Source organism: Rhagoletis pomonella, unplaced genomic scaffold (assembly GCF_013731165.1).
Source record: "Rhagoletis pomonella isolate Grant_MI unplaced genomic scaffold, Rhpom_1.0 Rhpom_scaffold_00756, whole genome shotgun sequence".
Taxonomy (NCBI): Eukaryota; Metazoa; Arthropoda; class Insecta; order Diptera; family Tephritidae; genus Rhagoletis; species Rhagoletis pomonella.
Genome location: NW_023459310.1, coordinates 1 through 64,444, shown reverse-complemented (window position 1 = coordinate 64,444; position 64,444 = coordinate 1). Strand labels below are relative to the sequence as shown.

Here is a 64,444-nt window from a genome sequence, read left to right as displayed (position 1 = left end):
ACAATAGCAAATTCGGATTTTTTCGGTAACATCTTTAATATCATACCAATACCATAATGCTATGTACACCAAATTTAACTGGTTTCGAAAAGTACTTTCACAATATAAGGATTCAGGTGAAGCGAGTGTTTGACAAACCTGTTAGCAACAATCAGAAGTATTAATACAGTTTTTTATTTAACACCAAATAAACTAATAACAATTAAGGACAGCGCCGTCTGCGGTTATGCCGAAGGCCTCATACCTTTCATGAACATCAGAAAATCTTACTTCAACCGATTACTGAACTTTAAAGCTGTTTGGGAGCCACAATTTATACCTTCGAAAACTTTTCCTTTTCTCCTAAGGATATTTCCTGGCTATGTGAAAACACAGTTAAGACCATAATAATTTATGGAGTCCTCATCTGGTGATGAAATGCACTAGAGATAGGTACGCTAGTAAGAAATCTGGATCGCGTAGAACGAGCTGCTCTCATTCGGGCACTTAGAGTCAGTCCCAGCCTAGCCCAAAATTATGCTTAACATAGCGCGTGTCGACAACGAATGCTTAACTGACTCAGGACGTGGACACTCTAAGATTCATGAAGGCTTCGATTATATTCCTAATACCACGGATCGCTGCGTAACTAGACTGACAACCAGTGGTTGGAAGGAGGCGCCGGTGAAACATCCTGAAGGTGCTCTCCGTGTCCGACATCTGTAAAAACTTCGTTCTTGATACGCAGCGCTTTTCGCTATAACTTAGCACTGGAGTGTGGACGCATTAATTGTACCTACCATGCAAATTTCGTCAAGTATCGAATTTTTGAAAAATGTACATATGGCATTGCAAAGTATTTATCATCCCTATATGATAACGTATGCCAAATTTTAAAAATTTATTTCTTCGAAATTTTAATAGATGGCGGTATGAAATTTGGCATCCATACAGACAAATATTTATACTTCATCATACAAAATCAACAATGTCAAATTATCATAAACAATAATTTTCGAAAATAATTCAACACCATGCAAAAAATCATCAGATTTCAGAAATAGTGACTCGATATTATCTGTATTTGATTAGCTTTCTTTTGCACCGCACTGTATGTGCACTAGGGTGGTCTAAGAACATTAAAGTCGGAATTGTAATGCTCTAACTCCCTAGGATTTTTCTATATCGAAAAAAGTATACCCCTATTTTTATATTTTGAAGTCAAAAAATAATTAGAGGTCGCTCAAAGCGTTCAAAGTTTTCCATGTAGTATTTTTATATGGGAAAAATAAAATTTTTCGTAGAAATGGTATAGAATTCTTGAAAATCAATATTTTTCGATCGGAAAACTCTGGTTCTCTTCAGGAGACTTTCAATAATAATACCCAATTGTTTATTTAACCATTCTTTGATTTTTTATTGGTCGCTCCATTGCGTTTTTCGGGGTTTTTGGCGGACCTATAAATTATAGTTGCGATGAAAAAATGGTTAAATAAACATTTGGGTATTATTGTTGGGAATCTCCTGCAAATAAACAGAGAAACAGATTGAAAAAGTTGTGGAACAAATGCTGTTAACGAAGCAGGGATATTCTGCCGAAATCTGTAATAAAATCTGCGTCTTGCTAACTTTAGTCCCGCAATTGCTACGCCCATTTCTAGAGGGGTTGGCGCCTTAAAGAAAAATCTTGCCGCACAAATATTTTACCTGGATAGATATTCTATCGGAATCCGCAATAAAATTTTACTTTTTGCAAAAAACCATATCGTCATAAAGAAAAAATATTTTAAAAATAGTTCTTGAAAAACCTCCATTTTTTTAACCACGTTTTTTATAGAGAATTTAACAATGATTACGATGGTATAATTTTAACTCCCTAATTTACTGGTCTTCACTATTCAAATCAACTTCAAAAAGTTCAGCTGTTAATAGCTAAGTTAGCTGTAGAATCACGAAAAAAATTCAAACTTTGACAGATCACATTTTGGAAGAAAAATATTAAAAAATAATTTAATCGAACACGTGTTAGCTTATTTCATGTCTGTACATAAAAAAAAATTTGAAACGAATCGGAGACATCTATCAAAACCTTATCTCACATCAAAAACTTTAAACTCTAATATTTCAGAAAGAGTTTTAACTGAAGTACCCTTATTGCATCTAACTCCTCAATTATAAAATTTATTATATTTTAAGACTTTCGCCGAAATACATGTTTCGAAAAATATTGATATTTACGTGAGCTGAACTAATTTGAAAATACCTCCAAAAATTTCACGATTTTGATTTCCTTTATTAAATTTATATACATTTTTATGCAGGCCATTTAAGCTTAATCATCTGGGTGACTTTTGGGTAAAAAAAAATATTGTTAAAAACTAATTTTTTTTATCAAATAAATGTTTGAAATTGGTTTGAAATCGGTTCAGTTCTCGCAAATACATATTAATATTTTCCGGGGATCTTACAATACAAGAAACTTTATAATTCCGGTTGAAAACAACTCAACTTTTTTTGACAAGGCACCCTAATGTACATGTATACTAGTGATGTGCTGAATTGCCGGTACCCAATACCTCAGAAAGATTTTGGTACCCAATACTTCCATTTCGGTACCCAATACCGATTCTATACATAATTGCAGCTTTTGACATTATTTTCTACAGAATATCTGTCAAAAAAGTGGCATCGACTTTAATTCGACTATGAATATGATTCAAAATTAGTACGAGTAAGAAGATGCTTCCCTAAAAGTTGAACAATTTGTACTAAGCAATGTGGAAACCACATATCAAAACAATCTCATCGCTTTCTTGATATTGTCGCAACAGTAAAATACCATTTTATCAGTTTCCACCTTTGTAGATCTAAAAAATGCTATGACGGATGAAGGAAGTCTTTCAGGCCTACAAAGATAACATCGTCCGATTCATCTAGAAAAAAATGTTTCAAATAAGGAAGAGTTTCTCTGCATTGTGGCAATGGAAAAGGGAAATTAAAACCACTATTAGCCCCTAAACTTGCTTTTGATAGGCTAGGCCCCCCCTAAACCGCTTTTATTTTTGGTCTACATGCGTTCTTATTGGAAGCCCAAACGTTTCGGTACCGAATATCGAAAGTATTGGATACTTTTTAAATCGGTACCGAGTGTCGATCAATACTTCAAAGTATCGACTCAGCACATCACTAATATATAACCACATAACAATTATGCACAACTCATGTGATTTATGTCGGCTGTGCAGCTTTATATATACATATGTACATACATACATACATACTGCATTATCTGCCTTTTCAACTGTGTATTTTTATGCTGTTATTTTTCAAGCGCATATTTTTCCCTCCCCGCCTCCTTTAATTGGCATAGCTCCGTTGTGTTCCACTTGCAAATTTGAGTAAGTAGTAATAAAAAATCATAAAAGACAACCAAGACAGCGAATGACGGTGTAAGGCTGTATAAAACGCAAAGTTGAATACACCCATGAAGCAACATATGGACTGGACACGAGTACCAGGGTGGTGTGGAGTATATAAGCCGGATTGGGGGGGTGGTCGAAGTAATCGCCAATGCACTCTGCCTGCAAAGAAGCTGTCTGTACTTACGTATGTATGTATGATGTATATACATATGTAGTAGCGGTGGGCGAGCGCGAGCTGCACATTTTACCGTACTCGCTTTGAATAAATTCAACCTTGTCGAACACAAGTCGCCAACTCAGCGCTTCAAGCGACCGCTATTGTTTATTATTATAATTATTTGTTCACTTTTATTGTTTGTATATATGTACATACGTATGTAGGTATACACGAGACAGACGACGATTGAATGGATTCGTCGATTGAGAAGTAGTGCCCAAGTTGGGCAAACTGCGAGCACGAGGGAGATTTGTACGCAGGTGGGATTCACTGACTGGATCTCGTGCACTCGAACACATTTTCAACATATTTCACTTTATTTTATTTTTATTTTATTTTTTTAATATTCTCCGCTACGTTTTATATCTTCGCTTGTTTTGTTTTCAATTTTATGTTCGCATTCTTTCGGCGTGAGCGTGACTGAGCGCGCTACTGCAAATGACGATTTTGCATTCGGCGTATGGTCTAAAAATAGCCACACAACTCGCTCTGGTGTAATTAATGTAAATATTTACGATACTACCTCTATATGTACATATGTATGTATATATTTAGGTTTAAGTTTGTAATGTACCTAAGTATTTACATATACATACATACATATGTGTTATTGTGCCCGCTATGAATGGAGACCTTAGGTTAAAAAAATCATTAATTTTTACTATTCATTAAATACTTATCCAAATTGAATGAAATTTTGTATTTCGTTCGTGCGGCCTACCGTTCAAGATACAAAATAAGGCTGTTAACATTAGTTGCGTTCCAGATGCTTCACGATTTGCAGGTTTTTACAGGAAGTCGTTCCAGGTGACCACCTTCCATAAGGTTTATTAATGGAGAAAACAGCTGTTCCTGTAAATCGTGAATATCGTGAAGCATCTGGAACGCAACTATTGTGTGAAAGCATTGATTCATGGGTCGAAAACATATGTATCTGGCAACACTATGGACGTTATATTTATCTATGCGAGACTTCTCATGGTCAGCCAGTATAAGCACACCTAACCTAAGCCTGCGAAAGATTCTTGCTAAGTCTCCGACGATACCATCACTAATATGGAAAAAGAATGGTAGAACCCTACTTTCAAAGCCACTAATAGCGTTGATCTCTGCTTGAAACACACTGCAATCGTTCGTTAGAAGAAAGGATCGGTTGATCTGAAGGTTGTTGATCTTCGAGTAGAGACCGGCTCCGGTTCTTTGTTCCATCTTTGAACTACCGGTCTCTGCTACTGGCAGTCCTGCATTCGATTCTTCTCTGCTCGGGAACCTATTATTACCTTAGTATTGAGGTCCCAAACAGGCCAAGATCATGCCTCACTTTTAGAGTACGAAAACCACTACCTACACTGTCTCGCATATGATGTCGGCTCTGCTTTCTTCTACTCACTTAGGGTAATTGCAAACCAAAGGCTGAGCAAATTTTTGGAACACGCAGAAAAGTGCATTATGACGACGATTTAAGCCAAGGCATTTTTCTGGGGAATATTAAAGACAAACTAAATTGTCTAAGTAAGATCAGCTAACCTAACCTAGTTTACAATAAACGCAAAAGTTTATTTGCCTTCAAATGCAAGTTGAATATTTCTTGTACACTTTTAACTCTAATTAACTAAACGTGAAATGGGTGTGCGATGCCAGCCCACGAGACTTACTCAACAAGGTTATTTCAAGCTTACCCAGTTATCGGTTACTTTGTTTCAGTTTGCACTAGCTTATCTATGATACCAAGGCAAATGAAAATTGTAATAATTAATCGCAAAGAAATTGTTGTAGATAAGAACCGAACAGAGGAGAGTGGTAACTCAGTACAATGCAATAGTAATAACATTTTGGAATGTACTATACTCATATGTATGTATGTTATATTTTCAATTAATCACACAAATATCTACAATATGAATTTGTCCTTGGTGCCAATCAAAATTTCGCTAATCTTTTCAATGGAAAGTTTTATTTGTCCATCATTTAGCGATCATCTACTATAACTTAGTTGGAATAAAGGTCAGGATTTGAATTCCGATTCGAAAAAATTTGTGGATGGTCTACGTGCTACCTTGAACGTATGTAGTATGTATGTACATATATCTATAGTACTAGCATGATGATTAGTGGTTGATAAAATAGATGAGAACTTTTCAATTTAGATATTTATTGCCACAATCATCAAATGTAGGACACTTGATTTGATATCTGCTCATTAAAGTCAAATTGTTGTGATTTTTTGTGGACGCAACGATGTTTAATTACGACGAGAGCTTTTACAGATTTCTAACTTCTAGAGTATTCCAAGTTTCTGTACCCAGCGCAAGTTCCAATAAAAAAGTACATATGTATTTACCATTTGATGTTTTGCTGTCAGAGGGTTTCCGGCTATATACTAGCGGTGCCTACCTGTGTGCCTCTATGGAAAACAATGCACTTGTTTCAGCATAGAGCTCTAACGCACAAGCCAGTCCAAACTCCTCGATGAAAAATCCATACTGCTACAACAACAACAACAGAATAGCAAAATATGTAACCTAAGTCCCCCTCTCCACTAAAGAAAGAAAAACTTGAATATGGAAAGAACTTTTTAAAGAGGGCACAAATCTAAAATTGAAGTCTGAGACTTACACCAGGAAAGATTAGATTTGTTTTTCATTAACTCGGCCTCTCTATAGCTGCTGGAGGACGATTCATAAGGAATGGGACCTATCTATTGAGGTTATTTCCCGGACTTTCTAGTGCTCTTGGAAGTTTGGCCTTTATCCCTGATAACACGGATCTCTGTGTGTCTAAATTGGTAAAGATGACCTCGTGCTCCATACTAATGAATACATATACGCGAGGCAGTAGTTGGAAGTAGACGCCGGTGAACTTCTACATGGATGGATCGAAGCTTGACGGCAGGGTCGGTGGAGGAGTATTTTGCTGATGGTCTTAGTGTTTTCCAAACAGGCGCGCGACGTCTGCAAGGGAATTAAACATCTACTCTTATAACACAGCGACAACCAGGGCTTTGGGCTCGCTCAGAGTGTGCTCAAAGCGAATAGAGGAATGGTTGATCTCTCTTCAAATTGCGTCCGATTATATGGGTATCGATCTTAGTAATATTGCAGGAAAGTCCACAGGAAAGGCGAGTCGGTCTCACCGAGAAAAGATAAGTTTCGAGGTCCCATTAAAAATTTCTGCCTTACCTTACCTATTTATGTATATACATAGTTGAAGAACAAATTTGGTGCCAACTATTTGATGTGTTATACTAAAATTGTATAATTTACATACAGACAGAAGGCGTATTCCATTAAATTCAACAGGTGTTCTATCTTCTTCTTCTTATTTGGCTACTACATATTTATAACAGAGAGCTTTCTGATCTTTGCTCGACAACGTCCAGGTGTCTGCGACGTATAATAGAACAATCATAATGAGAGACTTGTAGAACGTAGTTTTTGTTTATCGAGAGAGGGGGATAAGCTTTTCAATTTTCTAGAGAGCCCAAAGTAGCAAGAGTTGGCAAGAGTTGTTCTTCGTTTGATGTCCAGGCTGACATTACTGGCAGGTTATTACTGCCAACATTGACGCGTGTCGCAATACGCGAAGACTTTTTATGTGCTGCTAGGAGGTACTTTGTCATGTCCTTCTTCTCTGCTAGACCAACCTCTTTAGTTTTCTGTTTTGAGGTCGAAAATGCCGGGCTGTTTTTCTATCACCTCACAAAAATATGTCATGCATTAGTGTATCAAAGATCAAAAGTATCCAAGCTGGTGCAAAGCCACTGGGCGCAAATAAGCGTCGGTATACTATGTATGCCGGCACTAAAACATTAATTTATAATTACTGTTACATGTGTCAATATTTCACATATCAATAATAAATGAATTATGATTATAAATATTTATCTATTGTATTAGGCAGCACATCAAAGCCCAGACAATGATTTTGAGTAACCTAAATATGAATTTATAAGCGCTAACGATCTGAAATTTAATAAAAAAAAACTACTTTTATAAGTGCTGTGGGGTAAACCCGTATTCTTCTGCTTCGAAAAAATATATAAGCAGATTCAAAGGCTAATGGACTTAGTATTTCCTCTAAACGTCAGATATTTTTTCACAGACGATTTTCGTCATAGAAGGGCAGTAGGAGGATCTCTAAAATATGTTTGCATTGGACCATGAATAGAAGAAAAATACATAATAGCAGAAAAATATGTATAATGAAGCAAAAAGTATTAACTGCCTAGAGCTATAAGGACTAGTAAACGAAAATTCAGTGATATAGACAACAAATTGGAGCAGAAGGTTTTACGAATAGTTAAAGAAAGACTCGCAGAACGGGGAAAAAAATTATTAGTAAAAGAGGAGGAAAGCTAATATCGAGACCAACGACTCGCCTAACACTGGTGAATTTTTTGTAATCAATTAAATTTGTCTCATCGACAATAGTATTCTATTTTATGATAACGCTTTCCACTTGAAAATAACTTAGTTACAACTTGTAAATATTTGTTCTATAAAAATAAATACTTAAAAATGTTTCCATATGAGAAACGATAAAACTACATAGTTTTATTTTTCAACAATACATTATACAAATGTATAAAATAAATTAATATGGTGTTTTACTTAGTCGGCAATATAAGACCATGAACCCCTGCATGGGTATCTACAATTTTTTATTAATAGCTGGATTTTCTTAACCGAGCCAAACGATAAACGCGATCGGATTCTATTTCGCAACACCGAGTAGAATATAATTAATTATCCTAAGATACATTTCCAAACACATGTCTACATATATATGTATACAGTATTTATGTACATACACACATATATAAGCTTACGAACATGTGATTATCATTTACATATACAGTGACTCAAACAAGTGACCAAGTGTTGATTTTTTTTTTAAATATTCGTAGTGTTTTTCGAGCTAAATTTTGTTTGTTATTTTTCTACAAAAATACCGTCTAAGCTTTAACCAAAACCATATAAATCACAGTCCCCATACCCAAAAGTGTGCTAAAGATTCAGAATAAAAAGTTTAAATTTTCATGAAAATTTGTTGAATATTCCTAAATTTTGTATAAAGTTTGAAACTGTGATTTATATGGTTTTGGCTAAAGCTTGGACGGTATTTTTATAGAAAAATAATAAAAACATTTAGCTCAAAAAACATTACGAATATTAAAAAAAATCAACACGTGGTCATATCTTTGAGTCACTGTATGTGTGAATGAATGTACAAATAAGTTTATCCGAAAACACTACATAAATACATTCATATCAGCGAGTCATTACGCATAACTATTAAAAGCAGTTGTAAAGCTTCCGTCGACGCTTTTTTTTTGCATAAATTACAAAAGGCAGCTAACTTACAGTGGTGTTTATAACACAAGCAACTACTCTCTATACATACACACATATATATTATTGAAAGCTAGCGATCCTTCTAATCGAATTCTTAAAAAAAAAATCCCACGTCTCAAAGCAAATCTAAAGCAACCCATTTTTAGCCCAATCAATTTTCTTGCAATAAATGCAGCTACGTATTGCCGTTGATTTTTTGCAATTTTTTCCCGCAGTCTCTTCCATACAAAAAAAAATTTCGAAAATACTTTATATGGAAAAAATGCAAAAGACCTTCAACAAAAAAAATTTCCAAAAATCAAAGCGATTTTCGAATAGCTCCGAGCTTGCATTTCGTATACTAGAATTCAATGGGCTACAAATCTGCATTCTCGAAAAAATTCTAAAAAACCTGATTAAAAAGTTGAAAATTTGCTGAATTTTCGCGACTTTTGTACAAAGTTTAAAAATTATATTTTTATGTTGTTTATTGTGGAATGGACCATATTTTTATAAAAAAAATTCGGAAAAATATTACAGTTAAAATTGTAAAAAAGCAACTGTGCCAATACTTTTTGCCGCCAGTGTATATATTTTGTTAAAAATAAAAATTCCTGTTAAGCTAATAGGCAATTCCCAAAGTAACTTAGTTATTCTTTATATGAACTAAAATTAGCCACAATGTTTAATGACGCAAAAAAAAACCGAAACCGAACGTTATTTTGATTCGGTTTCATTTCTTGATATAAAAGGGTGTATAAAAAATTTTGCAAACTCCGCTGGTATTGTATCTACAAAAACTCGTCTTGGACTGAATCAAAAATTACTGAATAATTGGCCCGCTGGGGATTACTAGCGGCCGATGTAACCAAGGTTTTAGCGGTTAGTACTACCACTCGGTAGGAACGAGGTTCGATCCTGGAAATGGCAAACATTCGAATATAATTCTGCGATGAAAAAGCTCTTCGGAGGCTACGTAAAATGTAAGGTGCCTACATTTATGCGACACCATCCAACAAATGTGAGCGTCATGTATCTTTTTAAAACTCACTATAAATAGCACCTATCTTTCTATGATTCATGTTACGGTACACAATGATGGAAACTTATTAAGAGTTTTTATATTTCACACCATTAATTCACATGAAAAGTTTAATAGTCAAATACTGCATTAGTATAAGGAAAGATTAAGCCTCTTTACAAATGCCTGCTAATTACACTGCCACCACCGTATTTGCACAGACTTTGATTTTTTGAGAGAAGGTATTTACAACGTTACTTAAATTTTGACAAGTTATTACTGGTGTTTTCCAGATAAACTGAAGTCAACATAAACAAATACTCAAGTTAAGTATATATGTAAGTATGCATATGTAAATATATTAGGGTGGTTCTTGTTCTAAGTACGTAGAAAACAAAGGCGTCCACGAAAATTTCAAAATTTTTAAATAAGTTTTAGAGGTGGCGCTACCAGGGTTTGAAAAATTTAAATCTGATAACTTCACATATTATTGAAAACTATGAAATAATATAAATTCATAGTGATCGCAAAATGGAGTTATTATAAATAAATAAATAAATAAATAAAATCTTTAGAGCTTAACCAAAGACTGTTATTGGTTTAAGTTTTTTTTTGAGTAAGTTCAGGAGGGAGTTGGTATGGATTCTCTGAACTCAAAACGCATATTTTTTTTTCTTTGGGCAGTTTTTTGCATTAATGATATTTTTGTGTGTGTGTTTGGGATATAACTTCATTCATAACTAAACTGAAAAATCCGATCAATACCAATCATTACTTCGTTGAAAAGACAAATACGCTTCAAATGGCACACCACTTGTTTTGATCAGACTAAAACTTGCTGAGTTATAGCCGATCAAAGTCGAAATTTTTGTAATTTAAAAAATTTGAAATAAAAAAATTTTTAAATTTTCGCGGATGTCTTTATTTTTTACGTGGAACGAAATAAAGCGGTGCCTCATACAAAATATATATGTATGTTGATGCTTTTAAGGGGCACCCTAATGTGTATCTAAATTAATCAACGATTAGATGAGTAGGTGAAGTGAATAAGTGGCAATCTCATGTGACGTTTAAATTTAGAACGCTACGAACATACATATTATGGTTTGATTTATTTATAGCTTGACTTGTTTACACATTTTCCATTTTATATTGAATGGAAATAAAATTAATGTAATGTAATCCATACATAACCACATACATATGTACATCAGCCCATATCATATTTCAGAACGCCCACAGATGTATAAAAAAAAAACTGGTCATCAATCAGATTGGCTTATTATTATGTATATGTATGCACTAGTACAGAAATTAATTTCAATTAAATACTTGCGACAAAATCAAAATTTTTTGTTACAAATTTATTTTTATCTTTAAGCTTATCCCATGAAATGCAAATATGCATATTTATAAAAAAAAAAAAATTGAGTCGGGTTAGCTGGATATTTTGCTATCAATCTGAGTACATAAGGCTTTCTCAGAGTTCGCTAGTCGATTTTTACTAGTTTTTGTCGCTGTAATCCCATTGTGCGGCATACCTACGGTGACCATCCGTCCTTTATTTTAAAGGACTGTCCTTTATATTAACCCTCTGTCCTTTGTAATTTTTTTCAAAATAAATGGCACATTTTGTCCTTTATTTCTTAATCTGTCCTTTAAATAGCTCTGGATTTTTCAGAGGTAAATTTTTCAACAGCGAATATAAAATAATAAAATGTCCCTTCTAAAATATAACGAAAACCTTCGTCAGTTTGTTTCGCACCTCTCTTAAGGGTTGTTATTTAATCGGTAATCTTTGTACAATCTATAAATCACGAATCATTGCTAATACTGATAGAAAAATTAATATACATACTTTGAGTAAAATTCTCAAAAGAAACGGGAAAGTTGGGCCCGGAACGTGTTGCACGTGAGTTTCAAAACTGGCATTTAGTGTTCATAATTCATTGGAGCCTTAATTTTTCACTCATTTGTTTTTTTTTTTTTAATGAAAGCTTATAAAATTTGCAAGTGTTCAGTTGATCTGATTTGTGAATTTTTATTTTAAATTTTTTTGTGCAAACTGTAGAAAAAGTAGCAATTTATATAAATGTTACATAATAAAAACCAGTTGAAAACAATTGCTTGGTTCTCCCAAAATGAAAAAAGTCACACAAAAATTTGTAATGTCATAAAAAATGTTCACCAAAAATTAATTTTTTTTGGTTCCTAGAAAAATTGGGATCTGTTAAGATCATTAAATTTTGTTATAATAAAGAGCATGGTGCAAGAATTCCCGTTGATTTTCAATAATAAAACAAACGCATTTATTTCCCATTTCGCACGCAGATGTGGTCGAAGTGTTAGCGAAAAAAAATGATTAAAAATCAACGCAATCTCTTAGCCACTTGCAGCTTGCACTTATTATACTAAAATTTAATGGTCTATAAAACTGTATATCCAAAATTTTTCTAAAAACTCAATTTTTTTTTAATTTTGGTGAACTTTTTTTTTATAACATTTAAAATTTTTCTTGTGAATTATTCTTCATTTTGGAGGAACAATTGCTTTCAATTAGGTTTTATGATGTAACATTTATTAACTGGAACAGGAGAATAGTTATTCTTCAAAATGGCTACTTTTTCTGCACTTTCAAAATTCGTGCTAAACTGGTCTCTTACTAGTTTTATAAGCTTCCATAAAAAAAATAAAAATAATCCAATTGGTTCAAAAATGAAGGCTCTAGTGAATTACGAACATTTAATTCCAATTTTAAACCACTGTGTGCTGGCTTCGTCGTGTAGTATGAATTATGAATTATTGGCACCAAGGGATGGCGTAGTCCTTGATAAGGATTGGGTTAAATTTTTCGGAATCGGTTAAAACCCCGTTTACAGCGTCTTTAAATAGGGGAAACTTGTACAATTAGATAATATAATGTACTAGTAAATGTTTGATTTAAATTACGATATGGGTAAAGTACTTTTTTTACACATTTACATTTTGAAAAAAATTTCCTTTATTTTACTTTGGTGACCATAGGCATACCGGCTGAGTGTTTAGGAGCTGGTTGAGAGGATTCACTCATATCAGCTGTTAAGCGTATTTTGGTCAGATGCAGACATGCCCGAAGATTGGAGTTTCAGTCTATGTACGTTACCCTAACACCAAGCACAGTAGTGCAAACACGAAATTCACTATTCTAATAGGTCTACAGCCTACAACTCTTGACGGATTTTCAATTTTTCTTTCAATGGAAGGATAATTTAATTTGTAAGAGATTTAAGGAGCTGTTTTTTTTTTAATTTATTTGTTTTTATAGGTAACGGTTTTTTTATAACAGAAAAATAGTTTTCCCTAAAAAATTCTTCAACGATAAAAACAAGTGGTACCTTTATTGAGCTTACTATATTTTGTTAATAGGTAATTAATTTTTATTAAAATTGCACGTTTTCGGGATATTTGCAAAGATAAAAAAAAAATGTTTTTATTTGCAAAAATGGCGGTCGACCACCTCCCATAAATATAGAGGAAACGGAACTGCCAAGAGAGAGACCAGATACACCCTGGCAAAACTCCGTTCTGGGTGGTGCCACCGTCTTAACAGCTACCTCTCTCGGCACAGAGGTGGCAAACACTTTTCCCGCATGTGGGCAGGGTCCCGGAGCAGGAGGGTGAAGACGATGATTCATGACAGAACCTGGGAGGTTGAGCACTGCTGCTATCATATGCGTGAATTCGCCTTGAGATACAAAAAAAGCACTAGATTAGTAGTAGAATTTATGGGCCTCTAAATTTTTTACTTTTTTTGTTAAATAGAAAATGTTTTACTTTATAACTTTTGTATAGATAATTTATCACATTTTACCAAGCAACGCAATTTAGCACATCAAAAAATGTACGCAATTTTATACGTATCATATATACAAACATTTTATTAAAATTACGGTAAGAAACAATATACAAACATATGTACATACATATATGTACAGTATCGGTCATATCTATAGCACGCCATTTCAAAGTGATATTGTGTGCCACTTATGCTTATTTATTTATTTTTAAGAATTTTCAATTAAAATACAGTTCTTTCTCTAACAAACCCCATATAAACCCAAGTTTAACAATTTGTAGAAAGCTTCAAAAAATGGCAACAAATTTTCAAACGTTTTTCTCGGAAGTGTTTTTTTTGAGTACACAGTTTTTTAGCCACTGCAATTTTAGTCTGATAATGTGCAAATTTCAAGTGGCTACGAATTACCGTTAATTTTTTAGAATTTTTTTTGTCACATTTCATATAATGAATCAACTCAATTTATTTGTATATGGATGAAAACCGCAACACCTTTGGCGAAAAAAAATTCTAAAAAATCAACGATAACTTTCAGTCACTTGAAACTTGCACATTATCAGACTAAAATTGATTGGGCTATAAAACTGTGTATTCAGAAAAATTCAAACACTTCCGATAAATAAGTTTGAAATTTAGGTGAAAATTTGTTGCACTTTTTGAAGTTTTCTACAAATTGTTAAACTTGGGTTTATATGGGGTTTGTTAGAGAAAGAACTGTATTTTAATTGAAAATTCTCAAAAATAAATAAATAAACATAAGTTGCACACAATATCACTTTGAAATGGCGTGCTATAGATTTGACCGATACTGTATATGTATGGAAGTTGGATTGCATTTGATATTAAAAGCTTATTAAAGAAAAATTCATAATTAACACCTTTTGTGTCACACCAACATTTTTATGGTATGCGACTAGTTGGCAGTGTTGCCAAGTTTCGAATTTGAAAAAGCACTAAAACCACTTGTATTCATAAAAATTTTATCGTAGGTGTGCCGATTCAAATTTACAAAAATTAGTGTTTTTTTTTTGTTTTCTATAAATTCAAATATTTTCGTCCAAACGACGCAACGTTAACATTTTTGTTCTTGTTTTCTAATTTGCAGCTGTGTCCAGCGTTGCCGTTTGGCTTAGATTTGCGCTGTTTAAATATTAATTTTTCTTCGTTTTGCTTAATTTTTTCTACAATTCCTATCAAATGAAAGTAACAACAAGAAATTAAGTTTCATGAACTATTTGGAAGTTTAAATCTACACTGTATACTCTTATGATCTCGTTAACTAAAGCAATGTAAAGAACTTTCGTTCCTTTTTTAAAAGAGATTCGTTATTCATTTTACTGTTAGGAGATGCTGGCGCTTTTTTAATATTCGTAAAAATATAACAAATTCAGCCCAAACTAAAGGTCTAGCAACATGGACGTTTTTGTAGGCAATGGCAAATTAGCGTATGTGAAACTGGCGATTGAAAATGCTGCCACATATTTTTTTGACAAACATATGCTCTTTCGCTTATGATTGTCATTGTGCCATGATTTTGTCTCCATTTTTGTAAAGTTCCTTATGAGACTTCCAATTGCTCTAAATTTAACTTCCATTTTTATTTCAGATTTACAGTTTTGTTGTCTTCAAACTAAAAAAAAGCACCAAAAACGCACAAAGCACCAAAATCAAAAATTTTCGAGTTCTGAATTAAGAAAAGCACTATGTTGGCAACAGTGCTAGCTGCACGAATGCTACATATGTACATTCATTATTATTAAAATACAAAAAAAGAAATACAAGACAGAGAAAAATTTTCTTCTCTCTTCACCTCGCACCAGATAATCACATTTTTTCATATCTCCCATATTTTTTTCACGTTTTCTGTTTTCTGAAGAAAAAATTCGATTAAAAAGAGTAAGTTGAGTAAGTAGTCACGAGCGAAGCAAAATGTATTCACCACACTTGAATGCTGATATGTATACATGAGCACCTACATTAATATACATATTTAACTACAAAGTATGGAGCTAAGTATTTTGGGGGGCCCCATTGAGATAAGAGAATCAACTGCCACCATCGGCCAGACGCGTTTCTCGTAGCGCACATGCATTGTAGCGCCAAGAGTGAGCGAGTGAAACCGGCTTTAAATAAACACATTCAGTGCGAATAGCTGGTATTCGCCTTTAAGGTCTCTTGCAGAGCAGAAGTAAATTGGGATTTAGCGCAACTGTTCGATTTTGCGAAAACTTACGAGTAAAACTGAGAATTTTTCAACAACTTGTGAAATTTGTTAAAGAAAAATATATCATTATCTGCAGATATTTGAAAAAGAACAAATCTTTTAATATCAATCAAAGCATTTTTTCTATTTAAACCGCACCCACTGCGAATGAAACAACCAAAGAGCATTTTAGTGCTACAATAATCACAGGAACAACATTTTTTTGTTGGTTATAACACCACACATATTAACTAAAAGCAAGAAAACACGAATAAAAATCAAACTTTTGCCAAAAGTAGTCAAGTAAAAAAGTAGCTAAACGCGAAAAAGTTGCGTGAGGCACGCAACGAATTGCAATTTTCAGCCATAGAAAATTTGTGAAAACCTTAAGTGAAAATTTTTAACGGCGAAACAGAAGCAAATACACATAGTGAAAGTCACAAAAGCGTACCCGCACTTCACGTACTGAATACATTTGAAAAATTACAACAACAACAAGTAAAAAAGCGAAATAAATTTTTTCCTGTACACCAATTGCATTTCTCGAGGGCAAAATTGGTGCTGCAAATTGTATTCGCTTAGCTACCCATACGCCACACGGCACTGACCATAAAATTGGTTCAATATTTACAGCAAAGCAACGCAACAACGGTGATAGTAACAGTGATACAAACAGAGTCCATACCGACGACGACAACAACAGCCTTAAAATGACAAGTGCAACAACCACAAATCTAAATCGCTCACATAGTTTTGTGAATGCGCTCAAGTGGTGGCCACTCCAGGGTCACAACCATCAGTCGAACAATGCAGCAGCATCGGCAAATGGCAGCGGTGGCACAGGAGGAGGCGGTGGCGGCGGCGGCGGTGGCGGTGGTGTTGTCGGCGGTGGCGCCAGTACGGCCAGCGGTTTAAGTTTATTGGCGCATTTACACAGTAAAACTGCGACTTTTGGCAGTTCGGTTGCAGTGCAAAAGCTGCGCGAATCCAAGTGGTTCAAACGCGATGAGCAACGTATTTTCTGTGCTGTCGTCGAATGTGGCTTCATTGTCGAAGTGCGCAGCGCAAACACCAACAACAGTACAACTAATAAACGTACTATGCGCAGCAATAGCAGCGGCAGCGGTGGCAGTGGTGTCGACGAATATGATGTGGACGATGACAATGACGATGAGGATGAGGTGGCGCTGCAGCTGCCACTGCGAGCGCAGGATGAAAACGAAACACCAATGACGTCATGGTTCGGCATTGTCCTGTGCAAAACGGCAAAAGGTGAGTAAACGAACGAAGGACAATTGGTGAAATATGTGTGTATGTATGTACATATGTATGTAAGTACTTATGTGCATAGGTAAAAAGTGGGTTTGTATGAACTAGTCGTACCTACGACAATTTGTGGCGCGGTTTTGGGGCGTTGAGCGGGTAAAATAGGGCTCAGCATACTGATACATTGCAATCGTGTTGTGTACTGCTAAATATGTATGTATGTACTTAAATATATATGTAGGTGTTTAAGTTTTTTACGAAGGCTTGAACAGTTTTTTAGGTCAGATTAAATGCTGGGGCCAATGAACAACAAGTGTATATGTATTTAACTCAAATACGTATGTATGTACATACATACATATGCATTGCTAAACGTATTCTCGTCAGCGGTGCAGATAATTTAGATGTAAGGCTTACATAAATACCTGTATTCCAGGTAGGAAGCGCGGATATTTAATTAGCAATTGCAGTGAGACAAACACGTTTTCAGTGGAAAAAAAAATGAAAGTGAAAATTTACCTAATTAGTATACATACATACATATGTATGTACATATATTTGTAATAAAGCCAAGTTTTAATGATATACATACATACATATAAACAAAATTTGTACACTCATCCTATGACGCTGATGCCTAATAAACAACAATACATGGAGATTAGATAATTATTGTTAAATACTGATAGTCAAGGTTTAGATATGGACGGCCACGTGACGTTGTCGATTTTAAGAGATGATACAATTTTTATTTATGCATAAGTGCAAGCAAATTAATTATTTTTAAGACTTCAGATATTGAACTTCTGCTTAAAGGCTTTAAGTTAGATTTCTATTTAGTTAATTAACTTTTAAGTGCAATAAAAAATATATGTAGCGCACTTGTGCACAGGGTATTATAACTTTGTTGTTTGTAACAGCCTAAAGCAATCGGATAGATATAGACAAATGTATACATACATGATCAAAATGAAAAGATAAGTCGATTAAGCCATGTCTGCCTGTCCGTCCGTCCGTCCGCCTATCCGTGTACACGATAACTCCAGTAAAAATTTATATATCTCGACGAAATTTAGTATACCTATACATAGGTTGCCCTTCAAGGTAGGTTTCTATTGAAAACGGGCGAAATCGGAAGGTAACCACGCCCCAAATCACGCGACCAAAAACTTAGATATTTCAGTAAATATTGGGTCCAAACTCTTCAAAATCAGCACGTGAAGTAGAATTTCGGTGCAAAATAATATTATTATGAAATTTTTGGAAAAGAGGCGTGACGCCGCCCACTCACGATAAAATACTGTATATTAGCAGCCGCATCACCAATCCTTACCAAACTCGCTACGAGCCGTGCTTAGGATAAAGCTAAGAAATCTGTTGGAAATCTTTGAAATCGGGCAATAACCACGCCCACCTCCCGTCATATGACGGCATTTTACAGAAACACGAAACTACTGAAGCTAATTGACTCAAAATCGATTATTTCAATGACCACTGAGCAGAAAATTAAATAATTATGACCAAAAATGTGTATCTCGGTAACCGATTTATCAATTTCTAACAAACTCGGTGCATTTAATACCCTTGGTACGAAAAAGTAATTCGTTGAAAATTATTCAAATCGGACGAAAACTGCAACGGCTTCCCGTGTAACGGTAATTTTCGGATATACGAAAACTCCGATATAATAATAACAGAAGGTTCATTTACTCCAAGTTAATACTTACAACAATATTTTAACAATAAATAAGACTGTTATAGACTTTTAGGTAGTTTAAAGAAAGTAGGAACGACGATAGTTGATACCTTTTTTTGTGCTAATTGAGTGCTTTAAGCGTGTCCTAGTGATTGAGAATAACATACATATGTATGTGCATGTGTATGTATATTTACGTATACATTTACATAGTACATACAAATCATTAAATTGTAGGCACGCGCCTCATTTAGACAAATTGCTGGTCGAAATGCTCCAAATTGATCGGTTTCGTAATTAGATTAAAAGACAGCATTGCTAAATAAATAAAAATAATAATAATTATTCCGTGGTAAAGTATTTGATTCAAATTGAGTGCTTTTAAATTAACAACGAGAACACAAGCAGTAAGCAAGTGATAAATAAAATCACGATGGGCTAAAAATATTTGCATGTGATAAAAACCCTACGACAAGCAGTTAGCAACAACGCGTTAATCAGCTGATAAATTCACGTGTTCTTTAATGTTACTTTTTACGGTTTTATTAAGCGAAAGACGAGCTTGATTCCGAATGTGTATTTTATTATCTATTTTTAGAACAACATATTCACATATACATATTTATGCACATCACTAATTGTGATTTTGTGAAAATAATAGGTACATTGCTTTCATTCAAGCACTTAGCATACATATTTTATGTATGTAGGGCAATAATTAAGTTTCCTCCACTGACGCCATTCTCGGCAACAGTTCGAAAAATTTACTTTTTTTGTGACAAAGACTTAATACATACATAAGTCGAGAACGAGAATAGATAGCGAAATGAAAGTAGCATTATCTTAAAGATATTGAGATGAAGAAAAAATATGCTCGTTGGATAAAAAAAAATTACCTAGACCCTTAGAATTACTTTAAAAATTAGGTTTTAAGTTTTTTTTCCTTTTTGGAGGTGAAAACTATACAACCTTTAATGTAATGAACCTTAAAAAAAAAATTGCTTTTTTCGATTCTTGCGATCATGGATTCATTCGATTTTGTTACGCGCAAGTATTTTGATCAATGAATCTTATTCCCTTGAATTTGTTCGAAGTCGTTTATAAGATAAAATTAGGGTAGTCTGGGACTATGTCACAATATGGAACAGTTTAGTTCAAATTTCAAATAGTGGAAACAGCGAACACTTTCTAGAAACAAGGACAAATAACATCCTTTTAACATCTGTCAGATATGTATGCCAGAACCTTTCTCTTGAATTGGTCAGCGAAGTAAGGCCAGAAAATTGTATGACAACACCGCTAAAACGAGGAAAACGAAACAAAAGCTTCATTTCTTCAGCGACCACCGCATTTTTGAACCTAAATTTATTGTGTAAGTATGTATGTGCACAAACGCAAGCATTTCTTGCTGAGATAAAAAAGGTGCAAGTGAGTAATTTATGTTCACTACATACTTATCAGAAATTACGTTTTACTCTTAATGAAATTTTAAACCACTGTCAATACAATTAGTGATGTGCTGAATTGTCGGTACCCAATACTTTAAAGAAGTTTCGGTACCCGATACCGATTCAATAAAATTTGGAAAAAATTATTTCGCCTAAAGAACACAAAAGGTACAAATAAGATGATACTTTTCTCAAAAAATTACCAATGTGGATTTGAGTGAATCAAGCATAACGCGTGCGGTGAACAAGTACGCCAAGCGTATCTCAGCAATATTGCCGTTATCAACAACGCCTTCTTGTACTTATCGCAACAGTCTTACCAACTAAAAAAGTTTTCGTGAGAACATTATTAGGTTTTTTTCTAGCTCGTTATGCCTATGATATTTCTCTCATCAAAGAACATTGATTACTATTTGCATTATGACGGCGTATGTTCAAAGCTAATGTGTACTCTCTAAATTCTGGTTGGATATATTTTTGGAACAAGGGAACGAGAAATTTAGAGCAACCTCTGTAAGAAAATCCCCATTACGGTGTCTTATCGCACCATTGCCATAAAACCTATGTGGAAAATATATATACAAACACGCATTTACTATTTTATTCACAATTATAGGCTCAATTAGCCCCATAAGCGAGGCTCCCCTGAACCGGTTTGATTCCATATTTTTGGCTATTGTTCGCTCTTATTAGAAATTTCAACATATCGTTACCGAGTATCGAATGTATTGGATACTTTTCAAATCGGCAACGAGTATTTATCAATCAGCCTCATTGCGTAAGTCGTAAATTAGGCTGAATTGTACGACTCGACAACATTAGCATTGTCTACTGTCGTGCTGAAATAAGTAAACGACGAAAATTGTCGAAAACTATGCAGTGCTGCCAAGTTCTTCCGTTTTAATACACTAGACGAGTGGAAATTTTAGGCAATGACGCTAAATTTTCGATACGATTCGACTCTCGAAAAACGACTTGCATTCGGCACGACTCTCGCAATGAGGCTGAATACTTAAAGGTATCGACCCAGCACATCACTAACTATAATCAACAATTATGACGCAATTTGCATACAACTTGAAAAAATACAAAAAAAAAAATAATGACTTGTATTTGGGGCAATAAAAAGATGATTTATTCAGAGCAGTTTCAATTTAAATTAAGAAACTCATACATACATACATATGTTAAGTACGAGTATGTAAGCAAGCACGTCATTTGAAATGCTTTAAATAAACTATTATTAACAAACGCGGACACAATCACATGTAGGTACCTATGTACTTATAATAAAATCACTGAGTAATGTAATCTAATCACCTGCCCAATAAACAATAAAAATGGTACATAAAGAGCATACAAACACAAATCAATCCGCTGCAATTTCAGTTTAAATATTGAAATTTTATGCTTTTGCATAAACAATCTCTACAACGCGCACTCTCTAAATAGTTGGTTACCATAACTGGTAAATAAACCTGAAAGCGCTTAAACAAAAGAAATAAAAATCTGACACAGCCGGTGCGAATATTCTAGAAAAACATGAACAAAAACCGAATGAATGAATGACGTGCCAGTTGGCACACTTCACCTTTAGCACATGAGAATATCGGAGTGAGTTTAAGTACCTGAAAATACCAAAAAAATAATAACAGAAGACGGAGAGTATTAGATAGATACAGTTAACAGCAAAAGTCTAGATACACCATGTCGTTTTAAATATTCACAAAATTTTTAATGCTAAATTTTTTTTTTTTTATGGATCATGCTTTATACAAAATTAAGGAAAATTCAACGAATTTTCATCAAAATTTTAAATTTTTTTCCAGTATGCAGTTTTATAGCCCATTCAATTTTAGTATAATAATGTGTAAAAACTGTGTGGCAAGAAATCGCGTTGATTTTTAACACTTTTTCTGACGGTTCTACGCATTTTCTTCCATACGAAGTATGGATTCTATGTACTCGTATGTATATGGAGGAAAATGCGTAGAACCGATAGATTTTTTTTTAATCAACGAAATTTCTTAGCCACATAGTTTTTACACATTAAAATTCAATACACTAAAACTGAAAGGGCTATAAAACTGCGTACTGGTAATTTTATTAAAAAATCTGATTAAAAAGTTGAAAGTTTTGATGAAAATTTGTTGAATTTTATATAAGGCTTAAAACCTTGGTTTATATAATTTTATTTGAAGCGTGATCCATATTGTTAAAAAAAAATAACAAAAAGATTTTAGTTTTAAAAATTTTGTGAATATTTAAAAGAGATGTGTATCACCACTATTGCTGTTAACTGTACATACAAGTAAGAATAGATAATAACTAGAACTCACAGTAAGTGCATTTTGTTAAGAAATAATGTACCTACATACGTACATATGTAGATATGTAATAGTGGCTCAAAAACTATGCTGCAACGAACTGCAAAGTCTGTGAAGATTCAAACAGAAAAATATATGCATGTACATATGAACATACATAAGTATGATTATCGCAATCTCCGTCCGCTAACTATAGCAAGACCGATTTCAATTCGAACTCGTGCAGCTAAAAAAACAGACTTGCTCTACAGAAACTGGTACGCATATGATGGGGAGGCAGGCAGGTGCTTTTGGCCACTAATTTTATTTGCCAACTGTGGCGTATCGTGTGGCGCTATGTACATACATACATACGTACTAAATTTATTTGTTTCATTATCTACTTGTTTTTTAAGTGGTGTTTCAATATGGGAATTTGATATATAATTTGTTTTATTACGTTGTCAAATCGGTGCTCGAAGAGTGTGAGGCGTACTCTTAAAATTACTTAAAAACTCACCACTGTGTATTTAAAATATCGTGCTCTCTTAAGTCAGTAAATTTGTGTTAAAAAGTGCGCTCACTCAAATGCATACATACTTACATTCAAACATATAGAAGTATGTATACTATATTCACGTACATATCTTTCATATCGGATAGCAGTTTATTACAAATTTTTTACATTTTTGTTTGTATGGCAGAATAAATTCTTGAATCGGGTAGGTCTTAGGGGTGATTACTGTGGTGAAATAACTAACATATGTACATACATACATCTGCATAAACGTACCTACTTAAGTGCATTATGTCTGTATACAACCGTTTGCTTGTAACGATAGTCGCGTGCTTTACATCTATTGCAATTTAAATCGCTTGAGTAAGTCTTATTTATATACCCGTCGATTGGTACTTTTATTTACTTTAGTTGTGCGCGAATGCGATAAGAGCTAAATTAATTTTACAACATTTAAAGGAATATTTTACTCAGTATTTGCACTGAATTATTAACTATCATTTCTTTAGTTTGCGTTGCAAGTGCATATTTGTATATGTATAGATACGGTGACCATATTAACCAATGTAAAATAATACGTTTATACAACTTGTATGATAAAAGTTCCTTACCCATATCGTAATTTAATCAAATATTTACCAGTTAATTAACCGATTCCGAAAAATGAAGCCAAATCCTTTTCAAGGACTTCGCCATCCTTTGCTGCCAAAATGCGTTTACCATAATTCATACTGCACGCCGAAGCCAGCACAGAGTGGTTCAAAATTGGAATTTAATATTCATAATTCATCGCAGTCTTAATTTTTCAACCAATTTTTAATAAAAACCAAAAAAAAATGTATTTTGGTGAAATTTTTTTTATAACATTTCAAACATTTTTTTGTAATTTTTTTGTAATTTTTTCGTTTTGGGGAACCATACGTTTGTTTTCAACTAGTCTTTGTTATGTAACATTTATTTACTGCAACAGGAAAATACATTTTCTTCAAAATTGCCACTTTTTCTTCATTAAGAAATTTAATATAATCAAATAAAAATTCACAATCCTATTAAATAAAAACCCTTAAGTGGGGTGCGAAACGAACTGGCGAAGGTTTTCATTATATTATATAAGGAAAAAAAAATTATTTTTCATATTCTGTGTTTAAAAATTTACCTCTGAAAAATGCAGAGCTCCTTCATTTTGAAAAAAAATTATAAAGAACCGTTGCCTAAACAAAGGACTTTAAAATAAAGAACGGATGGTCACCGTATGCATAGATATAGAGACATGTACTTACAAGTAACTTTTGTGCAAGTTTTACTCCCACCCAACTGGAAAAAGGAAAATAACCATAGGTATCTACATATGTATTACTTAGCTAAGTAATTCGGAAATATTATATGCAAGATACCCAGTCGGTAAGGTGGGGAGCGCTTCTCTGGGGGAAAATCTCAATAGGCATGTTGCTGCGTGTCTGCCATAAAATTTAATTTCTACCGCATCAATATTTCATGCAAACTTTTCCCTTCTAAGAGAACTCCGACACTTTGGTCACTCTATAGAAAAAAAGGAGAAAGCATGGGAAGGAAGCACATCGCTTTAAAAGATGAAAAAGTGGCCCCAGAAGCCCCTCCTATTTGTTATCGATAAAAGGTACTGATTTGTTATCGATAAAAGGTACCGATTTGTTATCGATATAATATATCGATTTGTTATCGCCGTGATTATCGATAAATTTATCGATATTATTAGTAATAGATCTATCGCCATTCTTATCGTTCTAATACACGGGTCGTATTTTTTATTCGCATGCGCAACAACAGCATTTGCTCGAAATAACTTTCCTCTCTAGCTCCTACTTTTCACGAAATTATGAAAAAAAAATGAAAATGAAATGAAAAAATGTGCTTCAGATATTCACATAGGTATACAATAGGGTGTTCGATTATTCGCCTTTTTCCAAAACCGGTTTTCGAGTTATTCGAATTCCAATTTGAAAAAAACCGGTTCTCAATTTTGAAATTAAGAATTATTATTATTTGTCATAGTTTTCATAAAGAGAAAATGCTTAAGCGCTAAACTTTCATTTATTGGAATTAAATATGATACACTGTTCATCCCCCAATAACATAGGATACACATAGGTTTAAAACTATTTATGAGTTTCCCTTAAACCGGAAAAAGTTTGAAAAACTCGAAACTTTTATTGAGAAGTCAAGATTTGTATGAAACGAAAATGTGGTTCATTCGAAATTCGAAAAATCAACCCTGAAACCCTGTTTGGAAAAAGCTTTCTATGTGCATATGTATATACATACAAACATACAATATAAGAAGACATAAAAAACAAGCAAAACAAGATGCACGAATTTTATCAGCGGAGATGATGCCGGAAGGCGAGCAAAATATATTTATATTTTTTTTATATAAAAAAAGTTACTTAAAATAACAACAGAGAATCACCACCACAATCAGCCACATGGTTATAAATTATTTAATCGAATTACACTGTTAGGCAGCCATTTTGGGGCCTCAACGAAATAGTGCTCAAACGTTAGTATTTAAACACAGAAAGGATTTTGCTCTCACCCCTTCACAATTATTTACCGTGGCTTGAAGTTTCCACATTTGGTCACAAATTAATCATTTTAAATGAAATTCTATGAGTGCGCTAAAGGTGATTCAAATTTTAAAGTTGACAGAGTAACTCGGAATTGAACAAGTTGTTCAGGCAGAACTCTCGATTCTTCCTTTAAGGTTGCTGTTTTGGGTATTTTCAACCAGAAATGGTAGATTGTTTTCAGCCTAGGTTCGATTACGTTAACAAACAGAAAGAAGCCAAATTGGCGAATATTTTCTAGTCGAAACATATGAGACAAGGCGAATTCATACAAGGTGGTAGCGGCAGCCCAAAAACAAAAAAAAAACTACACTAACAATTTATACCTACGCACTATGACAATCAGAACAAAACAATTTTACAACAAACACAACATTTTGACAATCAAGACAACTGCAGCTAAAATCTAACTTCGCCGGTAACACCACCTTATTCGCCTGATATGAGGCAATTTTTGGTCTTCTTCTCGCGTCCAAAATTTAAATTAAAAGGGAAAATAATGCTTAAAGCAATAAAAGTCAAATTTTATTAAGTCATTAGGAAATATTGTTATGCAATACGAATTTTAAAGGTATTTGGAAAAACGGGTATACATTTTTTTTTCATTTTTAACTGACTTCAAAAAAAAAGGAGAAGTTCATGTGAATATTTTTTTAAGCATGTACCCGGGGATAACTTTGGACCACGTGAACCGTTTTCGATTATTCTTTTTTTTGTAGGAAAGGTAGTACCTCAAAGGTGGTTCCCCACTAATTTGGTTTAGTTCCTATCACTGTGTGATGAAGAAATTAACGGTACTCGAAAATTTTTATGCTTATGCTGGATTTCCACCAGGTATTAAATGACAAAAATTTTAATCACAGAATCGTGCATTTTTTTATATGCCTCAAAATTTTTGTCATTTCAATGCCTAGTGGAAATTTGGCATAAGAAACAAACAATTTCAAAATTCTACTACATTTTATCACAAACTGACAATTGTGTTTGCCTGTCAATATTTTTTTTTTAATGTAAGCGACTAGTAATTGTATTTAACAATTTTTATTTAAAAATCACAAGTGTTCACTAATTGCTTGTACAGTGAAAACATCATTTGTTTGAATATGACTATAGGCTACAACTGCACTATCATAATAGAATTAGGCTTCTTTTTAATAGGTTTGTATGTATTTAATTCTCCCTTGTTTACAATAAAATTATAAGTCATTTATTATGTTATGTGAATGTAGCTGTTGCTTTTCTTATAGGTTTTCTTTTTTTAATTTTTTACTTTTACTGATACTCAGTCGCTATTTAAGTGAACACGAGTTCTAACATGTGCAACATGGGCTCAGTGCGGAAGTTAAGTCGCAATCGAAAGATAAAAATTTACAAAAAAACAAAATAAAATGATGCACTTGCCAGTATTTAGACAATATCTACATACATTCAAACATATGCCAGTATTTAAGTAACGTGCGATGAAAATGTGACTTGAACTCAAAGGTATCAGGGGCTAAGAAAAAACAAAAGTGCGCCTCTGACTTTAATTAAGTGTGCATTAACACAACTTACATACAGTGGTCGAAAAAATTATAGCCGCACCACATTTTGACAAGTTTTACCGTATTATTTTTGCTGTTATTTAATTTTGGTTTTTGCTTATAAAAATATAGTTCCTTCTTTAACAAAACCCGTGTAAATCCAAGTTTCCAACTTTGTGCAATATTAACAACAAAAAACTTTCGTAAAAATTTGGAACTTTTTTTATTTAGATTTCCTAGTAAGATTCTGAGTATGCAGTTTTGTAGCCCATTGAAAAGTGCAAGTTTAAAAGGGCTAAAAATTCCCGTTGATTTTTTTTAGAATTTTTCTACGGTTTTCATCCATATAAAAATAAATTGTGTGTGTTCGTTATATGGAAGCAAATGGGACAAAAATAAATAAAAATATTCTACTAGAATTCAATGGGCTGCATACGCAGAATCTTTCTAGGAAATCTAATTTAAAAAAATCGTAGTTTTTACGAAAAATTGTTGTATTTTTTTTAATATTGTACAAAGTGTGAATCTTATATAACAACAAAAATACTACTTATGTTAAAACTTGTCAAAATGTGGTGGGGCTATAATTTTTTCCACAACTGTATGTAGAACTACATATTGTACAATAGAGAAAACAAAATCTCAAGGATTGTAAAGTAAAATTTTTGACCTGTGTCGCACATCTCGTCCAATATCAATTTAGAGCATATGGGTTCTCAGCACTGATTAGCCGAGGTCACTGTTCAGTAAATTACTAATACACTGATAGGACCCTTATTATTAACCTTGCGGGTAGTTATAGAGAACAATCACATTTGTGGATTACAAAAAGGCAAACTTAAAGTGGCAATAACAAAAAAATTTAAAAGTTTAATCGAGCAATATTACGTTAATTTAGAATAAAAATATTGTGAATGAACATGCATGCGTATATACATTTGTATGTATGTATATACATAAAAGTATTAGCTAGGACAGTTGGCGATAGATATGTCACGTAGGCCGCAATATACATCAGTTACATACAAAACTACATATAATTTTATTGATTTGTAGATTTAAAAGCGATTATGTGACTTGAAATTTAATTAAATGAATTATAAATTAAATACATATGTATGAACAAATTGTATGTGCATACATATGTCTGTATGCATTTGCACGCTTATAGGATTTATTTGTTTACTTGCAAAATGGTAATTATGGTTGGAATGTGCACTTTAATGCTATTTTTAGTTTTTCTTTTTTTTTTAACAACAGCAATAAAAAACACAGATAAAGCTTGTTTACCAATCAAAAAGCCGGCTGAATTAAAATTATGTAATCAGAGAAATAAAAAGCACATAATAGGAATAGTAAAAGCAAATGAAAACAAGTACCTAATAATATTTAAGCAAAAAATACAACCGACTTCAATGCTCATACAAGCATTTTGGAGTACCGTTAATTTCGTCATGATCGATTACCGATAAAAAAAAAGAGACTTATTGAAACAATTTATGTGGTGCAAATTATTTGGTAACACAGATAAAAACAAAAAAGAAAAATATATAACTACAAATTTAATTCAACATTATTTAAAAAACAATATTCCGATGAATTGATACCCTTCCTTCTTTTTTGAAATCGGTTAAAAAAGTAAAAAGTAAAAATTTTATACAACATTTTTATATTGTAAAAAACTACAAAAAAAATCAACAATTAATAAAAATAAAAAATTGTATTCAAAATTTTGACAATGAATCAGTCGGTTCAAAAAAGTAAAAGCTAAAAACTTAACAAATAACACATAAATATGTCCAAATTCTATTTTTAATATTTTTTTTTTAAATTTTCCTTTTTCGACACTTCAACATTTTTTTCTCAAAAACTGGACGTGCTTAAAAAACTGTGTAAATTCACTTCAAATCAGCATCACAAAATCTATAAGATGAGCTCGGTCCCGTTTTCGAGAAAAAATACTACCAAATTTTGTTGAACCGTGTAATTTATTGTAAGAAACTACAAAAAAAAAATAAAAAAATTCAAAAACCAAAAAATATATAAATTTTAAAACTAATTACAGCTCAAAACACCAGTGTTAGTATAGTAAAAACTTAAAAATTTAATAAAAATAACAAATATTTGAAAATAAACATAACAAGTAATTTTTAAGCCAAAAACAAAAGCGACTTTCGATCGGATCTAAACCAAATTGGTATGGGACCATCTTGGAGGTATCACCTTTCCTTTAAACACGATATCGTGGTCCAAAGTTATGTGGTAACATACATAAAAGAAAAATTAAAAAATATTCCGACGAATTGATAATCTCCTCCTTGTTTTGAAGTCGGTTAAAAATACATATGTACATATACATATATGTATATCGACGACTGAGTGGAAGATCGAATTGGAAATCTCAGGAAATTTTCCAAGAACACCCAATTTTTGAACCATTTGCTAAGATAGGACGTTCTTAATACAAATCCTGAGATAGGGCGTTTTACAATAAAATTCTGAAACAGGGCGTTCTTGAGTTATTTTGGCTCACTATATAACAAAAACCATTTATGTCCAAATTTCAAACTTTATAAAAGATTTATGTAAAAAATCCGACGAATTTCAATAAATGTTCATCAAAATTTCAAATTCTAGCTATGCAGTTTTGTAGCCTATCAAATTTTTTTATGATAAAGTGCATGTTTGAAGGAGCTACCATTGATTTTTTGCAATTTTTTTGCTCATAGTGCTGTTCGTTTTCCTCGATATAAAAAAAAATTTCGAAGTTACTTTTATGGAAGAAAGTTTGAAATTTCGTTGAAATTCGTTTCGCAGTTTAATTCATATTGCACTTGTCATCGGGTTCTGAGCTACATAAATTTGAAGTTTCAAGTGTCTAGCTCATCTGAAGGAAGATTTTACCCAAGCAAACATGCATAAATACATACATACAAGCATAGCAAGTTAAAAAATAAATAAATAAAAAAGCGCGGTAAAAATCGTTAGCTCCAAACTAGCAGAATTTAAAACACATTCACGGAAATCTCAGCGCTCTTAATTTGAAATGAGTTTAATATGATTAGTAAATATGTACATAGAAAAAGATTTTTCTAGCTTTATCTGTGTGTATAGGCAGCATTACTAAATTAAATAACAGATTTAGTTGCGCCAAGGTGGCACAGTGAACTTGGATCTCGCATTGTTTAATGCTCTCCCAAACATGTCTTGATTTATGACTGCCTTTGAAAAAAAGCGTTGTTAGATAAAAGCAGCAAGCAAATAAATAGATAAATATACATACATACATACATACATATGTATATATGAAATGCACTTTGGCTATAACTACTGCGAAATTTATTTGAGGCTAAAGAGTACATTTATTTCTGAGTGCAAATGCTCAACACCCAAGCAATCAAGATGAAATAATTCCTTTGTTTTTAAGAACATTTAGGATATGTACAGAATTTTTACTACATACATACATACATACATATCTCTCTTTGGCAAAGGGTTCATCCGCTTAAATGAACACAATTTTGTTGTTAATATTTATGATTTGGCTGTAGAAAACAAATATCTTGGCGAGAAACAACGAAATTGAAAACAAAAGTATTATTAGATGACAGCTACAAGCGCATAGGGGTACCCCTATGGGAACGATTAGTGTTGTTGCCACAAATGCAAAATTTAAGGATATTGACCGGATATGAGAGTTTTACCCCTCCTATACACAAATATCCGGATATCCGAATATACGCTTATTCATCAGCAATCAATAATAAGTGCTTCATCTCTCTTTATTTGCAGACAATAAACCCAAACCTGAAACCATTGAAGTATTCACCGTAAAAATTCGTGAGAACGGTACATTCAAAATGGTCAAACTAACGCTTGAGGATATCTGGAATCAAGGCTGGGAACTTCGAATTAATAATTTCGCCGACAAGGAAAAATCAGCGCATAACGAAAAGGACATACGCAATCAGGTAAGCCGCTGTCAAAGGACATATTTATATTAAAATTAAATATTCCAATAAAGAAAGTATATGTATGTATGTACATATTGATTATAATTATTAACATATTTCTACTTCATTATACACGCACAGGTGTCGTTTGCGCGCAAGGCCAGGCATAGTTTGTGGAACAACAACAAGCATTTTGTTTATTGGTGTCGCTATGGCAGTCGTCAGCAGGATGTGCGGAAGCGCCAGGTTAGTACAGAAGCAAAACGAGCTACAAAAGTTTTTAGTTACATATGTACATATGTACTAATTTATTGCATTGCTACTCTTTCATTACGCGCAGATGTCCGAGTGCGTTAAGTGGGGCAGCGTAGGCATGAACGCCGGCATGCTGCTGCTGATGAACAAGCAAAAATCCTACTCCACATCCAAGTGAGCGGATGATCTGCCTGTGCGGCTAGCAGCGTAGAGGTTTTCAGATTTCAGCAATTCCACAAATCCAGTGAGGAGATTCGCGCTTGCAATCAAACGATCAATCAAACAAAATGGAGAGAGATAAAGTGAAAAATATTGTACTGAAGACAAAAAAAACACAAAACAAAACAAAACAAAAATGAAAAGACCACAAAAATTTTAATATAAAGAACGTGTATGGCACTAATATTAAAGTTGCATTGATTTTATGAGCATATCTACATACATACCTATGTATGTATGTATGTATATGCTTATGTATCAACATTCATACATATGTATTTGTGTGATAATGCAATGTTTGTAGGTGATTTGCTGTGCGATTGATATTGATATTGTTAAAAACACACGCAACTGTATTCAGTGATAAATTTTTAGAAATTTGGCGCTCGAAGCTCTATGAAAATTGTTTATAAAAAATATTATAAATTAAGTGCGCAGGCGCCAGTGAATTGTAAATTACATGCACATGCGAAGAAGGAACAAGTATTTAATTTTGTCGAAAAAACCCAAAGCAAATGTTTCAAAATAAAAAATGCAATTATTTGAAAATCACAAATGTACTTCAGAGCAAAAAAAAAAAAAGCAAATATAGCAAGGAGCTAAGTTACCAAGGTATTATGAATGCACAGAGCAGCAGTTTAAGTTATTTATTTTTTATTTTTTATTATTTCCTTTTTTCTTAAGTTAGATAAGTTGCGCAATTGTGGTCAAATCACGCGAGAGGCAGAGAATACACGTTCTCTTATTTTTCGTCTTTATTTTCCTGGTTGCTGATGATCGCTTTGGTTGCATATACATACATACATATGTACATGCATGTAGTATGTATTCTAGATATATAGTAGTGAGCGCGAATCGATAGCCGAACCCTAGGTGACCCAGGTGATGATACAACATTCACATACATATGCACATGCATACCTTGTTAATATATATTACTCACAAACATACAAATGTATGTATATCGATGGTACTCTGCAATAACGAAACAACTCGAAATTTCATATATTTCAGTAGAGCCAATTAAAGATTTTTTTGTTTCGTAACTTAGCAATAATATGTCTTGGAACGTAATTTTTCAAATTATGACTTTATCTAAAGATTTAGTAAATGTTGGGCTGCAAAAATACGAAATAAGTAACAACTAACTAGTAAGTAGTAAAACGAAAAAAATTCCATTTGTATTGCTGAACAACGGCACAAAACGAAAAGTGTCGTTATTTCACATAACAGCACGACTAACCTATCGAGAGTTTTTGACTTATGCCTCTGCCGGATTGGTAACCACTCGATTTGGCACAGAAAAATATGGTTAGTTATAAACCTAATCTGCTATATATGTAACTAAAAACTATGAAATTTTGAGTTGTGCCGTTATTGCAGAGGACCGTCGATATGTTGTCACCCTTAATTCACAAATGCCCTAACGAAGAATTTTTTTTATTTTACAGGAGAAACAAAAAAACACTTTAAAAGTAGTATCACTCACAGGTAGGACCTTTTAAAAAGTGATGTCCAACTCGTAGTTTTTGGTACTAACACTTTTAAATTTTTATTGTAGGTGTATTTTAATACATCCTACCAAAATCTGTGAAAAACGCAATTTCGAAAATAGTGTTGGTTAGGGCATTTGTGAATTAAGGTAAAGATGTATATTAGGGTGAATCAGACCATAGAAAAAAAAAACAATCGGGACTGCTTTTCCATCGGAGCTATGAAATTTATTATATTTTGAGAGTTCCGCCAAAATATTTCGGAAAAATATTAAAATTTAAGCGAGCTGCATCTATTTGCAAACACCTCCAAATAAGGTGTTTTTTATATAAATAAAATTAATTCTTTTAAATATTTTTTCCAAAAAACCACTTCAGATCATAAAAGAGTTTAAGCTTAAAAGGTCTGCATAATTCTTAATATATTTATGGAAATATTTTGCCAGAAGTCTTAAAATAAAAAAAAAGTTCTATAATTCCGGTGGAAAACCGCAAGTTTTTTTTAGATGAGGCATCCTAATGTACCTACATATATGTATATAGAAAACATTAATGACCTGAAACTTGTACGTAAACATTATTTACTGCACATACACACAGTTATTTAAGGAAATATACATACATACATACATACAAAGACGAAATGGCGCGCTTTGCCAGTCATCTCTGCCACGAGTATTGCATTTCGCTACTCGTACTGATACACACTGTGAATTTCTAATATTGAAAAAGACTTGATTTCTATTTTTTAAGATTTAAGATTTACTAAAGCGACCACAAAACAAACTTTACCATCGTCAAAGTATGCGAATTAAAAATAAAACAAAAATAAAATGTAAAAATTGTAAACCCTAACACGAAATAAACTTTAAAAGTTTGCCCCTATTTGTTTTTGTTGTGGTCTATGTACATAGAACTGTACATGTAGGTATAAATATCAGATATTTGTTAAGATACTACATTTTTGATTTTTAATTGTTTAAAAAACAAAGTCGATGTAGCTCATAATATTTGTTGCAGTTAAGCTTTAACAATAAATTTTTTTTCGGTTGAAGACCGTTGGCGTGGTAGCCAAGTAATTGTATACTTAATCCATAAAAAACATACATACATACATATAAATCTTACAACAATGCTAGTTGAAATCGATGTGATCTGTTTTGTTAATTGTAAAACATAAAGAAAATAAAAAAAAAACATTAAAAAAATCTGTTTCAGAAATACATACATACATGCATACACACATGCAAATATGCATAACTAAATACATGCATACGTATGCATGGATATATCATCTAGTAACACATAAAATGCGAATTTAATGTATCGCAGTATTTATTGCTTAAATTAAACGTTATAAAAATCATAAGAAATATCGTATTGTATTTGTAGAAACTGTAGATTAGCGCGTAAGTCTATAAAGCGATAAGCCGCTCGTATATATGAAAAGCTTATGATATTAAATTATATAAAAAACATTTTTTTTGCATCGAAATTTGAATAAAGGTTCGTTTTTTGACAACAATCATTCCGTGAAATTAATAAAAAATAAAAGTAAATATTTACAGCTCACATTTTTACTAAGTGGCCGCGCTTGTCCTCTGATTTATGGTGTGCGGCTTGATGTTTGTAACACAAATGAAAAGACTATTTGCAATTCTACGCCAACTCCGAACGGCAGATGATTTTTTGGGGGCAGAAACACACTGAATGATTTGCATTTGCCTGTCGATGGGCAGCCGCTATTAGAAAATACTTTTTCTATAATTAAAACTTGGGGATTGAGCCCGAATTCTACCGAATGGAAGTCCACACCTCTAACCACATGGCTAAGGTGGCCACGAATTGTTGATAAATAGCACACAAAATTTCACAGTTTCAGCTGAGTACATGAAGGAGCTATATCACAAAAACTAGTACCTGCACCATCGGTGGAATGGGAGATACATATGTATATGTACTTATGTATGTATAATGGGCCTTGTACAATTGATTTTAACGGTCTAAATGAAGGAGTTTTAAATAAAACCTCAAATCCGAACAAACAGTTGTTTCAGATATATGAGTTATACATAGTGGCCCGATCTGTAGCCGATTGTTCGTCTCTATGAGGAAAAGGTTCATAGCTAGGTTTAAAAACAGTTGGCACCGTGGCTCTCTCGTGCCAGTCGAAGCACTGTGGCTTCGATTACGGCAATCATAGGTCGATAGTTGTTGTTGTAGTTGCTGTAGCAGCTACTTAGCCCTGCCTATATCGGCTTGCCCCTTAATCGTTGCCGTTGTAGTAGTTGTTGTTGTAAAGGCTACAACAACCCCGCCCAGATCGGTTAGTCCCTCAATCGTTGTCGTTCAATTCAACTAACAAGAGACCCAAGAAAGGTGCAACTTCGATAGGGTCTGTTCATAAGGACAGAGGCGTTAGTTGAGTTCGGTTCTGTTGGCATCCGAAGAGATGTCTCGAGTCATGGGGTGTCTCTCCGCATGCCGGGCACTCGTTTGGCACATCTGCGTTTAACTTGCTCCGGGACGAGTTTAACCTTCTGCAGTAACCGGAGCGAAGTTGAGCTATTCAATCCCAAGATGGTCGGTTCTACGCTACCAGATTCACTCGGAGAACATACTCCGATTAAGGATCATCAACACAGCAGCAACCCCCCAATTTTTTAACATGGGAGCATAACCCGCAAGTCTGCTCCGTACACTACTGGTCCGCGCCGGCATAAAATAAAATCCTAGGCCCTGGATCTGTAGTGTTTGCCACCGCAACGTACACCGCTGCAACAACTGGTGCCATCCAAAGGCATGCTCAGAACTTCGGCATCACAGGTAGTGGAGTAACAATTTTGTTGCGTCGTGCTACAACAACCAACAACAAACTCGTAACACCACACAACCAACACCCGCCAAACCATCAACCAGTCGACAACCCCAAGCACGCAACCCAGGATATCCACCCAGGACAGATGGTTCTGCAGCGTCTGCACCAACGTGATAAGGTGCAACACAACATCGGTTAAGTGCAACGCATGCAACAACTCAGGCCTAATGCACCACCGAGAATGTAGTACTGGCTTAATTGCAGCCTGTTGCCCAGCCGCACCACAACACCCCGTGCCAGTGCCTCCAACAACACACACGCCGACGCAAGCACCAACGCCATCACCGGTGGCGACACCAGCGGCTAACCCACCCTGTCAGGGACCAGCACGTCAGGCCCCAAAGGCACCTCAGGCACAACCACCAGCACAGGCAGCACGCCCGTACTCACTCACCCCGCGCGTAACCATCACCAGACCACAATCAATGAAGTTGTTGCAATTTAATTGCAACGAACTTCAAAGTAAGATCGGTTAGATAGTCGGTTTCATGAGAAGGTATAAGATCTCAGTCACGGCGATCCAGTAGACCAAACTCCACTCCGGCTCGAGCCTCCAGAGTCAGAACGAGTTCAAAATAGTCCGAAGAGAAAGCCCCCGTGGCGTCGGAGGCGGAAACGCCTTCATATTGCATAACGCGGTTCAATACCGGCTCATTACCCCCCCGAACTGATACCAACGATACATTCATTGAATGTCAAGGCTTGGCCATCAGGCCAGGGGATATGGAGCTACAGATCGTCAAGGTGTACATATCATCCGCCACCAATTGCTCAGCTGGATACCACCCTAACATAAGGGCGCTATTAGAGGGTGTGAATCGGGAGTGCTAGGTGACTTCAATGCGCACTACGAACTCTGGCACTCCAATCTGGGCAACGGCCATCCGGGTAAATGCTCGCTGAGCAAATTGGCGAATCCACGTTCTGCACTGTGAACGACGATGTCCCACCAGGTTCGCGGGTGACTGCTATAGCTCACCAGATATAACAATAGCCAGCGGGGGTCTAATAAACTGCATTGGATGGCAACCAGTGCTCATGCTCGCATCAGACCACCTACCCATAGTAGTCGTTTTATTACATCCGAGAACCGTACATTCGCGGAATTCACCAATCGCAAATTCAATGCTCTTCCACTACCATCGTCTGCGCGCGTAGCAGAGCGCTATCTCAGCCAAAAACCGCCGGCGGAACGCGCAGACGTGCGTTATCGAATCCGCCAGGCTAATCCAGGGGATCCCCGTATAAGAGATCTCAATAGGGACATTAGAAACCTGGTCAACGAACACAAGCGGAACACGTGGAATGAGCATATAAAAACCTGCAATCTCACAAGCGGAGCCAGCAAACTGTGGTCCACAGTCAAGTCTCTCTCTAATCGGACGAAGCGTAAGGACAATGTTGCTCTCACCTACGGCACCACCATCACCGTCGGATCCGCGGTCGTGCGCGCGCTTCTTTAGCCGGCAATTCATTGCACACCCAGAGAGAGACAAAACCCGCCGCAGCGTGCTGCGTAAAGCACACAAACTCCGCCCCAGGACACACCACCGTGCTTTACCACCGAAGAGACGCAGGCAGCTGTCAACCACGCCAAGTCATCCAAGGCGTTAGGCCCAGACGGAGTTTCCATGCAGATGCTGAAAAAGCTAGGACCTGCGGGAGTCAATTACATGACCGCCGCTTTCAACTTGTCACTGTCCACCCTGATCATCCCCTAGATGTGGAAAATGGGTAGGATCATCCCCCTCCTTAAGCGAGGGAAGAAGGCGAACGCAGGATACTCGTACAGACCCATCTCCCTCCCTCCCTGCCTGACGAAGCATCTGAAGCTAGCCGAACACCAACATGGATTCCGAAAAATGCACAGCACGACAACAGCATTAAACACCATTACCACACAGGTCTGAACCAACGTCGACCCTATGATAGGACGGTCCTAGTCGCAGTGGACCTGTCGAAGGCATTCGACACGGTGAACCACGCGACCCTCTGCCAAGACGTCCTGGACTCCTCGCTTCCAGCTCGGACGAAACGGTGGATAACCAGCTATCGTGTGATCGTCAGTCATCAGTCAAATTCCGAAACGCCAAGTCCAAGCCTCGAAGAATTAAATAGGGGGTCCCTCAAGGCGGCGTACTCTCCCCGACACTGTTTAATCTCTACATGGCAAAACTCCCTCCGCCGCCAGCAGGAGTTAACTTGGTAAGCTACGCTGATAACTGCACTATAATGGCAACTGGCCCAAACATCGACAGACTTAGCGATCAAATAACCGACTATCTCACCGATCTTTCCAACTTCTTCACTGCAAGACGACTCCAAATCTCCGCCGCAAAATCCACAGCCACACTGTTTACAACCTGGACCAAGGAGATAGGGCTAGAACTGGACGTCTTCGTCGATGGCGCCAAAATACCGACGATTAATCACCCTAAAATCCTAGGAGTGACGTTCGATAGTCTTTTCTCCTTCTCCGCGCATGCTACAGCCACATGTAACAAACTCCGGGCTAGGAACAAAGTCCTCAAATCGCTAGCCGGCAGCACCTGGGGAGCCGACAAAGACACTCTGCTCGCGACTTACAAGGCAATTGGCCGGTCAGTGGCTAACTACGCGGCACCAGTGTGGACGGCAGGGACAAGCGACATCCGGTGGAGGAATCTCCAAATCTGCCAGAACGCAGCTCTACGTACGGCTACAGGCTGTCATCTCATGTCGTCCGAGCATCACCTCCATGAAGAAAGCCAGCATAACACCATGCTGTCGAAGCAATACCTCGTGGGTTGTCACCGAGAGAACCACCCCAACAACGCCTTGCTTCGAAACGAACCGCCCCACGACATGTGAGACGACACCTGCACGACTGGAAGACAGAAATTGAGCCGTACGTAGACCATCCATTCGACGCAGCAAGATACAGAGCCGCGCTCAACACCCTACACAGCGATGCGGTCAGAACGAGCCTCAGCACGCGCAATAACAACATCGTCTTAGGTGGTCGACCGCCACCCATAAATTTAGAGGAATCTAAACTGCCCAGAGAGACCAGGTGAACCCTAGTACAACTCCGTTCGGGATGGTGTCACCGACTTAACAGCTACCTCTACCGACTAAATGCACAAGTGGCAAACACCTGCCCCGCATGTGGGCAAGGTACCCATGACACCCAGCACCTCTTCACATGCACCTCCAACCCTTCGACCCTGGCACCAGAAGCGCTCTGGACCGCGCCTATCGACGCTGCCCGCTTTTTCGGCCTCAGGCTTACAAAGTCGGAGGATGAAGACGACGATATATGACAGAACCTGGGGGGTTGAGCACTGCTGCTACAAGACCAACAACAACGAAGCGTGACCACAGAGTCGAGATCCGAAGCGATGCTTGAGCTATTTTAGCCGACAGTTCGCACTGCATCCTCCGGCGGACAAAGCCAAACGTCAAGTGACTAGAAGGCTGCACAAACTGCCTCTTGTTTTTACCAGCGGCGAAGTGAGGGTAGCCACCGGGAACGCGAAAGCCTCCAATGCCATAGAACCCGACGGAATTTGCATGCTGATGCTGAAAATTTTAGGTCCTGCGGGAGTGGATTACTTAATCATTTGGAAAATGGAGAGAGTGGTCCCACTGCTCAAAGCGGGGAAACCGTCCAACAAAGGAGAGTCTTATCATCCGATAACCCTTTTTCCCCGGTAGAGAAGACACTAGAGGCCCTTCTACTCCCGCACTACACAAACCACCTGACCCCAGCAAGGCATCAGCATGGGTTCCGTAAAGTGCAGAACACAACAAAAAGACTTAACGCTATAAAGAAAGGTTCTAGTAGTGCTGGACCTGTCAAAGGCGTTTGAATTATCTGAGTAGTCGACATTCGTCGGTAATCTTTAGAGATCGAACTAGCAAACCGAGAAAAATTAAACAGGGGCACCACAGGGTGGTGTCCTATCCCCGGTATTGTTTAATTACTATATTTTAAAGCTCCCTCAACCACCAGAGGGAGTCTCTATTGTCTCTTACGCTGACGACTGCTCGATAATGGCATCTGGGAATGGAATTGATGACTTATGCTCGAAAGTTAACGGTTATATTTCCGAGCTTTCTCGCTTCTTCACTTCAAAGAGCCTAACCCTCTCCCTCACAAAATCCTCGACAACTTTATTCACCACCTGGACTAACCAATTCCGACGGTGAATAACCCAAACTCCTCGGAGTTACCTTCGACACCCTGCTCTCCTTCTCGACGCATACAACCGCAATTTTCAACAAAGTACAGAGCAGCGACAAGGTCCTCAAGTCGCTGGACGGCAGCACTTGGGGCAGAGACTAAGAAACGTTGTTGACAACATACAAGGCAATTGGCCGGCCGGTTCTAAATTATGCAGCGCCCGTGTGGTCGCCGGGAACGACTAGGACGCAGTGGGCGAGCTGCAGACTAGCCAGAACACCGCACTTCGGACTGCGACTGGATGCCTTCTGATGTCGCCCCAACACCACCTGCACGACGAGGCCCATATGCTCCACATTAAGGAGCATAACACAATGTTCTGTAAGCAGTTCCTAGTAGGGTGCCACAGACGCGGGCACCCGAACAGACAACTGCTCGCAGAAGAGCCCTCGTCAAGGCACGTTAGGCGGCATCTCTACAAACTGGAGGACGAAGTCCAGAGGTTCATAAAAAAACCTCTGGACCCAACTGCATACCAACAGGCCCTAAACGGCATTCACAGGAGTCGGACTCGGGTTATATAGACTCTCGACCCGTGAATGCCGTTCTGGGCACACAACCACCGGACATGGACGGGACAGAACTTTGCCAGCCTCGGGAGGCCCGCACCACAATAGCCCAATTTCGCTCTGGCTATTGCAGCAGGCTGAACTCATAGCTGAACAGAATAAATGAAAATGTGACCATCCAGTGTGCGGCATGTGGAGAGTCGCCACATGATTCACAGCACCTCTTCGCATGCCCCCAAAACCCCGCCCAGCTAACGCCTCTGTCCTTACGGACAACCCTTGTTGAAGTTGCGCGCGGGGTTTAGTAGCCGCTACAACAACAACCTACAGGTTAACGCCGACACCGAACGGCGATTGTATTATTATGAGAAGCTGGCAGAATTGCACTCGCGAGATTTTCCATTGCCTGCCGAGGGGCGACCGCTGTTAAGAAAAAACCTTTTTTCTATATTTTTTTGCGATGTTGCTTTGACCAGGGCTTGAACCCAGGGCCTGGAAGCGCGCACTGCTTACCACTACACCACAGTAGCCACAATTTCTATAATTGTTAGTAAAACAAAAATAGATAAATAACATATGTATGTATGTATTTGGCTCTTATAAATTTTTGTGTTTGGCCGAACTTGTTCACCAATTTATTTGCTGCATTTTTTAGTTCTAATTTTGTAGATGATAACCCTACTGTGGATTTTAGTTTCTCTGCTAGTGTGAGTTCTACTAATTTTGGCTCCCTTAGACTTTCGTCTGACGATATTGCTAATGGCATTTTAAATCTATCAGCTTCTGCAAAACAAAATATTGATGGGCTCTCTTCAAGCTTTATAAAGAAGTGCCCTTCTTTGATCTCTCCTTTAAAAATTATTTTCAATAGGTCTCTAGCCCATGATAAAAACATAGCAAGGTAGAACCGTTCTCTCAATTTGTCGGCCATGATTTTTTTTTGAAGTTTGCCAACATTTTAAAATCATATAAAAGTGAAAATAAAAAATTGAAATTGTTCGAAATTGTTGTTGCTTGAGATTGAAAATGAAAATGTGTGTGTGAGTTTGTGAGTAAATTTAAAAATTAAATTGTTTGGAAACGTCAAGAATTTTAAAAGTGACTCTCAGCGGTTCTACCTTACTATATTTTTATCATGCTCTAGCCTCCGGTATTTTTTATGATGAATTGAATTTGACTTCAATTTACCTATTCTTAAAAGTGCCAGCAAAAGTGATGTCTGTAATTACAGACCCATTTCGAAACTTTCAACAATTTCCAAACTTTCTGAAGTTATCGTCAAGGAGAAAATGTATTTCGCAACAAAAAGTCTAGTCTCACCCAATAAACATAGTTTCGTCCCCAACCGATCTACGGTTACTAATCTAGGCGTCTTTAGTGAGTATTGTTTTGCTGCTATCTCGAACGGTTTCCAAGTCGACTGCATTTACACTGATCATGCCAAAGCATTTGATAAAGTTTCGCACAGTTTGTTGGTCAGTAAGCTAGCCTCACTGGGTTTCCACTCAGTATTTTTGCAATGGACCACATCTTATTTGTCGGATAGGAGCTGTGTGGTTGTTGTTGTTGTTGTTGTAGCGGCTACAACAACCCCGCCCAGATCGGTTGGTATCTCAGTCGTTGTCGTCAAGTTCCACTAACGGCAACCCTAGGAAGCGTGCAGCTTCTGTGGGATTTGTCCACAGGGACAAGGCCGTTAGGGTTGTCGGGTTTTCCGGGCATGCGAAGAGATGTTTCGAGCCATGTGGGGTCTCTCCGCATGCCGGACACTCATTCGGCACATCCTCATTCAACCTACTCAAGTAGGAGTTCAACCTGCTGCAGTAGCCGGAGCGAAGTTGTGCGAGTGTAGTGCGTGTCTCCCGAGGCAGATGAAGCTCTGTCTCGTCTATGTCCGGGGGTGGTATGCCTAGAACGGCATTCACAGGTCTAGAGTCTACATAACTCGAGACTGAGTCCCTGTGAATGCCGTTCAGGGCCTGTCTGTACGCTGTCGGGTCCAGAGGTTGTTTAATGAACCTCTGGACTTCGTCCGTCAGTTCATATAGATGCCTCCTGACGTTCCTTGGCGAGGGCTCCTCTGCAAGCCGCTGTCTGCTTGGGTGGCCACTTCTGTGGCTCCCGATCAGGAACTGCTTGCAGAGCATTATATTATGCTCCTTAACTGGGAGCATTTGCGCCTCGCCGTGCAGGTGGTGTTCAGGCGACATCAAGAGGCATCCCGTCGCTGTCCTAAGTGTGGTCTCTGTTAATGGTTGTTCTTCGGAATCTTTCATTGCCTCATCGGGGGTTCCTCAAGGTAGCATTTTAGGTCCCTTACTCTTTGTATTATTTATAAATGATGTGAGTTCTTGTTTTTCATTTGCTAAATTTTTGCTGTATGCTGACGATTTAAAAATTCTAAGTTAGAATATGCTTCTTTTATCCACTCAAACCTAATTAATAGGATTGAAAGGGTTCAAAAGGTTTTTCTTAAATTTGCCCTCAGAAATCTTAACTTCAGCGAGCCTATTCCATCGTATAAGTCTCGTTTGCTATTAATAGACCTTAAATCTCTGGAATCCAGAAGATTTTATCTATCTCTAACTTTTACGTTTAACTTAATAAATGGTGTGATCGATTGCCCTACGCTCCTAGAGCAGGTCAACTTCAATGTTCCTCTAAGGAATCTTCGCAATCCTCTGCCGTTTTAGGGAGGAAATTGTAAAACGGAGTATGCCAGAAATGCTCCTATTTCAAGAGCTTTAAACGAATTCAACACGATCTCGAATTCTATCGAACTGGATTTTTCTCTTCCAAAAAGTTTATTTATTTTATCTTTGATCTCGAACACGTATCGTCTAAGTACCTAATTTTTATCTCTAGTCTGTAAGGAACGTCTGTTTCATATGACTGCAATAAATTACAATTACAATTACAATTTGTGGTGTGGGTATTGATGTTGTTAAATCAAATGAGGGGCCTTCAGCTTAGAACCAACGCCGAACGGCATATTGTTTTTGTGAGACGCTTTTTCATGGCAGAAATTCACTCGGCCATTTGCCATTGACTGCCGAGGGGCGACTGCTTTTAGAAAAGCCGACCCGAGCGGGGTTTAGTAGCCGCCACAACAACAACAACAAAGGCTTTGTAAGTGAAACGTACCAGCAATCGAACCTGAATCCTACCGAAGGACAGTACGCACCTCTAACCACTCGTTTGGTATTAAAAACATGCAGATGAATAAATTTTGTACCCAACGCTTTCCTATTTGTGGTATTTTTTTGCACATTGTTAGTAGAGACATTTTACTTAAAAACGGGGTAAAGCATAGATATGCAGTGTTTCCATCAAGAATTTTAAAGCCATAAGTAGCAAAAAGCACTCTCCACAAAACGATAAGGCTTATCAACGAGCAGTTTTATTACAAACAATTGGATAATATGCTGGAATCCATACAACTCAACGATCAGGCCTTGAATTCAAGAACAGTATTTGACTTTATGAAGTAAGAATGGGCACTACTACATTCCAAATAGTACACTGATGTGGCATTCACATCATTTAAGGAACCATGTTTGGGTAAAACAATAATATTATTAGACTATTAATCAATTAAGGCGACATACCCTCTTTCCAACCGACCTCAACATTCACAATGAAAGTGAACAACTGAATAACTTCAGCTCTAACAAATATACTACAACGAAACAACCATCCACCTTTTATCGATCCATAAAAAAAAGATGGAACAACGCATATCAACGCCATTTATGGCGAGTTTAGTAATCTGTTAGGTTATGCTGGCTGACCGTAAGGGTTTCACATAGTAGTCTGTTAGTCTGAACATATTCTCGTGAAGCATATTAATTGTATGATTAAATCACATAAAAATTGTTATTTTTAATTAAATATTTGTATTGTTAAACGTGCAAAATGTTCCCGTGTCAATTTTATTTACCGGTTAAAACATTTTTTTTAAGCGCAGAATTGACCTGTTAAAGGCAATAAACACCTAAGGCTTAATGCCATAAAAAATACGCACATAAGAGGCGGTAGGCAAAGAAATATCTCAGTATTAGAGATTATTGTCTAATAATGGCTCGAATATAAAACTTAATTACTGTAAATAAATTGACATCAAATGTTGAAGGGCCTAATCACACTACACTATAGGCAAGTGAAAATGTATAAAACACTCACCTCACGTAATAATCCGAAAAGCACATCAGTAGATAATGAACGTTCATGCGCTTCATCCATTATAATGGCCGAATAGCCATCTAAATCGGGATCCCGTAAACTTTCACGCAATAAAATACCATCAGTCATGTATTTGATTACAGTCTTTTCGGAAGTGCAATCTTCGAATCGTATAGCATAACCGACTTCGTCACCTGTAAAGAAGCAGCAATTTCAGTAGCAACAAAGGGATATATAAACACAATTTTTATCTTACCCAACTTAGTACCCATTTCATCGGAAACACGCTTCGCCACAGACATGGCTGCGACACGACGAGGCTGTGTACAACCTATCATGCCAAAATTGCTGTAACCATCTTCATGTAAATATTGAGTCAACTGCGTTGTTTTGCCGCTGCCTGTTTCTCCAACAATAATCACTACAGAGTTCTCTCTGATTACATTCAACAGCTCTTGGCGCACAGCGAATACAGGCAAAAATCTACGCTGCTCTAAAATGGTCTTTTTGCGTGCAAAATCACTCATCCCACCAGAATCTTGATCGCGCATATGTTCAGCGAATTTCTGGTCTTTTCGATAATCTGCTGTATCGGTATCCTTGTCGAATTTGGCATCTTCTTCGTCAATCTTCTTTTCAATACCCATGATATTACCCAATTTGGTACCACTCAATTCCCAATGCTTCTTTTGCGCTTTTCGACGTTCTTTTTGCTCGCGATACACACGTACCAGAGCGCTGCCTTTGCGCGCAATCAATGCCATATCTGAGGTGGGATCTTTAACGGGTATAACCGGTTCGGGTTGTTTAGTGAACACGATTCGCCCGTCGAGGAATGGTGGTATAATGTGGTGCACCAACAGATGAACGCGCTCCAATGCTTCCTCATCGAAATCTTCATTTACGTTGATGGACATAACAACGCCGGAAGTAAGCATACGATTACGCTCCCATAATTCGTTATCTTTGTTAATTTGCCGTTGTTGTGCACTAATACGTTTGGTCCGCTTTTGTTCAATTATTTCTTCTCGTTTTCTGTAAGGAAGATATTCATTAGTTAAAATTAAACTAATATAAATTTTAAATTACTTGAAATATTCCGCATTGGCCCCTGTGAAAGGATTATTTTCGTCATCATATCCTTCATCAATATTATACCATTCACGATCTAGTCGGCGCTGCTCTTCTTCCCATAGATCACGGTCCTCTTCACTTTCACCCCACGGTTGGCGATTGCTTCGTCCAGTTGCGGGTGTCGCACCAGATCGTTTGCGGTCATTGGCCCATGCATTATAGTTATGGGCAGGTGTTGGTCTCGGTGTATCATCTTCACGTTCGTGACGAGAACGACTACGTGAACTACTTGTACCAATACCGCTAGTATTGCTGCTTCTTGTCGACGAATCGGGGCGATCTGAACTAGCATATGATTTAGGTGTAGGAAAGTCCCAGGATGATTTCTTTGATTGTGAAGGTCGGTCGGTGTCATCATCATCCCATGCACTGCCACTCACAGATATGTTCATCGGTGTTTGAGGCTCATCCTTAAATCTTGGTGTGCGCTCGCCGCTACGAACGGATGTTGCATCACCACGATTAGTTCTTTCAGAATCATTTTTACTGCGATCATGGCGATCTCTGTCTCTATTTCTGTCCCTATCACGATCCCTATCTCTTTCCCTATCACGTATGTATGCATACCGGTCTCTATCGCGTCGGCGTTCTCGATCTCGATCGCGATCACGACTAGATGAGCTTGAAGATGAACGATCTCTAGAATCATTTTTACTGTACTCACGAGTGGAATAGCGCATGCCTCCTTTAGTAGTGCGCTCTCGATCCCGCTTAACATGCTCACGCAAACGCTCCCGAGCCTCTTCTGACACACCCCCCGTATGTGATGGTGTTTCTACTTTAGGTTCCCGCAGTTGCCTATTCATTTTGTGAACGCTACTGGTATCGGGCTTTTTGAAAGCAAATTCATCGCCAATAGATGTAGCGGAAACACCACCCTTACGTTCATCATCTTCATCGTTCTCATTATCTTTGAAGGATATTAAACGTTGTGCCTCCTCACGTTCTCTACGTCGCTGAGCAGCTAAACGATCCAAACCCAGTATAGACGGCTTTGGTAGTATGAATTTGCTATCGCTGCCTTCCTCTTTTTGTTTCTTAATAATCAATCCGCCACGAACGTTGCCAGAGGAACCTTCCAGTCGGTGCACACCAGCATCGTCATCCTCCATTTTAGTTAATTCTTTTAGAACAAATAATTTAATCAGTCGGGTTACAATTTAATTTACGATCACTTGATTGTAAAACGTTTATTCATTTTTGTTTGTGGGACACTGCTTGCAGTCAGCTGTTTATGACAACCCAATAAATAAAACAGCGTTGCATTTTCTGCGCCACAGTATGTAGAAATAGTGAGGGTCTCACACCCATTTCGGAAGTTTTGGAAAAGTGTTAGTTGGTACTCGGTAATTTTATCAACTGTGAACATCCTTTTCACCAGCTGGGGCTGAATTCGGTATCTAGTTGTGTTTGTTTACAAATTATCCAGTAACTTACCAGCAACTCTCCAGTAACTGTTTTCGCTCTCATAGAAAAAATTTCCATAAAAGTACGCGAACGCAAATCCAGTCATATTTTGCGAGCTTCATGAACAGCTGATAACATGGTTGTTTATTTGCAGCAAACTCCTGATAAAACAATATATTATATATTTAAATAGGTTTAGTTTGTGAATTTCATCAATAAAAACCCACAAGCAGTTTCCTTATTAGTTTAAATTTCATCCAGCAATATTCGATCAAAGAACGTAGATATCTACGTAAACCCTTAAAGCTCGTAAATTTACGAGCGTCGTAAAAGAACTGTCAAAATTTGTATGGAGTTCTATTTATGAGCCCCTTCTAAAATTAAGAGGCAAATTTGATGCGCAAACGACCTCGTTAACTTCGATGTTGCCGAGGGGTCGAAATTTGTATACTAAAATATATGACAAAATATTGGAAATTAATGAAAAAATAATAAGCAAATAAAATGAATGAATATCATTTAAGACGAGAGTCTACGCAACAAAAAATGTTTCAAAAAATCCTGGTTGATCTGTCAAACAGTCACTTTACGCACCTATTTACATGAACGAAAAACACAAGATCACACATTCCCGAAAGAAAGAAAAAAGTTATTTTCTAGCTGTTGAAATCTCGACGCCATCTTTGTTGTTAGAAGTAAACAAAGAAGAGAACAAAAAAAAACCGCGTAATTGTTGAACGCATGAATAATCATTTTTATTATGCAAATTCTTCTATAAGTCATGTCGTTGTGTTAAATTATTCTTTACCTAATGTGTGCACACGTTGTCACAAGCGAAAATTAAGAAAATTGCAGTAAAAAGCCACCATCAAATTGTAAACAACGAACAAATGTAAACAAACGGCTAATGTCAAAGTCGCCCAACTTTTTTCCTAAATGCGATTATAACGGGCTACTAAGAAAAGGCGTGATCTTGTATTTTTGGTTCATGCCTATTTACACCTTTTCACAAAGGTGGTGTTCCATTAAAAGCCTCGTAAACTTACGAGTTGTACACAGTTTATCAACTTAAGTCATCGTTTTATAAATTATTAGACCACTAAACTAGTGCTTATGTTATGCAATGTTTTAATCTAGTAGTCAAAGTTCAAAAGCGGCATATTACATATAAAAAGTAATGTTGCTTCCGTTTCTCCCAAGAGGTGATTTCTTAGAGGCTCGTATATAAGCCCGGCTGCACGGAACAGTTGCTCAATTACAACTACGTAAATATGAATAGCACTGAAATTTTTTACAGGTCATCGCAAAAAGAAGATAAAGTGCAAACGTTAACAAAAAATACATAACATATTCATAACATAACATATTTCTACTTTCTACGACATGCAGCAGCGGTCGAGAGTTTTTTTTTGCCAGTAATACTAAACAACCTTTGACATATGTATTTGCGTTACGCTACGATTGTGTGCTTAATGGGCATTAAATGCGCACTACACATTCGCATTCGGAAAATATTCATATCATTTGATGCGAAAGTCGATGCGAATGTGTAAAATGTTGCGAATCATTTGAATAACGAATGCGAATACAAATATTCGCAACATCCCTGCTTCATATATGCGCAATGATTCGAATGCTTAATTTTTCTGGCGATTTGACTCAGTCGTACATGACTGGTACTCAAAGCGTCTAGGCCAAGTTTTTACTTGGCAACTCTATTATTTTCCTTCAAAATACTTGGGCCTGTGCTGCAATTGCATATTTTAGAAAAGTTAAAAATTAAAAAATTCTTGGATAACACCGCTACTACAAAAGTTCAATATGAGCTACGATTTCTTGGCTGGCTATCATATTCCTACAATTCAGCATGGTGTAGTGGCCCCAATGTCCGCAATTCCATCTCACGATGGAACGCACCAGCAGAATCAGCAACAAGCTGTGGATATTTATAATCAATATCAAAATATTAATCGATACATTCCCCCAGGTTTGCAAGGAACTAATTACATACCACCCTTGCCGTCAAAGCCTCAGAAGCGTAAATACGATTCAGGTCCGGGTAGATCAAAGCTGGACCCCCTGGCAGAAACTACATTAGATGGTAAACTTGTAATATTTCACGGTCGAGATACTAGTTATCCAGATGAGTTGAATAAGTTGATACATCCACTGCATTGTTCTCTATGTGATGTGCAAATGAATTCCTCAAAAAGTGCTAAGGATCATTATGAATCCAAACAGCATGATCGTCATATAACAACTTGGCTAAATAAGAATTTTGTAGATAAGGGGCAAACAGCACCCATAGTTAAGAGGTTCATTAAGGATGGCCCAACCGGAACAGATATTTATCATTGCGAAATATGCGACTTGAAATTTGGATCATTGGCACATGCCAGTCAGCATTACTCAGGCCGTAAGCATAAACTTGTCGCCAGCAAAGTCTCCCAACCTTCTGGAGCTGGCTTTTACAATACCGAAAATAAATGGGTTCGTACGGGAACCAAATATGTGCCCAAAATCGAAAATGATGGACGCTTTGGTATTGGGAGTTTGTTCCAGGCTTACCCGGACGCGTCTGATGAAGGAGCTGCACCTGATACGACTACACCCACAGATAACGTTGCCAAAACTGCTATTAGTCCAGATGGCCATGTTAAGCTTATTGCTGCTGGGCCAACTTCTAAAAAAGTTGTGGCAACATCGTCATATTGTGAGATATGTAAGGTACATGCAACTTCTGAGGGGCAGATGACAATGCATTTGGAAGGCGTAAAACACAAGAAAAAACTAAAATCTCTAAGTTTGGAAGAATCTATTGCACAGGCAAAACCTGTTTCAATTACGCCAGTTGCAACCAATTCCTCTGATACGATATTAGAAAGCCTAAAGCAAAGCAATCCAACCGCTGATTTGTCTATGTACCGGACTCCAAGTGGCTCTTATTACTGTGAGTGTTGTAATATATCCATGTGTCATGTCGCTGGTTTACAACAACATCTGATCGGCAAGAAGCATTTAAAAAAAGTAAACGAAGTTAAAGAGAAGGCAAAGAACGAAGCAGCAAAAATTAAGAACGAAGCTAAGGCATAAGCTGAGAAAAGGAATCAATTGAAGATACAATAAATGGATATTCTCTTAGCGATATTTCGCATTATATAACTATATACATAAGCGCTTTGAACATTGTGCATTCTAATTTCGAATACATATATCACGATCAAAAATGTTAATAACATGATGAAAAAGCGTTCATAAACTATAGCAAAAAATGATGTAAAGGATCTTTTTAGGCATGTTGGTATAGTATCAATTGAATGTACTATGATGGAATTTATAATGTCAGCTAATGTATCCCCGGCACATATTGTAACAATACTAAGTACATACATTAGAATGGAAACATATATGTCTATCCCTAAATATACATCCATACTTATGTATCTATTTACATATATACCCAAGTATACATATATATGAAATAATAAATACTTGAAACAAAAGGCTAAATAAAATAAAATTAAAAGCCTAATATGTATTAGCAATACTTATCTTATCATTACATTGATTGGTACCGGCTTTTTGACCAGCGGCGTTAAGTTTTCAAACAAGTTTGCTCTTATTATTAGAAATATTTCTGAACGAGTATGAGAAGTATTGGAGTGGTAGTTGATCTATATTTTTAAGGTTGTGAAATTTCGAAAACGGCCTTAAGTTTATTTGATGTATGTATTATCCATTTAAAAATACGTTTTTGCCTACAAAATCCTCTTCACTATACCTAAACTAGTGGGACCACTAAATATGTTAGGTTAGCAGAAAAAAATAGCTCAAGTGCTCGCCAGGTGGCGCGGCCACTCGGTTCTCGAAAATTCTTGGATGCATGTTTTGTTACAACTGTACAAATGGTACTGTGCAGTGAGTCACAGCTGCACAGTGGGTCAATTTGATAGCTATTTTGTCAACTACAACTCTTGCTTCTCGAAAATTGGCGGATGCATGCTTTATTGCAACTGTACAAACGTTACAAAGCAAAGAGTTACAGCCGTACAGTGCATTAATTTGATCATAATCTAATTTGCAAATATGTATCAACCACCATCCCTGTATTCTCAAAAGCGCAGAAGCCTTCAAACATTGGTATCAAAGCAAACACATTTTATTTGTCTATACTCATATATTTCTTCTGCTTTATTTGTTAATACAGTTTTACGACCTAAAATTTTACTTATGTAAATTAAACCTGCCGTTTGCCCATCTCCGCACACCAATTTCTCGCCAAAGCAAAACTTGAATTATGGTCAAAACACTGTGAGGTTCCATACCGCTCGCGCTTACTGCAACTCTTTCAGAAATGTTATTTCAATGAACAATGAAAAAGAAGTGGTCTATCTAATATTAAATGCTTTCTTTAGTTTTCATTCATAAATTAAAATTAATTCCATACAAACTGCTTATAAAATAGTGTAAAGTTAAAGTATTGGAAAATGTAAAATTTATAATAATGGATTAGCGATCCATTTAGTTGCAAGCAATCTTGAGCGGCTTTTGTTATCGACTCGCACACGATCAACAAACTCCTCGTATAAACAAGCTGAAATTTTAGATTTTCGCCGATTTATTTTGGAACAGCACTTTCTCTTCGTACATGAGGGTTTTACTGTCACCATAGTAATTACTTCAGCATATTTTGGATGATACTTATTTTAACTTCTTATCATCTTTGTGTGTACTTTGTTTTTTGTTTTAAAATGATTTCTTTAATGTTTAAGTGATTTTATTATAGATTTTCTTGGTTAATTTCAAAATTAATTTCGACCTCCCGTCTGCTGTTGGTACACTTCGATAGTGTCACCCTCCTCCATCTCCAATGATGTTGGTGTATCATTTTCGTTTATTGGCTGGCCATCGAAGCGAAACCGTACTACTTGCATGGATAAACCCTACATACAAAATGAATGAAGGAGTTTTAGAATTTTGCCATAAACATGTATTTTATAAATTCAAAATTTACCGCTCTGTCACAATAAGCGTTCATAAGCTTTCTCAAAGGTGTATGTTTTTTAATTTTGAATTGGACAACAGCATTGTCTTGACCCAAAACTTTCAGATTGATGTGCTCTGTTTCACCCTGCAAATGAAAGAAAGATAAAAAATAAATAAGTTATGTGAATTAACATGATTTGTACTCTATATAATACATCAGTTTCATCAGATAAGCATTTTTCACAATTTTTTTAAAGATTTGCTCCACTGTGCGACGGCACAAAGCGCATGGAATTTTATGCTGTGGAATCGATCAAGGAATATACCTCCCTAAACCATAGATTGCAAATTAGGGGTACCACTAATTTTTGCAATCGCCTTCTCTAAATTGTCTAGCTGTTCAAAATGCTTGCACGTCGGCGAACAAACAAGCGCTAAAAAAAAAATCATATTTAAGGTTATGTTGAGGCCAATGCTACTGAAGACCGAAAATTCATAGTTAATTAAACCGAGTATCGTGTTTCTACGTGTAATATGGCACTAAAAATATGTTCCATAATAAACATTTGAAAATTGAATGTCCATATTTTCTTCGCCACAAGCAGTCAATTTCGGTTTCACCGCGCCATGTTGTCGGCGTCATAAATTTTTTGCTTCTTCGCTGTATAGCTTGCACACACACACTTTCAGCAGGTTCCACTTTGTTTCTTGCTTTTTAGCGATAATTACGTACATTTTTGCATTTTTTCTATCTTGAACTCTTACACCGACTTACCTTCTTTTCGTCAGACATATTTGCTGCTTAGTTTTTTACTTAGTTGCAGGTAAATATAGATAAAATCTAAAAATCGCCGATGCCGCACTCCGCTAAATTATTAGATGCAAATTTTCGCTGTTTCCTCCTTCCTCTTTCGATCTTAATGAAGTAGTGAAAAATGCCGACCATACAACGATGTGAAAGGGCCGAAGAAGCGCGAACGACGCCACCAGGGTTGCTATATTCTACTACGTTTAATTGCAGACATGGCGATACAGAGTTACCTGATTGTTAAAAATTCCGGTTGTAATTGCACAAAACTTCGAAATTTAAGTTCACCCTTTCAATAATTGTTATTTTTTTAATTTGGGTATTCACAAGGGTGTCGTAAGTGTCTTATTGTTGTATGTCGTAAAGTTTAAAAGCTTAAATAAATGTTTAGAGGACTTGAAACCACAGCCAACTTTTTTGTAGCATTGTGAAAATTCATAAAATGACTTTTTAGGGCCCTTGTAAACCCCCTTGATATATTTTTAGACGTTTAAAGTTTACGACATACAACAATACGACACTTACGACATCGTTGTGAATACATCAAATATCTACAAAGGCATTTTAAATTAAAATACTTCTTTTTTTTCAATACATCGGGACTTATTTTCATTTATACCAGGGCGAATTTACACAAGGAGTGCCAAAAGTCAATATGATATATTGGTTATTATTCGTACTGTCATTGTGCGTATATTTTGTCAGCGCAATTTTTACTTACATATATACGGCTAACATCACGTGTTGTAAATTCGCCCTGGGCTGACTATTTTTATCGTATTTTACTACCTAAAACCTATCCACCATTTACACGAGCGATTTTTCTGGAGCAATCTTGAATCACCTAGAATATCGCCTCATGTAAATCCAGCTTTAGGTTAAGCGCATAAAGGGGCAGCGACAAAAGCATTGAGAAAAGCGTCGATTACAATCGTGTATGTAAAGCTGCCTTTACATGAGGCGATTTTTCAGGCGATTCAACATTGCTCTGGAAAAATCGCTCGTGTAAATGGTGGCTCAAAAATCGCTTGCCTCAAAGTAGACAGCAAGCACACGGCGATCCAAGAGGTGTTTAACGAGGTGGTGTAGGGGCGATAGCTGAGTTTTTTCGCCGTGAAAAGCATTACGTCAAAATGATGTGTTTGTTGTAATTCATACCAATGACAGTATGGATATCTGCGTATAATTTGCTAGTGTCATTTTTTTTTACTTATTTACGGCCTTGTTAAATACGCCTTGCGGAGACTTTTTTGTATTTTTGCAATTTTAATTAGTGTTGGGCAGTATTTACACCAAAAGTACTCAGCAGTGGTATTCTGACAATCGCCAGCCACGCTAAATTTCCATCGCCAAAATTTTCTAAATGAAAAGCAGTAGGACCTTAAAGAACACACATGAAAAGTAGCAGATATAATAGGGCTCTTCATTTAAAGTGATAAAGGTACAAATTGCTTAAATTTATTAGTTTATCCGCATTCTTTCATGAGCGCACCTTAGTAAATAACTGCACAAAAGTAAAATTCATGCATTTATCCTACAAAATCGTTTGATAAAGCGATAAACTTTGGTTAAATAGATGTTCATACAAAGTTTTACAGTTCATTTATCAAAATGATAAAGTTATCATTTTATCAGCAGTTTATCACTTTTGATGAAGACCCCTAATGTGTAATTAGCCAAATCTGGCAGTATGAGGAGCATGCAATTAGATGTTGCATGTTGTTAGGCGCGACGGCTATTCTTTGGAAGAATTTTGGCGATTAAAATTTGCGACAGCGAATGTAGGAATTCGGCTGCAGAACTCTATTCTAAAAAGGATCGACAGCACCCGATTTTTACTAGTATCGATACTGAGTACTCCAAAGAACTCAGTACTCACAAAAGAATTCGAAAGTACTCAGTACTCAAAAAAGAAACTCGAAAGTACTCAGTACTCAAAAATTCTCTGTTCCAATAATCGCTTTGATACATGTACTCCGGGTCGATTCAAAGGACTCAGTATTAAATGTCAAATAGACTTAAAAAGTACTGACTTTTATTTACATTTACCGGTATTCAGAAATGATTATACCTAATAGGCAGTTTCAATATTTTTCGGGTACAATACTTGTACCCAGTACAGTTAGGCATTCATTTAACGTAATTTGGGATTCATATATTTATTTCAATAAAATACTGTTAGTTTGTGGGATTTCTACACTAAGTATTGAAATTTTACCAACATGTGTATATGTAAAGAAAGTACTCAGTACTTTGAGAAATACATGATCCTTAAAAGTATCCATATCAAAGAAAGTACTCGCAACACTAATTTTAATGTAAATTTTTTTTTTAGCAAAATTTTATAAAATTAGTTGTTTTCAATAATTTATACAAAAATAAGTGAGCGCAAAATGACATATGCAGTTGGAGCATTTCTATTATTGGAAGAAAACTGTTAAAACAAACCTCCATTTAATTACATTTTTAAAAAATAGCTGCTTGGTTTGTTTCCGATAGCAAAATCGATATTATTGGTTTCTGTGACACCTAAAACCGACACTAATTCCGATTCCAACATAAAACCGATAACATTGGATTTCATGATACCAAAGTATTTTTTGTCGTTTTCAAATCCAATCCCGACAGCAATTGAATTCCATGACAGCCCTGATTATGATAATTGACTCTTCCAACATTGTATTTTATCCTCCTCATCGGCTGAATCATTCCTGCTTTCAGCTATACAACTCAGTCTTTTGGGTAAATTATACTCCTCGCCTGCGCTGGCAGCGCAGATCTACAAAAGTATAATTTTCAAATATGACATGTAAAAATAAAGAAATAGTAGATAAATATCTTGAGATTATGCTAAATTGAATGCACAAAATTATTTTAACGTTCAACATATGGCAACGCCATTTGTAGGGTGCCATTCGTTTACCAAAAAGTAACATAAACTACAGCACTGAGTTATAGAAAGAGTGGACAAAAGGAAATTAATATTAACCCTTCAGCGATCTAAGCAAAATTCCTTCAAAATTAAAATTTTTAATTTCCATATAAAATTTAAAAAATTAAATTCATTTTTCACTTAAATTGATTTCGTGAAATTGGCTATAAGAAATATACCATATGGTTTCGTTAAAATTAGAAAATCATATACGCACACAAATTAAGTTCATGAAGATTACATTTATGGTTAAAATCCTGAGCTATTGCTGGTCAGATGTACATATCTGCAGCAACCACCGATCCCTCATATTACCATGCTCATGATAACTGCCAATGCATATGCACATAGTATATACATACATACGTATATAGGTGTATCTAGATATGTACCTACATACGTACAGTATGTATCACGGTGCAGCGAACATTCTATCATTCTTGAGTATGTATGTATATCTATAAATTATGCATTTTTGTATATGCTTGTGTTCCGTACACAGTGCTGCCGTTTTCTATTTTTTTTTAGTAGTAAAAAACGTAATTTTTGGGCAGTATTTTGATGTTTCGGGGAGTTGACCGACCCCAAATGTTTTAAAAATTTTCTAAAGTTAAGGCCAATCAATGGTTTAAAAAAGTGAGCGCTGTGAGCACTCCCTAAATATATTTTTCTTTTAAAATAAAAAATAGGGGTATATTTTTTCCGTTCAGAACAATCCTAGGGGGTGGCGGCATTAAAATTCCGACTATATTGTTTTTGAACCACTCTAATGTACATACATATAGTGGTCCATAAAATAAAAGAAGAGCGATATTTTTATAATAATAATAAATTTTATTCATTTTTTTTTTTATAAAAGTCTAGCTTGTATAGCACAAACACCATATAAATTCAGATTTCAAACTTTGTACAAAAATTAGAAAAATTTTGCTTATTTTCACCAAAATTTCAAACTTTTTAATCGGATTTTTGGTATGCAGTTTTGTGCAGTGCAAGTTACAAGCTGCTATAAAATCCCGTTAACTTTTGTTAATTTTTTTTTGCTGGCTGTGCCCTCCATATAGAAGAAAATTGTCGATTATGTATGGAAAACACGGGAAACACCTTCAACAAAAAAAAATAATTTTTGAGAGCTGTCTGCAAATGTTTTTTGATGTTGGCTGTTGTCTGTCGATGCCGATGCCGATGTCCAATTTTGTGCCGATACTAGCCGATGCCGATTAATCGGTCGGACTCTATGTAACAACATTCATATCGCACTTACCATGCAAGAACAACATTTTTTTTCTTTGAATCGACATTAGAGATGTTAGTCCAGGGATCCCCGAAAATTACGGGATTTTTGGCAAAGAATCCCGGGATTTTCGGGATTGGTAATTTGCAGTGTTGGCAATAATAGAAATGCCTTATGTTGACCAGTTCTGGCTATATTTCAAGCAGCTATTCTTATAAATTTAAGCACTCTGTAATATGAACTCCCCATTCTCTCCTTTCGTTTACACTAGCGACAATAGTCGTGTTTTCTTTGGTTATCAGGATCATATTATTGCTGTTGTATATGCGTACAGAATTTGTATGCGGATCCCGATTATTGCCAAAGAAAACACAGCTAGAGTTGCGACAGAGTTGAATTGGCTTCAGTTTATCAAGTTTATTCAGTGAAATCGCTGGAGAAATTTACCAGAAATGTGTAAGCAACATTCATACAAATTTTGATACTTATGGCCTTATTCATAAAAAAATAAAATAGGTTTAAAGAGCCTTGTAAAATGACGTTTTCATAAATTTTGCAGTTTATAAAGCTTTTTTAAAGGTACTTTATTTTTAACCGAGTTTATACAATTATAAGTTGATACAGTATATAATGGATTTATAAGGTTTGATGAATACCCTTAATGTGTTCTTTAAGCTTAATTCTCGCGGTTATTGTGCGTATACGTGATTCAATAATTAAAGGTTCGATAAACTGACAGTTGTTTCTCTCGCACCGCTACCTTAGCCTATGTGTCGCTTTGCTTCAGGATGATTCAATGAATTTTTCCCTACTTGACCTTCAAATGACCTCGAACCTGACGTGATGGAGGGTAACAGACCTCGGATTCGTATTAAGCGCGTCGAATGACATAGGAATATAGGGGTTTGGTTCAATATGCAGAACCTTTTTTTTGTACACCTGTGTCGTAAAGCTCAGATGTCTCATAACTAGGTACTCCCGAATAACCTGGCAACCAGAGTAACTGGCGTCCCTAAATGGGAGCGCCAAGCGTTGCGTTTTCCATTGTCAACGAGTGTCTGCGCGCGCTATCCCCAAACTAACGCTGCGTAATTTTTGACGTTTTCTCATTTCCTCTTATTCTTATTGCCGTTTCCTGTTATACTTTTTTGTCCTTTTCTTTCTTTCCGTATTCTGCATCCAACTTCAACATGTAACGCCCTGTCAAAAATGAAAATTCCATTTGCTCGGCTCTAGCGCGGCGTTATTGCGGGATGCTCCATACAAATTGTACGGGCATGACAATTTTTGACAGTTGTTTGGCGCTTGTCGCCCCAATGTATGGACGGCAGTAAAGCACGCTCGTTACGTTTGCCAACATAATTTCGATAGCTATCTCAAAAAACTTTTCAAGAACACCCTATTTCAGAATTTGGTTGAAGAACGCCCTATTTTAGAAAATTACTGAAAAACGTCCTATCTTAGCTGCCGATTCAAAAACGCGCTATCTCAGCACATTTTCAATGTATTTTCAGCTGAGATATGGTGTTATTCAACCAAATTCTGAGATAGGGCGTTTTTCAATAAAATTCTGAAATAGGGCGTTCTTGATAAGTTTCGAACTGGCTGCCCTGAGATTGGTCGATCCTCCACTCGGCCTTCGATTTAGTCGAGACTTACATGGAAGACGGAAGCATACTCGCCAAAGAAAAATGAAGCTTATCCCCATTAACTTCGGAGCCATCAGTGAAGATTCGATAATGTGTGAGTCCGGGCTGAATGCTGGTTTAATGGCAGATGACTCAACATGGCAGATGACTCAACATTATAGAATCTCTTCAACAAAGGTAATGGTCGCGTACGATCCTGTGGCACAGAAAAGACACAAGAGCTCAGATCTTTGTCGCTAGCAATTTCTGTCTCGCTCCACCTCAGTGTTATACCAACATTCGTTTCTTTTTAGTGTGAAGGTGGCTTTTAAAGCTTTTCCCCACATATGAAGACTCAAAGTGACGGTAAGTCCTCAGGGTATATGGCGCTATCGGCCGTAGTTAATCTGTTATTTTCGCGGCGTATTTAAAAAAAAAAAAACACATTTATTATGTAATTAAATAACTCAATACTTTATTTTTATTACATGTTGCTTATATCAGATCATACATATTTATATGTATTAATATGCTCATATATAATATATAGTTTTCACTTACTTCTTTATTTTTATCATGTTTTTGGTTTTATCTTTCTTGTTTGGTTTTTGTTTTTGTTTTTTTTTTGTTTTTATGTTGAGAAATCTGAATACAATTACATTTAGAAATTCTTAAGTTTTGCATTCAATGTTTTTTTACTGCTTATTTTTAAATTTTCTTATTTTCTCATACATGTATGTATATGTATAGGTATTTGCTGTGGCTTACCACCCTCTTCCTCTACCTCTACTTCTACTGTTTGCCAAACTGATGAAGTGATCTTTCTTTTGATAGAACTATAGAAGGATTCACAGATATGCGTTTCTATTGAAAAATTACAACACATTTTGCAAGCTCACTTGCGTTTTATTTTCGTCTCATTTTTGCATACCTGTGCAACCGACTATAGTTTATGGTTAGTTTTAATGTTCTTTGCTTGCAAAAAAAGTACTTTTATTATGGAAATCTCGTATAAAAAAATATAATACATACCTACTCTAGAATGTGCGAGTGTAGTAAAGAAAATTTTACTCACAAATATTTTTAAATAAGTACAAACTATATATCCATGAAAACCTAATCTAACTTGGAGTTACAGAAACTGAATTGTCGTTCAAGTTAAAAATTACTAAGATTTAATATACAAAATATGAGTTTAAATAAAAACTGATTTATTTACATTTTATCTTTTTTTTAAGTGTATTTTCCCGTTTAATTTTGGAGTTTACTGACTGTTATTAGAAGGGTTTCGAAGCAAGTGGGAATATTTCGTGAGCGCACAGTGATTTAGGTACGCCTTTGAAAATTTTTTATGTAAATGATTTAAAAATGTGTGCTTATGATTTTTTTTTTTGGAAATGGAATGTTGAAGAAACATCAATGTACACATTTGTAAGTGTATGTAAATGTGCGGCTTTTACCCGCTTAACTGCATGATTTTCGACGTTTTTCTTTGGCGACGGCGGCTGATTGAATGATTTGTTTATTTCAAATACTTACATACATTTGGATGTTGTTTATTTTTGTTTTTGCTGTTAATTAAGTTTAATGCTTCTTTAATTGGTTTTTTTCCTTTAATTAGTCATGTACATATTGTAGCGCCTGTAAGTTTTTTTTAAACATTTTGTTTCTTACATTAAATTTATTTAAAATATTTTCTTTTTATTTTTCTTTGGATTTCAGCTACTTTTTTGCCACTGCTACTGTAAATTTTTTGTTTGCGAAAAACTTAAAATTTCAAAACAAACAACCGTAATTTATTAAGTTAATAACAATAATAAAAAATTAAAAAAAAAACACTAATGAAGTTTCTACAACTCGCCAACTGGTTTAGTTTATTTCACTGACGTTTTTCGTCAACTCCACTGTTCAATTGAAATAATTACATTTAGTTTGAAGAATATGCGTCACTGTTCAATTTTGAAAAAAAGCGTTTTTTCTTATTTTTTTCTGGTTTTTTGTTGAAAATCTTAGTTTATATGTTTTTCAGTAGGTTATTTTGCGTGTGTGCTTATTTTATTTCTACACTTAAAATTTTTTTGTATTTGCGTATATATCTATTTATATTTGTTTTTTTTTTTTCAAGTTCTAATCTTCTCACCCAGATCGCTTAAATTCATGCAAAATGTTTGTTTTCTTTATTGTTTTTTTTTCTATATATGCAAAATTTTTTTTTGGTGGGAGTAATCTGAGAGTTTTACTTGTTATCATTACATACAAATATTTGTATCCGTGCCATTCTCTTTTCTCATGCTAAAGAGGCTAGAATTTAATATTTGAAGCTTTTATAGTCGACTCAATTGGTAATTGAAATTCGAGGTTATGGAAATGTAAAAAAAAGTAAGTTTGCTAATCATCAACTAAAAATCAGTTTTGCTGCAACAGTCGAGTAGACTCTTAACTCAATAAACGAAACCAAAAATCTCGAAATAAAATTTCAGTTAAAAAAAATTACATAAATACATATTTTGTTTTTGTTTTAAAGGGAGCAAAAACTATGTATAATTGTGGATTTTTTTCTTCAAAGCTCAAGAATTAGTAATTTTCTTTGTTTTTACTTGAATCAAAAAGTGTGTGGAACTTGCTTTAGAGTGCAAAACGACATACGAAGTCAAATGTACATAAATGCCCTGCAGGAAAAAGGAAGGTGATTCCAAATTGAATTCAACTGCACTGCGTATTTCAACTTACAAGCGGCCCTACTGCGGATCAGTGGGTCCCTACGCCAATTCCCACCTAGGAGTACAAAATACATCCCGCCGTTACCGTTACCGGCAGATGTTTAGGGTTTAAAAATTTTCTAGGCGGGCCTTTCAACGTTAGGTAAGCGCCTGTCGACTGTAAACTGTTGGCAAATATGGTATGGGTAGAGCCAACATGTGAGGTAACTCACCATATCTGGGCGAATTTTGACAACAGCAAAGCCTACTCATGAAATTGAAACGCTCCAACTCCACCTGATAAAATGAATTATTACGCGTCACGGCCTTATGGGAGCGCACACGCCAATAGAATGACTGCTATTGCATATGTATGTCGTGACGATGAAGAAATCGTGAGCATCGGATTTTTTTTTGCCATTGCCCAAGTTTGGCGAGACTTTGACGGCGCCGTCTCCAACAGTACTTTTTCGACTTGATAAAAATATATTATAGGCGAACCTAAACTCGAAAAAAGTGCGAACTACAACGCTTCTTTAGGCAAAGTAAATTGTTTCAAGATAAAAGATTGAGTTCAAAATCCAGCTAACTAAAACGTATCACAACGAGCCTCCTTAGGCCTAAGTATGCCTTTATTCGGTAACTTTACTTTGACGGTGTCTACTTTATCAACACCGTACTAATCAATTTACACCGTTTTACGCAAAAAAGAAGAAGAGCGAAAGTGATGGGTGGAACAATGTTTGGAAAAGTGTTATGGGGTGCTGTTACAAGAATGATGCCGATCTTTGGCAGCCATTAGGTCTGTTCGATGAGTGCACTAAAAGTGTAGAACCGTGCTGTGCAGAACAACAAATGACATTTAGCGCAAGAAAATAAACGCTGTACCAGAGTATTCTAGTGCGTTCATCGAACAGACCAATTATTTGCGATACCTTTGTTTTTATTTTGTTTCAGATAATTGATACTACTTTGGAAAACTTAGTCATGAAGGGATACTCAGTTGAACAATGCGAAATGTCCAAAATCATAATTTTCACCTAAACGGATACGTTAACAAGCACTGCAAGTAAGAAAAAGCCTCGCACCCACAACGAATCACTGTTGTTTAGTCTAGTTTTGGGGCTGGAGGAGTGATCGGACAGGCCCCTTGTATGAAATGCATCATGAAATGCTTTAATTTCAAAGTTATTCCCGTGAGGCTGTTCAAAAATTCTTAATCGAGGTGCTTCATCTTTGTCTATATGCCTTGGTAACCGACGATCCGAAATTGATCGGCAGGGTTGAGTGAATGGTTGGAAGACTCCTCTACAGCAGCTCGGTTTTTGCTCAGCATGATATGGGTATCTGAATAAATAGTGCGATTTTTTTAAATACATACATACATAGGTCACCCTCTGAGTAATTTCTTCAAGCAGTGAAACTGTAGCAGTTAGTTTCCTTATCTGTTGGACACATCGACTTCACAGCCTACAAGTTGCCTCGCTGAAATAGTCGATTTGAATGGAAAAAAATTTAAAGGCGTATTGAAATATTAGAAAACCTTTTCAAGTTTTTATTTAAACTTTCAAGTTGGCTACTGTGGTATGAAAATTCAGCCAACTAACTCCATGATGGCTTTGGGGAAGATAGATGATAGATGGACTGTTCCACACAGTTCCCGCCGCTTTATTTCAGAGCTTCTTTTTGGCATCAAAATCAAAATCATTGGTGTAAGAAATGTATGTGTATGCAAAAATTAAAATAGAGAAGTGAAAAAATTAAAGGTGACGAAAAATTAATAACAACAAAATTTTTGTTTGCAGCTTATTGAAATTGCTTGAAAGTGTATCGTGTCCAGCACAATTTTCTGTTAAATACATATTTTCTTACACTTTCAAAGCTTCATTAAGTTTTTAGCTAAATATTTACTCTAAACACGCTATTATCAATATTTTCTGGCCTGCTGTGAAGTATTTGAAAAAAAAACTGAAAATAAACAAAGGATGCTTAGTGCTATGTTTACACTGGGCAGCATTAGCCAGAATAGCAAAGAGTAGTATAAACTTTCAAGGTTCATATTCAGTGGATTAAGCTATTAATATATCTTGCTGCTTTATGCTATCCGATAGGTATTTTGCGTTGCTTTCGGTTCAAACGAGAACCGATTTTTTACCCAATTTACTCTGTTTCTTTTTTGTTTTTCGCAATTTCGTTTGCTGCCGATTCAAATGAAGTTTTGATTATTTTCATTTTTGTAACTCCCAAATTTAAGTGCGCATGCAAGTAAGTTTTTCCAAAGTTTTTTCTAGTCGTGACGTATCTTTTGCTAAACCTCACTTATAGTTTTCATCATTTTGAGTTTCTTTAGTTTGCTTACGTTTTCTTTTTCTAATAGCTTCGGTTTGGTTTTCAATATTTTCTACTTGGATAGAGTTTTAGTTTAAGATTATTTGCCTACAGTCCTTGAATTTAGCCTTTTTCTTATTAAATTTAAATAAATTGTATTTTTTTAGTATAAAAATCACGTAAAAAATTTGTTTGCCAATTACAA

General features: G+C 35.9%; 4 protein-coding genes across 5 annotated transcripts; 2 read left to right on the top strand and 2 right to left on the bottom strand.

Moving 5' to 3' along the window:
- The first annotated feature begins 15,878 nt into the window (after nt 1-15,878).
- LOC118751526 lies at nt 15,879-33,383 on the top strand. The gene is made up of 4 exons (XM_036486356.1): nt 15,879-17,282; nt 31,162-31,340; nt 31,464-31,568; nt 31,663-33,383. The coding sequence occupies exons 1-4, from the start codon at nt 16,721-16,723 to the stop codon at nt 31,753-31,755; spliced, it is 939 nt and encodes a 312-aa protein (XP_036342249.1). The 5' UTR covers nt 15,879-16,720; the 3' UTR covers nt 31,756-33,383.
- Nucleotides 33,384-44,780: 11,397 nt separating this feature from the next.
- LOC118751524 (pre-mRNA-splicing factor ATP-dependent RNA helicase PRP16-like) lies at nt 44,781-47,656 on the bottom strand. Its single transcript, XM_036486355.1, has 3 exons — nt 46,173-47,656; nt 45,340-46,118; nt 44,781-45,277 (listed from the first exon to the last, which is right to left on the bottom strand). The coding sequence occupies exons 1-3, from the start codon at nt 47,327-47,329 to the stop codon at nt 45,051-45,053; spliced, it is 2,163 nt and encodes a 720-aa protein (XP_036342248.1). The 5' UTR covers nt 47,330-47,656; the 3' UTR covers nt 44,781-45,050.
- A 1,665-nt stretch (nt 47,657-49,321) lies between these two features.
- On the top strand, nt 49,322-51,161 carry LOC118751522 (zinc finger matrin-type protein 3-like). Of its 2 annotated transcripts, XR_004994540.1 has the most exons (2): nt 49,322-50,833; nt 50,873-51,161. XR_004994540.1 is itself a non-coding variant. In XM_036486353.1 (1 exon), the coding sequence occupies exon 1, from the start codon at nt 49,446-49,448 to the stop codon at nt 50,715-50,717; it is 1,272 nt and encodes a 423-aa protein (XP_036342246.1). In that variant the 5' UTR covers nt 49,322-49,445; the 3' UTR covers nt 50,718-50,942. The 2 variants fall into 2 exon arrangements, 1 of the variants encoding a protein (XP_036342246.1); XM_036486353.1 differs by having other exon boundaries at nt 49,322-50,942.
- A 625-nt stretch (nt 51,162-51,786) lies between these two features.
- LOC118751523 (small ubiquitin-related modifier 3-like) lies at nt 51,787-53,542 on the bottom strand. The gene is made up of 3 exons (XM_036486354.1): nt 53,386-53,542; nt 52,639-52,755; nt 51,787-52,567 (listed from the first exon to the last, which is right to left on the bottom strand). The coding sequence occupies exons 1-3, from the start codon at nt 53,401-53,403 to the stop codon at nt 52,433-52,435; spliced, it is 270 nt and encodes an 89-aa protein (XP_036342247.1). The 5' UTR covers nt 53,404-53,542; the 3' UTR covers nt 51,787-52,432.
- Between the last annotated feature and the right edge of the window lie 10,902 nt (nt 53,543-64,444).

Coding starts and splice junctions, on each gene's coding strand:
- LOC118751526 (XM_036486356.1), top strand. CDS start 16,721: ATGACAAGTGCAACAACCACAAATCTAAATCGCTCACATAGTTTTGTG. Junction 31,341..31,463: donor AAAAGGACATACGCAATCAG/GTAAGCCGCTGT, acceptor ATACACGCACAG/GTGTCGTTTGCGCGCAAGGC. Junction 31,569..31,662: donor AGGATGTGCGGAAGCGCCAG/GTTAGTACAGAA, acceptor CATTACGCGCAG/ATGTCCGAGTGCGTTAAGTG.
- LOC118751524 (XM_036486355.1), bottom strand. CDS start 47,329: ATGGAGGATGACGATGCTGGTGTGCACCGACTGGAAGGTTCCTCTGGC. Junction 46,119..46,172: donor GCCAATGCGGAATATTTCAA/GTAATTTAAAAT, acceptor TCTTCCTTACAG/AAAACGAGAAGAAATAATTG. Junction 45,278..45,339: donor TGAAATGGGTACTAAGTTGG/GTAAGATAAAAA, acceptor GCTTCTTTACAG/GTGACGAAGTCGGTTATGCT.
- LOC118751522 (XM_036486353.1), top strand. CDS start 49,446: ATGAGCTACGATTTCTTGGCTGGCTATCATATTCCTACAATTCAGCAT.
- LOC118751523 (XM_036486354.1), bottom strand. Junction 52,568..52,638: donor ACGCTTATTGTGACAGAGCG/GTAAATTTTGAA, acceptor TTTTGTATGTAG/GGTTTATCCATGCAAGTAGT.